At 47.4% G+C, this 72089-nt stretch overlaps 1 protein-coding gene across 3 annotated transcripts; it reads right to left on the reverse strand.

The window, feature by feature from the left end:
- Nucleotides 1–16447: 16447 nt before the first annotated feature.
- Nucleotides 16448–59615, reverse strand: LOC128408545 (G-protein coupled receptor 22-like). 3 transcript variants are annotated; one of them, XM_053378436.1, is made up of 3 exons: nucleotides 59516–59615; nucleotides 17068–19217; nucleotides 16448–16963 (listed from the first exon to the last, which is right to left on the reverse strand). In XM_053378436.1, the coding sequence occupies exon 2, from the start codon at nucleotides 19142–19144 to the stop codon at nucleotides 17852–17854; it is 1293 nt and encodes a 430-aa protein (XP_053234411.1). In that variant the 5' UTR covers nucleotides 19145–19217; nucleotides 59516–59615; the 3' UTR covers nucleotides 16448–16963; nucleotides 17068–17851. The 3 variants fall into 3 exon arrangements, with proteins under 3 accessions (XP_053234411.1, XP_053234410.1, XP_053234409.1); XM_053378435.1 differs by lacking the exon at nucleotides 59516–59615 and adding an exon at nucleotides 59274–59509; XM_053378434.1 differs by lacking the exon at nucleotides 59516–59615 and adding an exon at nucleotides 58932–59262.
- Between the last annotated feature and the right edge of the window lie 12474 nt (nucleotides 59616–72089).

The raw sequence follows: 72089 nt of genomic DNA on the forward strand, positions 1-72089 counted from the left end.
AGCACTTCGCTCTGATCTTTAGCTGAAAAAACTCCCAGGAGCTCACAAAGATTGGTGGTTAGATGGCTTGAAAAGGAAAGTTGGCAAATTCTTGAGAGGATAGGTTTGCCAGTGGCTGTTGACGCTGGAGAGAACAATCAGGGGAAGGTTCTTCTTTCAGACCCTGCTTGTTGGCTTCCCAGAAACACTGTTGGAAAAGGAATGCTGATCCAAACAGACCTTTGATCACGAATCTTTCTGGGCAGAGGCCTCCTTCTGGGAACCAGCTACTCCCGAGCTTTCGGTTTTGTTTTATTATAAGTTCTAAGATGAAAACATACGCACCCTCCTGGAATGAGGCCACCGACCCCTGACTAAGGAAGCAGATTAATTGTCTTATACATATGGAGTATATATGTGCATATGCAGAAACAGTGTGGTGTAGTGGTTAGAGCTTGGGATTCACGTAGTCTTAAGTACCCACAGAAAAAAGCACTAAGGGCATGCAGTTCACCCAAGCCTAATTGGAGTGCAGGCTTCCTCTGTGTAAAAGTTTGCTGTTCTTGTTTTGTTTTGAGGCTCAACACTTTAACGGGAAGATTATTTTTAGTACAGTGGAACCTTGGTGGTCGAATGCTTTGGAAGCCGAACAATTTGGAACCTGAAAGTGAATGCTTCTGTTTTCAAACGTGCGTCGGGTGTTGAATGGCTTCCTAGGCACGTTTCTCCATTTTTTAAAAAGGAATTTGCCGACCGGCAATTGTGCCTCATTTTTTGAATGTTTTGGAAGTCAAAGGGTCTTCTGGAATGGATTACTTTCAACAACTGAGGTTCCACTGTAATAATTTTTTAACCATTGCCATCGTTATTTTGAGGCCCAACCCCTGGGAGAGATTATTAGAAGTAGTATTAGTATTTACCGTATTTTTTGCTCTATAAGACGCACCCAGTTTTTGGAGGAGGAAAACAAGAAAAAAAATATTCTGAATCCCAGAAGCCAAAACAGCAAGAGGGATCACTGCGCAGCGAAAGCAGTGATCCCTCTTGCTGTTTTGGCTTCTGGGATAGCTGTGCAGCCTGCATTCGCTCCATAAGACGCACACACATTTCCCCTTACTTTTTAGGAGGGAAAAAGTGAGTCTTATAAAGCATAAAATACAGTAAACATCATCATTATTATTTTAAGGCCCAGTGCCTCAAAGGGCAGACTGCTGTTCACCGCCATCATAATCTGGAGGCCCAACGCTCTAAAGGGAAACTCTTCCTTTCCCTGCCTGGCCTTACAGAAGCCTCCCTTGTCCTCACCAGAGTGTCTTTTGCCAGGCACCCCAGTTAGGCCTGAATGTTTCTGCCTTCAGGAGGCCCTGGGACTGGCAGTGAATAAGCTTCTTTGGGCCTGGAGTGATGGAGGTCAGCAAGCCCTCACGAGTCGGGCACTCACGTGTCAAGGCAGCGGGACTGTTTGTCCGGGACTCCCGTTTACTCTGTCAACAGGATCAAAGGGCTTGTGTTTGACAAGTGGGAGAAGAGGACAGAGAAGGAAAACATGTCCTTTTGTCCCTCCCTCTGCCCCACAGCCAAAAAACGAGAGTCAAGGTGGGAAGAAGAAGGAGAAGAGTGAAAAACACACCCAGATTAATGGTACTCCAAAACACAGCTGGAAAACAGGGCTGTCATTATATTATTATTTCCTGGCAGAGTTCCTGTGTCGTTATAATTGCAGCACGATAGGCGCTGTTTCACCAGCAATACAACTGTGTGCTAATAAAATCTGCGTTAAAGAGCCCTGCTTTGTGCAAGAGTGGCCGTCTGAGGTGGTATCCTTCAGCCCAAGTCAAGTACACAGTAGTACCTGAGGCTGTTGAGATATCCTGGCAACTGAGGCAAAGATTCCCGCTGGTTCACCTGCCCCTCCCTGGCCGTAAAAACACAGCAATAATAACAGAGGGATGTGTGTTTCTTTGAATAACCTCTCCCCACTTCTTTTAATGCCTGCCACCAGCACTGCTTCCTCACTTTCCTGCTGGTGTTGGCATGGCCACCTAGTGGCAGCCATGCGAATTGAAGAGCGTGACGACAGCCTTAGATTGTTATGTATATGGGAAGATAAGACTGAATTATAGTGACAGTTTTATTAGCAATTCAAGGCCTGTGAGCTGACGTGCTGCTAGTAGCTTGCAGCTGGAGCTGTTTTCAAGGCAAAGAACCATGAGCAAGCGAGAGCCCGGCCCGACTCCACTGTGAACTCACCAGCATCTCTTCTTCCGGAGTGTAGGAAATGTGGCACCATATTTTTCAGTGAGTCACATAGATACAGACACTTTGGGTATTGCATTGCATCTTATTCTCATAGACAGACTTAGCCAGGGCACTTTTTCCATATTGCAGGGATGAGACAGCCCCTCGTTTTGCCCTTCTGAGCTCTGGGTTGTCTTACTTCCACTGCTACAGAGTGCCAGAGAGGCCCCAGCTTCCCAATCTCTTATTTGGTCATTTGGCTGCGTTTCTCTCAACACGGTGCCCTTCTCTTGGCTGAGCTCCATGATTCGTTACAAATTACTCTGACAATAAAGGCTATCAGTTTAAAGAGTGTCTAAGCTCTTGAGATAGATACACGGGCAGCATGGAATGGAAGTTAAGCCTCAGTCGTGTCTGCAGAGGAAATAATGTGGGGTACGAAAGCTTGCTAATATTTCTTGGTCCATTTAGAACCTTTTTGGCCCAGAAGGCCAGATCTTTTATCTCATCCCACCGCACCAGCCAACTGTGACAGGTGGGCAGAGCCACCCACGTGTCAATCAACTCACATCACAAAGGCACCAGGCGACTGATAGGTGGATGGACTCGCCCACCTGTCAGATTTGACCCATGGAGGGAGGGAGGTCTGCTTTGCCAACACATTCCCCATAGGGAATGTGCTGGCTAACCTGCCACTCATCAGCTGATGAGCAGAGTGTTCAGTCCTGCTCTGTGTAAGGGCCTGAGCAGCTGATGAGTGGTTAAATCCTGCTGCTTTGGCAGTGCACACCACTTCCCTGTGGAAAACTGGCTGACAGGTGGGTGCATGCAACAGAGATGGGAATGCCACTCATCAGCTGACATCACCCAGTGTTTTTTTTGGGGGGGGGCAGAGGTTCCCCAATTCTTGATTTACAGCATGAGGGGGCAACCTTTGTCCTGCTGAGAGCCACCTTCTTTTGCGAGGGTAATCTTCCAGGTGTTGCATGCCAGCTGTGCAGCCAGAGGCAGGGGCAACTAGGGCCAGCCACAAGTGTGTGGGGCCACTCCTTACTTCTCTGATACTCCCATTCAGTCCCTCTCTCTTCCTCCCCAGCAAGTCAGTGGAGAGAAAGATCACTCTGTGGCCAGAAGCCTGAACTGATTCTTTGCAGAGAGCTTTTGAAATTGGGCCAAGGGCCGCATAAAATTAGGCCTGAGGGACACAAGATGCCCCATTTGGATTGCGATTTGGTCCCAACGTGTCACCCTCCCCACCAAAACACACTTCAGACGCATTCAACATATTGAGAAGTGGTAATAGTCAAATGAAGGGATGCGGGTGGCGCTGTGGGTAAAAGCCTCAGCGCCTAGGGCTTGCCGATCGAAAGGTCGGCGGTTCGAATCCCCGCAGCAGGGTGCGCTCCCGCTGCTCGGTCCCAGCGCCTGCCAACCTAGCAGTTCGAAAGCACCCCCGGGTGCAAGTAGATAAATAGGGACCGCTTACTGGCGGGAAGGTAAACGGTGTTTCCGTGTGCGGCTCTGGCTCGCCGGAGCAGCGATGTCACGCTGGCCACGTGACCTGGAAGTGTCTGCGGACAGCGCTGGCCCCCGGCCTCTTGAGTGAGATGGGCGCACAACCCCAGAGTCTGTCAAGAGTGGCCCGTACGGGCAGGGGTACCTTTACCTTTACCTTTAATAGTCAAATGATCTGAATTGGTGACCTATGTTACGTAACGGAGAATTAAATTAGAACTACACATTATGCTGCAAGGATGGGGTTTCCAACCCTGTGACTGCTGCAGGGGGCGGGGGCACTAATGCTTGGACTGGCCTGATAGCAAAGTGCTGCCTTCCCACCCAGGTCAAGGGACATAATGTCTCATGCTGGTCAAGTTCTCTGGGCCCCTGGGGTGGAAACTGTTTTGGCAGCTGAGGCAAGACAGTAAAGCACCTCTTCCCACTCCCTTATCAGGCAATATTGTAAGATGTCTTGGGGCAGATGTCTCACTCTGCCTAATGGTAGGGACAACTCTCAACCTAACGTGAAGGCGAAAGACGCAATGGCAGGGGAGATTCAGTGAGCAGGAAATGGGGTGATGAACTTTTCTCTTGCACCAGGTTTCCAACTGTTCTCCACCTTCCGCCAGTCTGGGTGCCAAGGCTAGCAATGGGCCTGGTTGCTGGTGTTGGGGCACAGCTTGAAGGTATGGGTTGTGGGGAAATGTGGGGAGCAAGGGAAGCATGAAGTATCCATTCCCTACGAACACACCCACAGCGCACATTAGCCTTTCCCTGTATATATGGGTTAGGTTGCCAAGGCAGTGTTCTGTTCCCACCTTAGCCGCCTGCCCATTGTTGCTGATGAAGATCTTTGCCTGACCTGAAATCTTGCAAGCACCTACGCCAGGTTTCTCTAATCCTGGTGATAGATGGCTATGCCACCCTAAGGTACATAGCAGCCCACAGTGAAAAAGACCCCAGAAGAAATCTTGTGTTGTTGGTCAGATGGTGGTGAGAGCAGGGTCCACAGAATATGCCCTGGGATGGCAGGTCTGCCTGGCAGTGCCCTCTCGCTCTCAGTAAGGGCAAGATTGCCCTCTGGTGGCGATGTAGCAGACCAGGGGTGGCCCAGGTCTCAACCCTGCCCTTTTTGGGGAGGGGCCAATGCATGCCACACACTGTTGTAAGACACTTAATTCCTGTCGATGTCAACAGCGGCTTAGGAGGGCTTTCCCGGTTACATAAATGATGGGCTCCTGCAGTTCAACCACATTGTTTTGCAACACTTGAAAGAGGTTGGTGTGTGTGTGTAAAGTGGTAGATGTGCTCTTAGGAAACGGAACTTGCCGACACGACCACACAAAGCCCTCTCGAAAAGGTACAACCTGCACCAGCCTTCGCTCACCTGGTGCCTTCCAGGTGATTGGGTTACAACTCCCACCATCCAGAGCCTGCATGGGCTGGTGGTAGCTGTGATCCAAAACACCTTGAGGGCACCAGGTGGGCAAAGGCTGATCTACACTCTATAAATAACACCGTCACATAAGGGGGAAAACTTTCACAAACGGTTTTGTTCAACCGCCACGCAAGGAACAAAACTCACAAACAGAAGCATCACACAAAATCACCAACGTTTTTATTTATTTGTGCGTAGCTTAAGTGAGCTACATTTGAGTTGTCTTAATGGAGAACTTAAAGGAATGGGGTGTATGGATAGCTCTTAGAAACACCAAAGCTGCACTCCTAGGAACAGAAGCAAACAGCTCTGGGGTGGTTTTATGTGGGGCTTTCCCCTCAGCCTAATCTGTTTTGCTTCTTCAATGCTGAAACCCACTTAAAGACTCCTCCTAGATGTTTGGTACCAGGGAATCCAAATAGTGCCTCCTTCTTGGAGATATATATACCGTATATGCTGAATAATTGATATTGTGATTACCTAAAATACCTTGCCTGAGACAAGCTGTATATAACCATCTCTAATGTTAGGGCTGGCTCCGGCATGCAATACTGGTTTTCCCTCGGAAGGATCATGTGCAGTCTTGTGTAGATACCCCAAAATCCACACCCCACTCCCAACCACTTGAAAATTGCCAAGCATCTTGGTGGAGCACTTAAAATGATTTTTCTACCTGCTGTAGCAATTGTAATGCACTACGCTAGATGCTGTGTGATACAATTAAAAAACAATATGAGGATTTAATAGGACAGCCTTCTATCCACAGACATGCCACAGACCACCTGAATGAATCTTGCTCACCACTGGTGGCCCACAGACCAGTTTTGGAACCTCCTGCCCTAGAATTATTCCTGGCTGTGCTTCTTACACTGTTAAGTGGCCATAGATTCCCTGTGGGGGGCAGAAGTACCCCGAGAAGGAGAAAAGAAAGCTCAACCCTGTTATCATTCACCCAAGCAAATGGAAGGTGGAGAATTTATCCTCTTTTCTGTTTTTCTTTGTGGGAACTGTGGATTCCCCTTCAGTTACAGTTCCCAGTACCTTAAACTGGGATTATTTGGGGGTAGGTAATGTGCTTTAAATGTGTGTTGGGCGTGCTTTATAAACATATGGCATGGGTCTGACTTTTAGCTGCTTTCTCAGTATGACAAATGTAGTGGCTAGAGTGCTGGACTAGTTCCAGGGAGAGCAGAGTTCGAATCCTCACTCAGCCATGAAACTCTCAATGGGTGACCTTGGGCCAGTCAGTTGCTACCTTGCAGGGTTGGTTTTTTTGAGGATAAAACGGAGTTTTATCCACCTTGCCACCTTGAGCTCCTTGGAGGAAAGGTGGATATATAATGTGATAAATAAGTAAAATTAAGCAAAAGGGTTAAAAACCATTCGTACATTGCTCCTTTAACATCGTGTTCAGCCCTCCCTCCCTCTTCCGCTCCCCACTTGTTTTATTTTGCTTAACATTTAATCCGAACTATTCCAAACCTTGCTCGTGGCTTTGTGACATTTTGATTACTCCTGTTAAAGATATAACCTTATCGTGGTTTATGGATTCCCTGCCCCTACTACAACGGTCCAACATGGCGACCTGCGGTGTTTGTTTTGATGTGCACGGACGGTTATTTTTAGCTTTGTTGCTTCACGTGCTTCAGATATTTGAGTTGTTTTGTTTCCTTCTGCTTGCACTGGCACCGCCAAGAGGTCAAGGGTGTCAGCAGTGGACGCCCTCCCTGGCGAGCCTTTGGGTTATGGGCTTCCTGTTGCTATTTCTCTTTTGTTTCAAGGAACACTTGGAGGAAATGCCTTTTGTGAAAGGAGACCAAATCACACTGCCAGAAGGGAAATTCCTTAGGGGGTGGCAACACATAACTCCCCCTGCTGGCTGAGCTAGTAAACACCCCACCAAACCATCCCCAGAGGACAATTTTGATGTGATAATCTGGGGCATTGCTCCTCTTCACCCTCTAAGTCCTTCCTCCCTTCAGCAGTTCTTTGATGTGAAGATTTTAGGATTTTGGCTGCAGTCCAAGCACACACTTGCTTGGAAGCAAGCCGCAGTGAACTCAGTGGAACTTACTGCCATGCAGTTATAAACAGAACCGGGCTGCGTTTGTGAGGTGACTAAACTAATTTCTCAGGCTCCCAGTGATAATCAAAACGGCAATTGCAAAAGCAGACTGCCAAAGTTTGAAGGAGAAAGCTACTTAAGGTCAGTTTCACCAGGTTTGACATCCCAGCTTACGTCTTCCTGCTTGCAGCATCTTCACCAGTTCCATGTGACTACAGTACTTTGGTGTGCTACAGCTCCTAACTCTGTGGGCAGAAGTGGGCATGGTGAAAGATGGGCAGACAATCAAGCAGCACATCTTAGCAGAGGCTCATTCCTGGTCTCCCCTTTCAGAGGAACAGTTATTGGAAGGGTGGTGTGGTGGACCAAACCTCCTCATGTGGCCAAGGTCCTCCTTTGTCTTCTTCGGCCTCTCAATGTGTTTCATCTCCAATTCTACCTCCTTATCTTAGCAACCTTAGCCATTTCTTAAGGAGCCTGGACTAGGAAAAGGGTGGAGAACACAGCAGAGGTTCTGGCCGAAGTTCTTGGTGCTGACCTAGAGATGTAAGGAGCAAAGACATTTGGACATACCTACTTAAGGGAGACAGAAAACTGAGTGTGAAGGGGTCAGCAAGCTTTTTCAGCAGGGGGCTGGTCCACTGTCCCTCAGACCTTGCTGGGGGCCGGACTATATTTGTTTTTTTGGGGGAAATGAACGAATTCCTATGCCTCACAAATCACCCAGAGATGCATTTTAAATAAAAGGGCACCTTCTACTCATGTAAAAACACCAGGCAGGCCCCACAAACAACCCAGAGATGCATTTTAAATAAAAGCACACATTCTACTCATGGAAAAACATGCTGATTCCCGGACTGTCTGTGGCCCGGATTTAGAAGGCGATTGGGCCGGATCCAGCCCCCAGGCCTTAGTTTGCCTACCCATGGTGAAGAGGAACAATGCCCCAAATACCACATCCAAATTGTCCTCAGTTTGGTGGGGTGTTACTAGCTTAATCAGCAGGAGGCAGTGTGTGTTGCCACCTCTAAGGACTCTCTTTTCTGGAAGATCTTTGATAGGAATGTTTTGGGATTTTGCAGTCCAAACAGCGCTTGCTGGGGCGTAAACTGCAGTGGTGGAACTTTCCTGCCATGCAACTATAAACAGAACTTAATATTATGGAAGAAGCCTGGAAGTAGAGTGGAGTGTGCTCTTCAAAGTGAGGCCTGCTTCCACAGTGCAGTATGAGGGACAGGTGGTGGATGGGGTTATCTTGGCACATTAAAACACTGGTCGGTTTCTAGGTTTGTAAACCAGAATCACGCCAGCTCTCTCTTCATTCACACCGGAGAGAATTGCTGAGTAAACTCCAGATACATCATTTAGCTGTTTGTAAGTTGCTCTGGGCAACATAAAGCGGCCAACAGATTTAATAAATAATAAAGCAATAGGGGAAGCAGGTGGCGCTGTGGGTTAAACCACAGAGCCTAGGGCTTGCCATTCAGAAGGTTGGTGGTTCGAATCCCCGCGATGGGGTGAGCTCCTGTTGCTCGGTCCCTGCTACTGCCAACCTAGCAGCTTGAAAGCACGTCAAAGTGCAAGTAGATAAATAGGTATCGCTCTGGCGGGAAGGTAAATGGCATTTCTGTGCGCTGCTCTGGTTTGCCAGAAGCAGCTTAGTCATGCTGGCCACATGACCCGGAAGCTGTACACCGACTCCCTCAGCCAATAAAGCGAGATGAGCACCGCAACCCCAGAGTCAGCCACGACTGGACCTAATGGTCAGGGGTCCCTTTACCTTTACGTTAAAGTAATAATAATCACAGTAGCCAATGACATCACAGGTGGACAAAAGACAGGAATTACAGTGAGTACCAAAGCTACATTGCTATAAAGCTGTGTGTGATGTTGGTTTGACAGCTTTTCTCCTTTCCTTGGTTAGAGAGGTTTTGCAGCAGAAAGGTGTTATGTGTGTGTGTTTTGGGGGGAAGCATTTAACCCTTCACCTGTTGGCCACCTTTTCCTCCCACCCCTGTTCCTTTTACTCCTGCTATGATTCTGCACCTGCATTTACCTTCTGAAGATAATTATTCTTTGCCCAATCCTATGGACAGGAAAGTATGCTCAGTTTACTGCATGTATGTCTGCCTGCGATAAAGAGATTACTGGAAAGTTACCAACGCTCACATCCTAACTTTATACCAGGCAAAAGAAAATTGTTTCAAAAGTCAAAGGTATTAAATGAACGCAGGTTTTTCATTGGTTTGAAAGAAGTGCAAGAATGGATTTGTGTGTGCATCGCTTGTGAATGCTCACAATAAACAGAGCAGTTTGGAAGCAGGTTCTTCCAGGACTCGCTAGATGGCACCAGCGCTTCATCCTGGCCGAAGTATTGCTGTGTTTTCTAAGAATTAAGAGCCAATACAGTACTGCAATAGCAGCAGTCGTCATAAAAGCCTATCAATAATGCATGGAGGATGCTTTGTAATTTTTTGTGTGTGTCTGGTCATTTCATTACAAAAATATTGTGGCATTTCCTGCATGATGCAGCAAGACGCACACACCCCAACCGAAATAAAACCACAGAATCAGACCTTTTTGAAATTATTTGTCATTGACCGAGATTCTGGGTGTTTGAGCGGGAAGAAGATATTTACAGGAAAAGTCACTTGATCCATGTAGCTGGAAAAGCCCTTTTACTGTTTTCCATCCAGAGTACAGCCATTCCCTCTACACACCAAGGGATTCTGTTACCAGCCTGACTGAGATCACATTGCCACTGCCAAGGTGGGGGTAAGCAGGTGGGGCATAATATGGATTTAAGGATAGCGTCGGGCCTTGCAGATCAATGTCTCAATGCAATGTCATCGCAAAATCCTCTCAGGAATCCCAAACCCATACGATCCCCACAGGATAGCTGGCGCAAGTCACAGGACATTCCTTCGTATTTGACTTCTGGACCGTAGACGTTCAGCCTTGGTGTGTTTCATCTACAATTATGTCTCCTTATCTTAGCAATTTATCCCCCCCCCCCAATTTTGTGACCTTGAGGAGGAAGAAGCTTGGAAGTGGAGTGTTGCTCCCTCAGTGGGGAAAACCCCCCTGCTGGTGCTCACTGGTAGGGCAGAAGGGCTGAGACTCCAACAGTAAAGGTAAAGGGACCCCTGACCACTAGGTCCAGTCGTGGCCGACTCTGGGGTTGTGGCGCTCATCTTGCTTTATTGGCCGAGGGAGCTAGCAGACAGCTTCTGGGTCATGTGGCCAGCATGACTAAGCCGCTTCTGGCGAACCACAGCAGCGCACGGAAACACCATTTACCTTCCCGCCGGAGCAGTATCTATTTGCACTTTGACATGCTTTCGGACTGCTAGGTTGGCAGGAGCAGGGACCGAGCAACGGGAGCTCACCCCTTTGCGGGGATTCGAACAGCCGACCTTCTGATCAGCAAGTCCTAGGCTCTGTGGTTCAACCCACTGTGCCACAAGCGGCCATACGCCATTTTCCCGCCTACGTCTGCGAAATTCTGGACGTATGGCAGCCGTCCTCCGTCCCCTCAGAGGGATTTAACAGTTCTGCCCTTTCCCCAGGGAGCCGGGAATTGTAGCTCTGTGAGGGGAACAGGGGTGTCTTCTAGCGACACACAGCTCCCTTAAGAAACTACAGGGTTATTTGGGAGACAGATTAAATTCATATGATACAGCTCTAAATGTACGACACAGATGGGGCCTAAATGTGTCTGACCTGTTTTTTAACCTCGAAGCACTGGTCCCTTCCTCTCACAAGCAAGAAGGCAGGCTACAGCTACGCAGTGGCATGAGGAAAGCTTTCTGCACAACCTCAGAGAAGCATGCTGTTCCCTTTCTTCCTTTCCATCCTTCCAGGGCTGAGTCTGAGCACAGGAAATAGGTTCCCCTCGCTGCAGGAGCAGGGTAATAACTATTTCACTTACAGCTAGGAGTTAAAGCACAAAGGCAGAAGGGTTATTTTCCTGTGCAGAGGATATTAGAATTGAAGAGGAGGAGAGTGGAGTGCTTTTGAATGGTATAACACAGACTCCTTATCCCAGCAATGCTTACAAGTTTCCAAGGGCAGCATAGTGTATGTGGGGGAAGCATTTGTGGAATTGCAAGCTTTGGGGGGAAGCAATTGTGAAATTGCATGCATTTGTGGAATCTGGGCTCCATGGAAGGCATTGTATGGAGACCAGGCACCAGGGAACAGTGTGGAGAGCTGCACAGGAGGGCTTGTGGGGAATTTAGAGAGGTGTCGTGGGAGACCGTAAATTACAATGTGACCTTACTGCAGCAGCACTTGGTACAGGTAGCACATTGCAACAAACGTGAAGTGCATTCATTGAGAGGGAGAGATGGTGTTTGACATCAGCAGCAAATTTCAAAACATTGTAGTTGTGGTGGGGCCGAGCGAAAAGGTTGAATTTCCCTGAATAGACTGCTTTCAAACTGAGGAATGCCCATACTGATTGGCACTGAGCACCCACTCTAGCATTTACAATCTAGGCAGAATGTACAAGGCAGGAATAGTCTGCAGGAGAAAAGCTGGGTGCATTTTTGGTGAGCAATGTGCCCTTGCTGAGAATCCGAAATGAAATCAGCCAGAAGCAATTCTTTAAGGATCAAACGCAGTTGGAATTTTAAAAAAACTGACTTTGAGACGCATACCCTTGATCTCTTATCGTCCTCTCAAGGCTCATGAAAAATTGACTAGGTGAAGAATCATCACAGTACAGGGAAGCTAACCAGTGTCACGCAGCTAGGAAGTGAGGCTTTTCCTCCTCTGAAAATGTATTAAGCCCCTCTGTCTTCTGTCCCTGGGTTTGGCTACATAAATTAACTTCTGCTGACATTGCGAAGCAATAATTGCAAATATGTTTGTTAAAAGCTTGCAGCCACATCAAGGACAACTAGACCGCACGTCTGCATAATTTGCAGCCACAGCTCTGATATGGCAGGAAACGTCAAGGTAAATCTCATGCATCTTAAATCGAATGCAGAATGGCACAGGGCAAACTAGTGCCAACATTGTTCTAGATAACCTGCACGGCGCCACAGAGCAGCCATACTGGCCTGCAGTGCAGAGCCTAGGGCATGCTGCAGGGAAGATGGATCAGATCATAGAACTGTAGAGTTGGAAGGAGCCCCAAGGAGGGTCATCTAGTCCAACCCCCTGCTGTGCAGGAATCTCAACTAGATCTCACATGACAGATGGCGATTCAACCTCTGCTTTTAAAAACCCAAGGAAGGGAGAGTCCACCACCTCTCGTGGGAGCCTGTTCCACCGTCAAACAGCTCTTACAGTCAGAAAGTTCTTTGTGACTTTGTCAGAATCTCCCTTCTTGTAATTGAATCCATTGGTTTGGGTCCTAGCCTCTGGAGCAGGAGAAAACAAGCTTGTTCCATCTTCCAGGCGACAGCTCTTTAATTTGAAGATGTCTACCGTATCTCTTCCGAGTCTTCTCTTTACCAGACTAAACATACCACATTCCCTCAACCATTCCTCATAAGGTTTGCACTCTCACACTGGTTTCCAGATGCACACAGCAGAGCTGCCAGTGTAAAATTATTCTGCAGATCTGCATCTGCACAACTACAGAGTTCTGGTTATGAAAAGCTGCAACCCTTAAGATAGCATGTAACATGGGCCATAGTTAGAAATATATGTCTGTAGTGACTGGGCTTTGGTAACAGCCCAAAGCTTTCTAAAGAATGGAATAGGAATGTAATTGACCAAATATCTGCTCCCAAGAATAGCATCAACTCAGTAGTGTACCATGCGATTTGCATGTCCAGGGCCCCAACTTAAATTTGCCAACTCTCCAGCTACAGAATTGCAGGCAACTAAAGTTTGGAAAGGCCCCTTCACCAAAGACCTCGAAATGTTGTCGGTCATAGTGGCCAGTGCTTGGCTACTTGGATCAGTGATCTGATTTCATGTAAGCAGACCCGCATATAATTATTATATCACATACAAAAACTATTGGCTTTGTTTGCATGTAATGGTAAACCATGGTTAAAGACTTACTGGGATTAAGACTGCCCGATCCTAATAAATCATAGTTTATTGTTTGGTGGAACAGTGCATAAATGAAGGGTTCATATAAAGGATGTTATTGGGCGGAGGGGAACCTCCTATTTAATACTACTGCTCATTTTGATACCTGCCCCGCCACCAGAAGAGAGAAATAACAATGCTCCATTCTAAAAGATATTTCAGCTTTTGCAGTCACTAGGTTTTGCTCTGGAAGGGTAGAATGTGTTGTTAAGAAGCAGCAATTACCAGTAGTTGATAACAGAAATGAAAAATTGTACTTGGCTTGATGTTCAAGGTATTTCTCCCTTCTGGGTGAGACCTGAGATTTACTGCACCTCGGCAATCCATTGAAAAGCAAAGCTGAGATCTCACTAGGTGGAAGCACATTCAGAAAACACACTCCCCATGTGAAAATGATGTCGAAGAGCCCCACTGTGCTGCCGCAGCAGTTGCCTTAGCGGGAGACTGTTGGCATTTTGACAGCAGACTCTTCCAATTTTTCCTCAAAAAACTGATTGCCACCATTGACTATAATGAGCAAGCCAACTCCTCCTTGAATGCGGCTTGCTTGTGACAGGGCAGTGTCCAGCACAGAAAATAAATACCCGGCCCTTAGTGGGGGGAAACACTGCCTATTTGTTGTGCTTTTCCATTCTTCCCAACCCCCCTTTTCCCTCCACATTATTTTGCTGTAGTCCTATATCTAGATTCCACCCCCCCCCCCGTATTTTATGCACCTGCTCTAAAGGAGCTGGCAGGTGCCTTCCCACACTCTAAAGGAGTGACTCTATAATTATGAAGTGCCAAATAGGGATCTTCTCCCACTGTACATTTTTAAAGCAAACAACTGTTCTCACCATACTTCAACCTAACGTTCTGACATTTGTACAACTCGGGTTTGATGTCACGTAAGAAAGCAACAATACTATTGCAAAGATCAGTCACCCCTCCCCATTTATTTATTTATTGTATGAACCACAGCCCGTACGTGGTCACAGACTGTGGCTCCTCTTTACATCTCATGATTCATTTGTTGGAGTGGGGCCTATTTTATGCGGACCCTCGCCCAATTTCAAAAAGCCTTCTGTAAGGGATTAGTTCTGACCTCTGGCGAGAGCTGTTCGGCAGCCCACTGGGCAGAGGGAGGGAAAGGGGCACTATAAAGAGGTAGAAAAGAGTGGCAAGGAGAGAGGGCAAAAGAGGGTGACATTGCCCAGTCTTGGCTCTGGCCCTGCCCACTGCCGATGTTGCAGAACTACAACTCTAGCAAGCAGGGCCAATGGCCAGGAATGGTGCAAGTTGTAGTTCAGAAACATTCAGAGGACCAAAGGTTCCCTGCTCCTGCCTCAACCCACAGCAGAAAAAAAGGTTGCTCATCTGTATTTTGGAATGTCTCAGGGCAGCTTGAGGCTAAAGATCAGAGCAAGAGAATGAGACAGACGCCAAGTGGCAAAACGTCAAGCCAAGTCTTTTAACCCAAATGAAATAAAGCAGCCTGAAAGAGGTTTAGACTCAAGAGGTTTACTATTCTCCAAGGCAAAGTTCTTCTATAATGGGGAAAAGCCACCATGAATTCCCTACTTACACGCCTTTGGCAGATAGCACAGTCCAGAAGAAGAACCACACTCAGAAAGGCTCTGGTGTACCAGTGGGACATCATGGGAAAATATGGATGTGAGGCGTTTGGCAATTGTTTCTGCTGCTCCCTTCCAGTGAGACTACCTCTGGGAAAATACAAGCACAATCTATTACCACTGAGATGATCCCATTCTGCCGGGATGAATCTGCGACTTCCAGCTTGATCTAAAAGGGGCAGTGGGTTGTTCATGTGATGCCAACTGGTTCTACCCTCTGGGAACTCCCCGCAATTTCTGACACATTTCACACACAACTCACCAGCTCTTTTATTGCCTTCAACTGTGGCCATGTTACAGCTTCCAGAATATGACACCTATGGCTAGACTACACCGATACACAAGAGACGAGACAGTCATGTGAAATCCGCCTTCAGACTCCCGGCAGGAAGAAGCTGGGCACCCAAATGTTACTTCCAACAGGTCCCCCCCTTCCTTTTTCTTTTGCCACGTGGGATGAATGAGGAAGACGTAGCAAGTCTTTTGTTGATAACTGTGCTGGCGGTTGGCATGGAGGAAGGATGCAACAGGGCCAGTTTGTGTGACTGTCTGCCTGGCTCTGTGGATACCAGGGAAGGGCTGTGGCTTTGCATGCAGAATATCCCAGGTTTAGTCTCTGGTTAGGGCTAGGGAAAACCCTGGTCTGAAGCTTTGAGGTGCTGCTGCCAATAGGTGCCAATCCTCGTCTGCAATAGACCAACAGTCTGATGGTGTATATTCTTGTATTGCAGTAAGTCTAGGTAAAGGACCAGTCTAATGCCAAGTTTTTAAGAAGCTCGGAAATAAGGAACTATAATGAGCTGCCGTTGACCCGTTAAGGAAAAAAAAAGTCCTTCTAGAGGCGCTCGCCAGCTTCGTGATCTATTCAGCGTTTGCCACGCGCCCACACACTTTTGAGGGGCACTTCTCTGCTCCTCCCGCCAGGGTGCTGATGAGCCAGAGGATTCTGGGCCTATTCTAAGGGAGAGTGTGGGAGAGAACTGACTGCCTAGCAGCTGATCATATGCTCCTCATGCATTTCTGGGAAGCAACAAGGAGCAGAATTGTAGCTGGTAGACTGAGGGCTTTCTTCTCCTTCCCTCCTGACAACCTTCAACGTAACAGCGGCAAGGAAATGATCTCTTGCGAGTGGCTGGGCAGGTGTGTGCCTGTATCTTGGGCAGTGCTGCAACTTTCGTTAGTGCCTGACAGAAGTAAGCTCCGCCAAGTCCAGTGGGACTTGCACCCAGCTCAGCTCCCCTAGTACACAAATAGCACCCTTGGGCAGCCCTTTCACTGCCTGCTCCATAAAGGCCAAGCCCAAGCCTTGGCACCTTCCATTTGGCATACCGTCTCCCCCACTCACCTCTGTTCCCCCAGAGGCACAGTATGAAAGGGCTGGGTCCAACTCTGCTGTTGATGTATGCCTAGGTCCTCTTTCCAGACCATGTTACTTAGAGGATACTGGCTGCAAGGAGGGCGGGGCCAGAGCTCGGTACCAGAGCACCTGCTCTGCATGCAGAAAATGCCCAGTTCTAATCCTGATGTATCTCCCAGTATGGCTGGGAATATCCCCTGGACTGCCAGTCAGACAATACTGAGCTAGATGGAACCCAGTGGTGTGGGCTTGGTATAATGCAGCTATTGATGTCTGGCCTCTTTTTAAATGAGACATCCGGGGTCGCTTGGGGCATGTCTACACCTACAGTCCCTGTTCCTCGGATTGGAGCGGTCCATTTCCCCCTCCCCTTTCCCCCCCAAAAGCTGTTGCCGTTTGGTACAGTAGTGAACCTTCAAATCCAGAACTGCAGCTGCACTTAGCATCTGATGCTGGGAGTCAGTGGCCATCAGCGATGGCAGAGGCAAGGAAATCAGCGTCTGCAGTACTGAAGCCTAAAAAAAAAAAAAAGTAGGTTGTTGGGAAACTGGTCCCAATATGGAAGTGGTGTGTGGGCGCAGAGCCTAACATAAACCTTTGCAGAAAGGTATGTTTGCCAGGCTCCAGCCATTGTACTGGGAGATCTACAACTGCACATAAACCCACCCCCAAACCATAGCATGTTCTGGAGATGGCAGGGGCCTGGGATGATGCAACAGAAGCTTGACAACCATATGTCAGGAGTGCTCTGATGGTGTTTCCTGCTTGGCAGGGGGTTGGACTCGATGGCCCTTGTGGTCTCTTCCAACTCTATGATTCTATGAACAGTGTGTCGCTTGCCTAATCTAAGGGGTTCTGGAGAGGAAAGCACAGCAAAACAGTGGGGCCGAGAGCTACGCGAGGCTCACCCCTTCCCCAAAACTGCATTTCCCCCGCAGCCACAAAATGCTTTCTTAGACCTCTTCCTCCACTTCCATCAGCGGGCAGAGAACTTGTTCTAGCCTTCCCGGACTTAGCCAGCAATAAAGAGAAATATGTGTTAGCTGATTAGGCCCATGGGGAAGCTCACTTGCTCACTGCCATGTGGGCTCAACGACCCTATATGCAGGGGACCTCACCCAAGTGGATGTCTTTAGCACAACTCTTGGCACCGATATAAACATTAAATAGGAGGAGTAGTAGTGATCATCATATTGGGTCTCAGTGTGGTGAATTGGCCGGTGCTGTGAGTGGGAAGGCTCGAGCCTTCGTCTTTTACCTCAGACAGTCGGTTGGTTTCAGCGCTGGCAACGGGAAGGCCTTGCACTCTGGGCGCAGGGCCTTTTGTGAGGGATCAGTATTGCACCCTACCCAGAAACCCTTGGGGTTTCAGCAAGGCGCTGATGGCTGACCCTCGCTGCTTTGTTAAGACATCGGCTCACCCCCACTTCTCTCATTCGGTGGCTTCGGGCGGAGGGGTTAGCACTGGTGTTGTAGTTTCTGGCGGCCTCTGTGCCTCCCTCCCCTTTCAGTGTTTGGCACTCGCCGCTCACCAGCTTGGGCGAGGTGGAAGATTCACCCACCCCCAAACTCTGCTGAACCTCCATTTTGAGGGCTCGGCCCCCTACGCCTCACTCCTTAGCGGCCTCAGTCAGACAGCGCTCGGCTCCGTCACTATTCCGCAGCCGGCCCTTGCAGCTTTTGCGGGGCGGCTCCACCCAGGAGTTGTGGATGACGGTGCCACCAGGCGCGGGGTCCACCTGTAGGGCCGACACCACTCGCTTCTTCAGCTTGCTGCGCAGCACGTTCCGCAGCTTCTGGCGGGTGAAGGCGTAGAGGAGCGGGTGGAAGATGGTAGTGCCGTAGGCCATGGCCAGGAAGCAGACGCGCAGCTTGCCCATCAGGGGGCTGGGTCCCAGGCACAGGATCAGCAGGTTGGCGACAGACAGCGGCGCCCAGCACAACAGGAAGGTGGAGATGATGAGCAGGGACATGCGGAAAACCCGCCGCTGGCGCTTCCTCCGGTCACGGTGGCGCTTCACCGCTCGCCGCAGGGCGATGATCACAGAGACCGAGGCTTGCACCCCCATGGGCGGTGGCGTCGGCAGCGCCGGCACGGGCTGAGAGAGCCGCTTGGCTTCCGCTCCGCCGGCCGCCACGCTACCGCTTGGCTCTGCCGATTTCCGCCGCTTCCTCTTCTTGGTCTTGTGGCGCTGGCTGCGCTTGAAGGTGCTGCCGATGCTGATGTTGAGGGCCTGCAGGATCTTGGCGTAGGTCACCAGCATGACGGCCACGGCGGCGAAGAACGTGGGGATCTGGATCGCCAGGTGGTAGGAGGTGCCAAGTTCAGCGTGGAACTCCTCGGGCCCGACGCAGAGCACGGTGCGGTTCTGCCACGTGCTGGCGTGGCCCAGCTCGCCCTCAAGGAAGGGTATGAAGAAGACTGCCAGGGACAGCACCCAGACGCCAGCCAGGAGAAGGATGGCGCGGCCAGGGGTCAGCACACGCTGCGCCGGCCGCACCGAGATGTCGTAGCGGTCCAGGCTGATCACCAGCACGTTGGTGGCCGTGGCTACGCTGCTGAAGGTGATGCACGCCTCGTGGAAGCAGCAGAGCAGTGTGGCGGCCCGGTCGGGGGGCACCAGGACCACCACCATGGTAAGCGGGGCGCACACCACGCATATGAGCACGTCCAGCACGTGCAAGTTCATGGTCACCATGTTGCTGACAGAGTCCACCAGGCCAGCCTGCAGGCAATACAGCACCAAGACGGTCAAGTTGCTGCTGACGCCCAGTACGATTTCCAACATGAGGAAGCCCGTCAGTGAGACCTGGAAGCCCAGCGGGTAGGGCAGTGTCCAGCTGGGGTCAGGGGTCACCCCGTCCGTCGTCTCCAGGATAGTGTCGAACATGGGAGTCTCCATGGCTGAGAGGGCATGGAGGTGTGGGCATAGTCCGTGGAATGAATGGGCTTGGGGTTGCAGGCAGCTCTCTCACCTGTGGGGAGAGAGGGGTACCATCAAGTATCATCAAAGCAGCAAGATGAACCTTTGCATCGACAGCAGCAGCCTGGGACAGTGTTTACACCTGGGGCTAACTAGAACCCTGAGGCGTCTTCCTCACGTCACAAAGTTTGCATCCCACCCATCACCTAGGCCAGCCTTCCCACAGCCTAGTGGGCTGGGGAAGGCTGCGGTTCACTGAGGAGGATGAGAATTGTAGTCCCAATAATATCTGGAGGGCACCCAGTTTCGGAAGGCTGGCCTAGGTGATGGGAAGGTGGAATGAAATAGGCATCCTAGCTTAACCCCAATAGGCAGAATGGGTTTTGTTTTGCTCCCCCCCCCCAAAAGCAACAACAGGGACATCTTACCACAAGGTGAAAGATCTCTGCACCACCATGAAGTGAAACAGATATGCAATCTGTGCATTAACTTCACTGAAAATTTCATGCCTTTCCTTTGCCATGCAGCAATCGCTGGCATCCCCCCCCCTCTTAATGGATGAGGTTTCCCTGTCACTCAAGCTCACTATCCAAGTAAGGAACAGTTAAGAGAGCATTGATAAGAGATGCAGAGCCATTGTGTATTCCCCTCACCCCTGAAGTTTTCAAAAGCGCTTATCTGTGCATGTATTCTAACACGTCCTCCGTGATCAGGAGAGCAAAGATTTCCAGGAATTGAAATTCTGTACGCACCTACCCACCATAATAAACCCCGAAGGGGTACTTGGAAGCAGGCATGAAAGACAGAAAAGACAGTCGCCTGCAGGAAAACGAGTGGATTTGTGGATTCAGAGACATTGAACGGTGCAGGGAGGAAACTGTCCGCTATGGGATTCTAGCAGTGACTGAACTTAACATGGGCATTCTCCAAGCCCCCTCCCTTCCAAGCCCCCACAAATCAGGAAAGCATTAGCACAGGTGGAAAAGACTTCAGACTCTGCTTCCCCAAGAGCTAAATAACTAATCTGCCTCCTAGCCAAACTACACATTTTTGGGTATGTAACCCCCAACTGCTGTTCCTTCCAAGGCAGAGGAATGGGCAATTTTCAGTAGTAAAGTGAAGGAGGAAGGCTGTGTTTAACCCTTCCCCACCTGCTGGTTTTCCTTTGTAAATCGCCCCCCTTGACTTGCTCCAACTCTGGAAGCCAGATGTGTTTGCCTCTGCAAACAGAAGTCAAGAATATCTTATGATGGAGAAAAGCTGCTCACAGCAGAAAAATTGGTGAGAGAAGGGTTAAGCACCCTCTGCCTGCCACTTATTTGCTGAAAACCACCTCCCTCCCTCTGAAGCTGCTTTTTCCTAGAAGGGTTAATATACATACGTTTGCCGCTACTGTGAGCTTAGCCCCTAGAAAACACAAGGAAAAATAAAAGAAAGAGAAACTGCTGGATAAACTACCTATACGATGTTACCCGGGGGGGAAAGATCCACTTCCAGAATGAAATACACAAAATCTGGACACAAACGGATTCATATTTTATTGTAACATATTGTGTGACTATCGACCGGTGCCGTTCCAGAAGGGGGAGGAAAACGAAAAGCACAACACAAGGCAAAAATTAGCACAAACTGAGGGAGATGCCAACCAACACCAGCTCCTTCTGGCAGTTTAGAATGTGCCAGAGCCAAATTATCCCAATCAAAATTCAGCAATTAAGAAAGAAGACTGCGGGGTTTTAATGCCATGTGAGCCTCCATGTAGGTTTTGGACAAAAAGGTAGGGTGAAGAAATACATGCAGAGGATAAACAAATACATATAAGATTTCTCCAAGAAGTCGTAACAGGCTAGAGAAGTTTGTATGTAAGAGCGTACCTTTTCTTTGTTTGATATGCCTCAGTCACGCATCTCTAAAATCAACTAGATATGACATTTTGATAGCAAAAAGTTCGTGGAGTTGAATGGCACCTCAGGTAAGTTGTACTTGGAAATTAATGGGCCTAACTTCATTAATTTCAGTGGGTCTACTCTACCAACTGTCATTTTTTATTTTGTGATATTATTAATTAATTAAATTTATATACCGCCCTATACTCGGGGGTCTCAGGGCGGTTCTTGGAATAAAATCAAGATATAAAACCACAAAATACATAATAAAAATAGAAACAACAATCCAATAGCGCCCCGCCCCTGCCAAAACCACATTTTAAAAGGGCATAGGATGTAAATCAGATCAACCAAAGGCCTGGCTGAGACCCTATCTGCCTGCAGACTGTCTCGCCAGAGTGGTGCATGCTCTGGTTATCTCCCGCTTGGACTACTGCAATGCGCTCTACGTGGGGCTACCTTTGAAGGTGACCCGGAAACTACAACTAATCCAGAATGCGGCAGCTAGACTGGTGACTGGGAGCAGCCACCGAGACCATATAACACCGGTCTTGAAAGACCTACATTGGCTCCCAGTATGTTTACGAGCACAATTCTTTAAAGCCCTAAACGGCCTCGGTCCAGTATACCTGAAGGAGCGTCTCCACCCCCATCATTCTGCCCGGACGCTGAGGTCCAGCGCTGAGGGCCTTCTGGCGGTTCCCTCATTGCGAGAAGCAAAGCTACAGGGAACCAGGCAGAGGGCCTTCTCGGTAGTGGCGCCTGCCCTGTGGAATGCCCTTCCAGCAGATGTCAAAGAGATAAACAACTACCTGACATTCAGAAGACATCTTAAGGCAGCCCTGTTCAGGGAAGTTTTTAATGTGTGATATTTTACTGTATTTTTGGTTTTTATGGAAGCCGCCCAGAGTGGCTGGGGAGGCCCAGTCAGATGGGCGGGGTATAAATAATAAATTATTATTATTATAATTCAAAGTGTTGGTGCTGACCTTTAAAGCCCTAAACGGCCTCGGTCCAGTATATCTGAAGGAGCGTCTCCTCCCCCATCGTTCAGCCTGGACACTGAGGTCCAGCTCCGAGGCCTTCTGGCGGTTCCCTCACTGCGAGAGGCCAAGTTACAGGGAACCAGGCAGAGGGCCTTTTCGGTAGTGGCGCCCGCCCTGTGGAACACCCTCCCATCAGATGTCAAAGCGATAAACAACTACCTGACATTCAGAAGACATCTGAAGGCAGCCCTGTTCAGGGAAGTTTTTAACATGTGACATTTTAGTGTATTTTTCATCTTTGTTGGAAGCCGCCCAGAGTGGCTGGGGAAACCCAGCCAGATGGGCGGGGTACAAATAATAATTATTATTATTATTATTATTATTATTATTATTATTATTATTATTATTATGGTTAAAAAGGAATGTTTTTGCTTGGCGCCTAAAGGTGTATAATGAAGGCGGTATTGCAGTCCTGAGCTGCTTCATGCCTGCTTCCAAGTACCCCTTCAGGGTTTCTTTTACTATTTCTATTGCACCTGTGGCACTTATTTTAGGCCCTTAATAATCTTTGTGGATTGTGGAATATTCCTGTGGTGTTTTTTTTGTTTTTGTTTTTATGTTGCTTAATCTAGCCTTAATTTAACCTACTGTTTGAAATGCAGACAGGTGGGGGGTGCAATGTGAGTAGAAATACGCCTGTGAAAGCATATAATGAACGCACTTGCACTTTATTTTTTTTTTTTTTTATAATATTTTTTATTACGTTTCTTTCCAAATTTTATACATTACAAACAAATAAGGAGTTTACAAGAAACCATTTTTTTTTTTTTTTTTAACAAAAATCCCAACTTGGACTTCCCCACCCCTTCCGATTCTGCGTTCTTTATATTAACAATGTCAGCAATTTGTTACCTTATGTCATACCTTATTGTAACTTTTACATGTTATGTATCTATATTCAATGTATTATGTCACAATTTTTATACCTTTAAAATAAACGTAACATGTTCAATTTCATATTATCTCCTTTTCTCTTTTATCACTTAGTTTACTATTTACTTAATCATAATTGCTAAAGCGTATCATTTCCAAATCATGCACCATCTTAAGATTCATACAGTTTGTAATACTTTTGCAAGTAGTCTTTAAACTTTTTCCAGTCCACCTCAATTGTTTCTACATCCAAATCTCGGATTCTGCCGGTCAGTTCAGCTATCTCCATGTAGTCCATCAACTGCATCTGCCATTCCTCCAGCGTGGGTAAATCTTGTGTCTTCCAGTTCTTTGCGATGAGTATTCTTGCTGCTGTACTAGCATACATAAACAAAGTTCTGTCCTTCTTTAACACTTTCTGGTCTACCATGCCCAACAGGAAGGCCTCTGGTTTCTTGGGAAAGGTATACCTAAATACCTTTTTCAACTCATTGTAAATCATTTCCCAGAAAGCCTTAACCTTTGGGCATGTCCACCAGAGGTGAAAGAAAGTCCCCTCTGCTTCCTTACACTTCCAACATTTATTGTCAGACAGGTGATGTATCTTAGCTAACTTGACTGGGGTCATGTACCACCGGTATATCATTTTCATAATGTTTTCCTTCAAGGCCGTACTGGCCGTGAATTTCATTCCGGTGTTCCATAACCTTTCCCAGTCTTCAAACATAATGTTGTGTCCAACATCCTGTGCCCATTTAATCATAGCAGATTTAACTGTCTCATCCTGTAAATTCCACATAAGCAGCAAGTTATACATTCTAGATAACAGCTTTGTCTTTGGTTCTAACAATTCTGTCTCTAGTTTCGACTTTTCCACCTGGAAACCAACTTTTTTGTCCATTTTGAAAACCTCTTGAATTTGAGCATAATGTAACCAATCTCGCACCTTATTTTTTAGTTTGTCCTGGCTCTGCAACTTCCAATTGTCTCCAATTTTTTCAGTCAATTCCCAATATTTCGGCCAATGAACGCACTTGCACTTTAGGCTGCGTATAATGGTTGCATAATCGGTGGTGAACCACCCTGCAATTGATGTGTGTGGAAAGGTCTTGAAATATTGTAAATAATAAATAACAGCAGCTCTGTGATCCCATGTCTGAGCTGAAGCATGGTTTCCTTGGATGAATCTCGGCTGGAACAGACTGGTTATCCAAGAGCAGAGAAGACTTCACCTGAGGAAACCTTGGCATTGCACACATTTGCTGCAATGGTAGCAGCAGCAGCAGCAGCAGCAGCTCCCCCTCCTCAAAGTCTAATCTGGAATCTGTTAATCACATTTTAATTCACAACAGCTAAACGCACGGTATTTCTCGTCTGTAAAGAATGTAACCGATTGCATCCGTATGGTATAGTTGCTTACCAACAAAATGTGTACAAAAAAACACACACGACTGCTTGCTTCACCAATTTTCAGCCTTTGGGGAAACTTTTTGGACTAAGGTTTTAAAACGTTAGAGGAATGAGCCTCTTTCCCAAAATTAAGTCCTCTGGTTTGATCAATAAACAAACTGAAGTCCTCTTACGCTCGAAAGGAGAAATGCAGCGCTGCCTGCTTTAGAACGTAATGCTGGGAAAGTTGTCCCTCTCTCTTGACAATGCTTGGACTCAGGATCACAAAAAACCCAACTGATAGGCAGGGGATTAAGGGCAGACAAAATGGAGTGCGTCTTCTCACAGCACATAATCAATTCAGGGAATTCACTCCACAAGATGTGGCAGCCACTAGGTTAGACTTAAGACGGCTTTAAAAAGTGATAAGGCCATACTAATTGAGGATGTGCCTATCCATGGCTATTTGCTGTGGTGGCCCTTTTGAAGCCCTCATGTGCTGTGATAGGAATTTCAGAGGCAGTATATCAGTATTTATAACAGTTGCTGGATGTGTGTGTGTGTGTGTAATTATGCCTTAATTTGAAGGTCTTCTGTTCATCAACATAAAAAAAGAGAGAACTGTCTTAAGCTTATTACGTGTTTTTGAAGGATTGTGTTATTTTATCGATTTTATGTAAACCACCCTGTGGCTTTTACAAAGGGTGGTTTATAAATCATCTAAATAATAATAATACGAATAGATCGGATAAATATCGCAAAAAGATTTGCATATTAAATCATATATACATGATTAAAAAGGAGGCTGATGTAACTTGCACCCAGTGCTTTCCAGCTTGTACATCATCGGCCTGTTGGCCTTTCCTCACAAACAGCTCCAGGAAAATGCCTCATATGTTTCATGGCATAGTTACACCATCATCTTCCTAAGATGAACTACAGAGAAACTTCCATGTTCTGTAATACTGGCGCCCTACGGGTCATAAACAAAAGGGCTTTTTAAGAAGGGAAGACTTGTGAGTCTGGAACAGATCCTTGATTTAAGGTGAAAGGGGAGTCAATAGCCTCGTGTCAGGGCTGAACTGCAGCTATCAGCTATATACCCTGAGAGCCCATTTTTCACTGGAAAGTACTCTTCCTTTGCAACTTGCCTCCGACTGTTTTACTCCCAACAGTTATGGAACCCCATTAGGGAAAAAGCAGGTGGGTGGGTGGACAGATTCAGAGATAAATAGGTTACGTACTCTCCTCCCGTCTCACAAAGTGCCCCTTTAGGCTGCTTTAGGGTTGAGAAAAGGCCTTCAGGCTAATGTCATATACTGTACAAGGTGAAATCTGAATCCCAGTCTAGTCATGGTTCATGGTTCCCAAACCAATCTGCCAATCTGGTTTTTATAATACGCTGTCAGTGAACGGATGGAAGGGGACAACCCCCCCCCCTTTAAATTGCCACACCAACATGAAAACAGGTTAGACTATTCCAGTTCTGATGGGTTTTAAGAGTAAAGATGGATACAACATTCGAATTATGATGGTGATTGGTTCAACACCCTGAAAACACACCTTCGTTTTAGCATCGTAGAATGCGTTCAGAAAAACAAACTGATTTTGTAAGTTTCTGGCATTTCCAGGGAAACTTATTCATGGTGGCTTTAACTGGCTAGTGCCTGCAACATCATCAACCTATTCCCCCAGAAATCATTCTTACAGCATTTATGCAGCTGATTTTGAAATATTTGTGAGGGGATGCTTTGTTTTGGTAAAGTGAGGTGTGAATGTTTGTTTGTTAACTATTTTTAAAAGATGAAACATGCCTTTCTTTCTGAAACATGAAAGGCGATACTGGGAGCTGACCCAGCATATGAGTTGCAAATATTATGTACAATATAAGGAAACTGAAGCCACAGTGAATAAAACCACAGTGACTTTCTAAAGAATGTTACACCTGTCTTTTCATTCTAAGTTTCTTTCAGCTAGGAAAAGAAAACGTCATCTTTTCTACATAATAGAATGTTAAGAACACCAGGAGACTGCAAGTCACAAAGAACAAGCTGTATGTTACCTTCCCTACAGAGAGAATGAGAGTCTGAAAATGTTCAGTTATATATACCTGGGACTAATTATAAATGGGCTGGGAAACTTCAGAGGAGCCATCAGTGCATCAGAGGAGAAAGCTCTCAATGTTCTACACATTGAAGAAGCTACTAATTAGGCACCACCACCACCACTACCCCCCTCTAAAATTAATGCTGGAGCTTATCCAAATCCTTATACTTCAGGGGAGTGGAATCTGAAAACCAAACATGCCAAGCGACCAGGTTAGCTGAGACAAAATCCCCACAGATTAGCCTGCTGTCAGAAGTTCAGCAATCAGCATTCCCTGTATGTCAAAAATGGGGGCAGGAAAGCAGAACTGGGGTATTTTCCTCATTGTTAATGTGACCCACCCGGAACTTGATGATCAAACTGTTAGGATTCTTCCTCCGTGTTTGCAGTCATGGGATTGTTGTCTATCACATGATGGTGTATGTTTTCATTCCACAGTGTGGGAAGTGACAGAGACAGGATGTTTGTGTTACTGTGTTCCGTGAAGTGGGACTATTGTTCTTTGTTCTTTCTCTCTTTGGAGTCTGATGAGAAAGAGGAAGAAGCTAAAGCAGAATGCTCCGAGTGTATTACAGTCATATCTCTGGTTGCGAATGTGATCTGTGCGGGAGGCACGTTCGCAGCCCGCAGCATTCGCAGTCTGAAGTGCCGTGTCTGCGCACGTGCGTGACGCGATTCGGCGCTTCTGTGCATGATGTCATTTTGTGCTTCTGCGCAAGTGCCGAAACCCGGAAGTAACCCGTTCCAGTACTTGCGGGTTCGGCACAGTCCACAACCCGAAAACGCGCAACCCACAGTGTTCGTAACCTGAGGTATGACTGTATATGTAAATAAATGTAGATTAGCCAAAATGCTGTGCTACTGAGTTCTGTTACGCAAATTGCAAATACTCTACAGGATCCCTCAGTGTGCTGGTGCTTCTTGGTATCAGTCGCTGTGAAGTTCGGGCTGAAGAAAGCTTTTGAAGCTTCCGACCGACCGAACAGGAGGGAGAGAACATGCCAGTCGGGCATGTGTCTCTGCCAGGGTCCTACACGAGAGTAGGACAATCCTAACACAAACTGCTTGCCAATCCTCACATGATAAAGTTGTTCCGGGTGCTATCTTTCTTTGAGCTTCCACTGCGGTATCTGTGCTAGGGCCTCGTAACTTGAGATACTGCAGCTTTGGAACAGCTTCCATAAAAGTTTTCCACTGAGCCCTCACTCTCTAGCTACATTTAGATAAAAGCCAATCTATTTGTGCAACCTCTTAATATCTAAGGCGGTTACTATTCTCCTGCTGTCGTTTGCTCCAGTTCAGGCATTCTGTTTTGGTAATTGTTTTTATGGTTCAATTGTTCATTGCCTTCTATATATAAACAGAATAAGCCAATTTAAACATCCTCTTCCATTTTATGTTGCGATTCCTTCTTTTAACAGCCCATGGAAGTGTTCCTGGTACCATCATTTATCACTTATATACAGCATTTTGCCGCCTCGATTTGTAAAGTGGTTCGCTATATGTGTATTATCATTCTTTGTTCCCAATTTACAGAGGGGGAACTGGGACGGAAAGTGGTTTCCCAAAGGTCACAAATATGCCTGTGGCAGGGAAGGGACCTCAAATTCCAGTCCGACTCTGCTCATTAGCACACACTGGCTGGCTGGCAGTCCCCAAGGAAGGCAAAAAAGTTGTAGAATCCAATAAAAAGGTCTTTCTGGGCATCTTGATATCAGATTCTCGGCAGATGGCCCCGAAAAGTCATTTTGAAACTCTGCCTCTGAATGGTGGTAAGGCTTTTGTTTTTCAGGAATGGATGGATGGATCGATTTATATCCTACATACACATACACAAACACAAACACCTACACTAGCCAATCTAAGAAAATCTGTGAAAAGCAAGTCAGCATACACAGCTTTAAAACTAATCATAAATCAAAATGTTTTCAGGCAGCGCTTAAAAGCGCAGAGAAATTCCCCCTGAGGAGGAAATTCCTGAGAAGAAGAAGAAGAAGAAGAAGAAGAGGAGGAGGAGGAGTTTGGATTTGATATCCCACCTTTCACTCCCTTTAAGGAGTTTCAAAGCGGCTAACATTCTCCTTTCCCTTCCTCCCCCAAAACAAACAGTCTGTGAGGTGAGTAAGGCTGAGAGACTTCAGAGAAGTGTGACTGGCCCAAGGTCACCCAGCAGCTGCATGTGGAGGAGCGGAGACGCGAACCCGGTTCCCCAGATTACAAGACTACCGCTCTTAACCACTACACCACGCTGGCTCTCTGAGAGAGTTGCTGCTGCGGAAAAGGCTTCTCTCTGGTATTCACCAAGTGAGTATGATTTGAAGCAGGTGTGGGAAACCTTTGCTGAACTACAACTCCCATGAGCCCCAGCAAGCATGGCCAATGGCCAGATTTAGTTGTAGCGGGATTTGTAAACCACAACCTTAAGGCAATTTACACATGAGATAATTCAAAACAGTTAAAAAAACAACAACACAGGCAAAATACCCAAATACATTTAAAACAAGATTAAATTCCTACGGCCGAGTCAGACCATCCAGCTCAGTATTGGCAGCAGCTCTCCAGGGTTTCAGGCACAGGTGTTTGTAGAAGATTGTGGAATTGTAAAGTTGGAAGGGACCACAAGGATCAGCTAGTCCAACCCCTTGCAATGCAGGAATCTTTTGCCCAACCTGGGGATCAAACCCACAACCCTAAGATTAAGGAGTCTCATGCTCTACCAACTGAATGATCCTGGGGCCAGTGTTTCCCCAGCCTTCCTGGGCTTTTATGTTTTATTCTTATTGTTGTTTCCATTTTGTATATTGTAAGGTAAAGGACCCCTAGATGGTTAAGTCCAGTCAAACTTGACTATAGGGTGCGGCGCTCATCTTACTTTTCAGTCTGAGGGAGCCGGTGTTTGTCTACAGACAGCTTTCCAGGTCATGTGGCCTGCATAACTAAACAGCTTCTGGCACAATGGGACACCGTGACGAGTGCCAGAGCGCACGGAAATGCTGTTTACCTTCCCATCTCAGGGGTACCTATTTATCTATTTGCACTGGTGTGCTTTCAAACTGCTAGGTTGGCAGGAGCTGGGACAGAGCAACGGGAGCTCACCCCATCGCAGGGATTCAAACCACCAACCTTCCAATCAGCAAGCCCAAGAGGCTCAGTGGTTTAGACCACAGCACCACCCGCTACCTATATTGTAAGATGCTCTGAGCACTATTAGTTTGTGTGTGTGGAAAGACACTGAAGAAATTACAGCTTAATGTAACCTAATCTTCCTACAGGCCATCTTGCAGCGGCACGAACTCTCTCCTCACAGTTTAGGGTCCTCAAAGAAGGTTTGTGCATGTATATTCAGAATGACCTTCGACCCAGCGGGCTGCATGCTCACTCAGCTCAGTTCTACTAGCAGACTGGATTGCTCCAGCTCTTTAAAGCCATGTGGACATGGAACCTCCCCCAGTCTGGGGGCCGCATTCTGTTCTTTGCAACCTTCCAAGGGCCACATGGCAGTGGAGGGTGGGGCCAGAGGCAAAAGCAGAACAACAAATGTAAAATTGGAGCTCAACAATAAGCCATAGGTCTCTGGTTGGCCACTTTGAGAACAAGATGCTGAACTAGAGGGGCCAATGGTCTGATCCAGCAGGCTGTTCTTAACATTCTTAGGAACCAAGTCTAGTGAGGGTTGTGCGGTCTGGGGAGAGTTCCAAGGGCCAGAGAGGCTTGCATTTGGCTCCTGGGACTGAGGCTGCCTTGCCTTAAGGGAGGAATAAGGCTGGGAGGTTTTACAGAGGCTCAGCATCAAGTTCCATATCAGGGAGGAAATAAAAGGGGTCGGTGTGTCTCATGATCCCTGCAGAAATCCAGTGAAGGTTCAACATGGCACAGGTATCACGAGAGTTGACACGTTGGCCAAGTGTGAACTGCTCTCACTTGTGCCAGCTTTGAGACCCAAATGTAGCTGGTGGCAACCTGATTTGCTGCAGTGGAAAGGAAGATGTCGGACACAACATATACAGTGGTACCTCGGGTTACATACTTAATTCGTTCCGGAGGTCCGTTCTTAACCTGAAGCACCACTTTAGCTAATGGGGCCTCCTGCTGCTGCCGTGCCACCGGAGCATGATTTCTGTTCTCATCCTGAAGCAAAGTTCTTAACCCGAGGTACTATTTCTGGGTTAGCAGAGACTGTAACCTCAAGTGTCTGTAACCTGAAGCGTCTGTAACCTGAGGTACCACTGTACTAAATATTGTGCTGTTTTACGTGTCTTTATAGCTGCAATGGTTTTATTTGTTTTTATAATTTTATATTCCGTTGCTGTATCTTGCCCAGAGACCTTGTGATGAAGGGCAGGTGAGACATCTAATAAATAAACAAGGGGGGACGACACTTTCCATCTGTAACGTTCTCTTAAACCAAAGCATTCAAGACTCCTGGCGTGTGTGTGTCCTGTCTCCCCCCCCCCCCCCGCCATGTAGATAATTAAAAACAAAACTAGTGCTAATCAAAACACAATCCACTCATATATACATTTAATCTCCACTGGGAGCCAAGCAACTCCCAGTGACTCAAGAAGCAAAACAAGCCAGCAATCAAATCTCGAAAACGCTCAAATCACGAGGCCGCCAATTAAAATGACAACTTCTGAATTATCGGGGGGGGGGGGAGGGAGAGAACGAATCAAAGCTACTGTCAGTTTTGTGTGCTGCAATAAAACAGCACAGAACCGCTACGGTAGAAAACGGCTCTGCTATAGTGAAATATGTGGAACTTAAGGCAAGCTCACACCTAGTAATAACTGAGCATGTATAAATGCGGGAGAGTGGGAAGGAGCGAGAAAGCCAGGCACAAATCATGTCCTCGAATCTCTGATTATGCTGTCTGATTGCATAAAGCTACCAGAATTCCCCACTGCCCCTTCACTTGCAGGATAGAAACAAAATTCAGGACTGGGGTGTTGTTAAATGGAAGAAACAGTGAGAGGGGAAAGGGTTAACCCCACCTCTCTCCACAACACATATTGGCACAAACAGCCCAGCCTTAAACAAAAGAATAATACAGTGGTACCTCGGGTTAAGTACTTAATTCGTTCTGGAGGTCTGTTCTTAACCTGAAACTGTTCTTAACCTGAAGCACCACTTTAGCTAATGCGGCCTCTTGCTGCTGCCACACCGCCGGAGTACGATTTCTGTTCTCATCCTGAAGCAAATTTCTTAACCTGAAGCACTATTTCTGGGTTAGCAGACTCTGTAACCTGAAGCGTATGTAACACGAGGTACCATTGTAATAATAATTCAGCAGACCTGACATCTCCAGACCTCACCATTAGTTTGGTCCTGACTGAGCCAGGTATCCCCCCCCCCCACAACCCATGGCAATTTGCCCAAAGCACGAAAGAAACTTCCTCAAATAGATGGATTGGGAGAATAATTATTTTTAATGTGCAATCCTGGGAGAAAGAAGCAGGCAATGGATACAGCATTATCCAACAGCAGGTGCCTGTAACTGAGTCAGAGATGGAAAAGGAACCTTAAAAAAACCCACAAAAACAAACCACCCATCAGGTCAGGTCCCTGGGGATGGCTGTCTTCCAGGCATCGTGCTGACATATTCCAGAGCAAAAAAAGAATTTACCCCTTAAATTCCGGGAACACTTGTCTTCTTTCTCCTGCCAATAAAATGCCTTTGACATTGACCCAGAGGGGGAATATGATTTCCTTGTCATGTAGAACAGGAGAAGGGTGACTAAGCATGCACAGCAGAGCACAAATACACCCCAGCGTGCTAACATTTGGAAATGCCACTTGTACAACCACCGGGACCATATAACACCAGTCCTTAAGGATCTACATCGGCTCCCAGTACATTTCGGAGCACGACTCAAAGTGTTGGTGCTGACAATTAAAGCCCTAAACAGCCTCGGCCCTGTATAACCTGTATAATCCACCCCCATCATTCAGCCCGGACACTGAGGTCCAACTCCAAGGGCCTTCTGGTGGTTCCCTCATTGCGAGAAGTGAAATTACAGGGAACCAGGCAGAGGGCCTTCTCAGTGGTGGTGCCCACCCTGTGGAACACCCTCCCATCAGATGTCAAGGAAATACAGTGGTATCTCAGGTTACAGACGCTTCAGGTTACATATGCTTCGGGTTACAGAAATATTACCTCGGGTTAAGAACTTTGCTTCAGGATGAGAACAGAAATCGTGCTCCAGCGGCGCGGCGGCAGCAGGAGGCCCCATTAGCTAAAGTGGTGCTTCAGGTTAAGAACAGTTTCAGGTTAAGAATGGACCACCGGAATGAATTAAGTACTTAACCCAAGGTACCACTGTAAACAACTATCTGACTTTTAGAAGACATCTGAAGGCAGCCCTGTATGGGGAAGTTGTTAATGTTTGATATTTTATTATGTTTTTATATCTGTTGGAAGCCACCCAGAGTACCTGGGGTAACCCAGTCTGATGGGTGGGGTACATAGCTGTCAACTTACAGATTTGAAAATAAGGGATCAGCAGCCAAAATAAGAGATTTTCAGGGCACAGGTATGTTCAACTTCTGAGCCCCTCCAAGCCAAATGCAGAAAGCCCGGCCAGCAGCCAAACGAAGCCTCAAGCGGTGGTTCCCACAGCACAGCAACCCGGCAAAGGGGATGCAGCAAGGAAAACCACCGTCACCTCTCCGCTGGGAAGCGCTGAGCAAAGGCGAGTCCCCAGGCAACGCGACCGATTTGATCGGCACAAGGCATGCAAGCTCCACACCCCAGTCGTTCTTAGACTCCTTATTGGGTGAGCAACGCAGCCAGGCAACACAGTTGGAGCCTCCCTCTCCCTGGCCGGCAGGGAGGGAGGGAGAGGAGCTGCTTCCTTTGAAACCCGGGAAATTTAAGGGACATCATCAATAAGGGACAGCAGCGGGACACGGCGCTGGATAAGGGAGTTTCCCGCCAAATAAGAGACGGTTGACAGCTATGGTGGGGTACAAATATTATTGTTATAATTTGCCCCAGGGTTTCCCCCCACCGGAACAGATGTGGGGGGGGACCCAAAGCCTCTCTGCCTCTCCACCAGCTCACTACCACAGCAAACATTCTCCAGCCACAGGATTTGTTAAAGAGCAGATTTTGAGAATGGTGCATATTGTAACTCGCTCTACGTGGGGCTGCCCTTGAGACTGACCCAGAAACTCCAGCGGGTGCAGAATGCCGCGGCGAGACTCCTTATGGGGTCTTCGCTGCGAGACCACATTCATCCGGTGCTATATCAGCTGCACTGGCTCCCGGTGGAGTACAGGATCAGGTTTAAGGTGCTGGTTTTAACCTTTAAAGCCCTATACGGCCTAGGACCCTCGTACCTACAGGACCGCCTCTCCTGGTATGCCCCACAAAGAAACCTACGGTCTGCAAATAAAAACATCCTGAAGGTCCCAGGCCTCAGAGAGGTTAGGCTGGCCTCAACTAGAGCCAGGGCCTTCTCGGCTGCGGCTCCAATCTGGTGGAACGCTCTGTCAGAAGAGACTAGGGCCCTGCGGGACTTGACATCTTTCCGCAGGGCCTGCAAGACAGAGTTGTTCCACCAGGCCTTTGGTCAGGGCGCAGCCTGACTCCCTCCTCTGGCAACCTGCACAGAGTTTTGCTTAATGGTTGCCATTAACTTGATTTTAATTAATTTTTATAATGAAATATTTTTAGAATGTTGGTTTATTTGATTGTTTGATTATTTGATTGTTGTTAGCCGCCCTGAGCCCGGCTTCGGCTGGGGAGGGCGGGATATAAATAAAAATTTTTATTATTATTATTATTATTATTATTATTATTATATGAGTTTCCTACTCAAATTCAGAATCTTGTCAATGTACTTGAGCAAAGTTCATGAGAATTTCTGCATAGTTTTGTTATTCCTAAGAAAGTTTTAGATAGGGGATTTCGGGGCCTTGAAGAATTTCTGGTCCTTTTTATGTAGTTGTGGGGAGCTTGTGGAGTTCCAGCTGTCATTGGACTGCAACTTCCGTCTTTCCTGACTGCTAGTCATGCTGGCTGGGAAGCCAGGAGTTGAGTCCAATGACATTCAGAGGACCACGTTGCCCACTCAATGCTTACGGAATTACAGGCCCAGATGTAGCTGTGTACATTCAAATCACATTTGAAGCACATTCCTTCACTCAAATATTTCTGGGCACTGGGGTTTACCACTCACCGATTTAAAATTCCCAGTAACCCTTAACAAACTACAGTTCCCATAATTCTTTGAGGGGTAAATGTGCGTTGAATGTGCTTTTAAATGTATAGTGTGTGTGCATGCAGAACTTCTCTCTACGGTGTGTAGGAATGAACTCCTCAGATATACAGAGTAGAACATGCTGATTAATGGAAACACTTCAAACTGATTAACAGTGCAATCCTAAACTTGGCAAAAGCAGTCTAGTAGGCTCATGAATTGTACTCAAGAGCTTGGCTTGATTCAGTCCTGGAAGAATTCTGCCTCAGCTGTTCCTTTTCCTATTTCTTCCCAGCCTGCCAATTTGTAAAATGGACGTTGGTTCCCCCCTCCCACTCCTATGGCAAAAGAATTAACCCTGAAGAGGCTGCTCTGAACAGCCCCGCTAATCAATACTGTACAGTGGTACCTCAGGTTACATACGCTTTAGGTTACATACGCTTCAGGTTACATACCCCACTAACCCAGAAATAGTGCTTCAGGTTAAGAACTTTGCTTCAGGTTGAAAACAGAAATCGTGCTCCGGCGGCGCAGCAGCAGCAGCAGGAGGCCCCATTAGCTAAAGTGGTGCTTCAGGTTGAGAACAGTTTCAGGTTAAGTACGGACCTCCGGAACGAATTAAGTACTTAACCCGAGGTACCACTATATCTCCTTCCTTCTAATCTCAGTCTTCTTGCCATTTGTCATTCCCTTCTTCATTTGTTTTCGTTTTATTTAACAACGTGTATATAATTCTTGATTTTAATAAAACTTCGAAGTGATGAACAACAACAAAAAAAACCCATTAAATTTATCAATGAAATACAGTTATTTAAAAATGCTCAAAAACTAATTAAAACAAGCAATAAAGCTATAAAAGCTGGTTAAAGCACACGTAACGTCTACTTGTTCTTTGCAACGAATCCATCACTTTCTACGGCCTGAAGACCTGAATCCTGGAAGTAGATGAATGGAGAAAGTAAGTCTATCAACATTTTATTTAAATTGCATTAGGGGGGGAAAAGGACCTGCTGGAACAGGCCAAAGGAAAACAACCTAATGACCCCAAAGCAGAAGGCACTGTCCTCTGCACAGCTGCTTTGCCTAGGGCTGCTGACAGCTGCTCTTGAGCATCTGGCTGCAATACGAAATATATGCACATTGAGATGGGAGTAGTGGTGGGGAAAGGAAAAACCAAAGAAAAAGGGAGCTGCGTTGCAAAGCATTGCAGGGCAAAGGAACATCCCACATCCATCCCAGAGCACAACGCCAAGCATGGCCATAGCAACAGAACACAGCCCATGCAGGTGCCTTCTGTAGTGGAGCAATGCCCCCATGGAACTTGCAGCCCCTTAAGCCCACAGCGAAGGAGGCAATGGAATCCCACCATAAGGAAGGGGTACCCAGCTTCTGCAGTTTTCTCCACTCTCTGATTTCCTCTATGCTGATCTGAACCACAACCCAATTGGAAAGTCTTCTTATTGCTTTATTCACTTGCCAGAACAAGGAGGATCCCTTGGTTACCCCCAGTGCTCTGGCAGATGGCATCACCACTCCTGCTCTGAAAAACTTCCTAGAGCGCTGCTCTCCCCTAGTCTTCCTTTCCACCACACCACTGGTTATTGGACGCAGAAGGCAATCTAAAGCAAAGTCGTTGGCATCCGTCTTGTCTTGAGAGACAACTGAGTGCGTCTCTGGGGTGGAGTCAAACCTGTGTGTTAGAAGATGTGCAGTGTTTTTAAAGCAGTGGGCGTCCGTGGGAAGCACTCTGAGAGCTTATTTACACATACCTACCTTTCCCCCCACTCTTCCTAGGCACAGGCCTGCACTTAAAAGCTGAGTGTCTGAGCGCTCGTTGTTGTTGTTAAACCCTGGAGCTCTCCCTGCAAAAATCCCCTCTTTAGTGCTCAATTGGAACAAATGTCAATTTGGGTTTTCTGTGGATTGCTGTTTGCTCCGATTGAGCTTTAAAGAGTGGTTTTTTGTGGGGAAAGTTCTGGAGCAACAGAAAAACGCTCACTCATCTTTTAAGTGTGGACTGCGCCTGGAAAAAGTGGAGGAAAGGTAAACTATGGATAAGTCCTCATTGCCTTAAACTGAAGCACACCTTTACCTCTCCAGTGTTAAACTCAAGGGACAATTCTGCATATTTAAAGCAGGATATGGTTATGTATGCTGAGTAACTGCTCCCCATGATGAAGCCTCGTCACTCCCCCATTCCCTACCCTCAGCAGTTTTACACATTAAGAAAAAGCCTTTCCTTTCCATTAATAAGGCAAATAATGAATTGGGGGGATGACGACATTCATTTGTCATGGAATGAAGGTAAAGAGGCCAGGCTGATGGCTGAACCAGCACTTGCTTAGAAGGTCTTCATGCTTCTGTTTCAGCTGTGATGCCAGGAAAAAGTTGGGCAGATCACACCATAACTGAATAATTTGCTACTTTTCTTTTATACTACACACCTTCTTTTCATCCTTCCTCTGCCAATTTGTGGCACTGTCCAGGCCCTGATGAACTGGGAGCCTTATGTAGCCTGACTCAGCAACGTTCTGCTCATCATTATGTCCCGAAAGGCAGGGCCACTCTGTTTGACTAACCTTCTTCAGGCTGGGCTCTCCCACAAAGGCTATCTGTTCCATTTTGGCCTTGATACTGTCTGTGAAAACTTAACCAGTCCCCCAAAATACAAAGCAATTGATTCAATGGCGGCCAGTGGGCAATAAGGTCCCAGATTTCCACTGGAAGAATCCCTGCTCATTCTGATAGAGGAGTTATTTGTGTGTGTTTTATTCACAGCTTTGGCACAGGCTTAGTGTGCAGCCCTGGACTAAAGTCTCTTGCCCTCCAACCAACTGGAAGAAAAGTTGTCCTGCGTGAAGGGTGGATTATGGTCCATTTCCCAGCAGGCCCCAGGTAATCAGTGTAATTAGCATGATGCCCAGCAGTACTGCCTGCAGACAAGAACATAGGAAGCTGTTGTGCTGTGTACCAGGTCAGACCAATGCTCCATCTAGCTCAATACTGTCTACACTGACCGGCAGCAGCTCTCCAGGGCTTCAGGCAGGTTGGTCTCCCAGCCCCTACCTGGAGACGCTGGGGACTGAGCCTGGGAGCGTTTACATGCAAGGCAGATGCTCTATCCAACGAGCTACAGCCTTTCTTCTGCACACTTCAATAACATTTTATTTCACCTTTCAATAACGGGAAAGAACTGTGGCAGTGTGAAAGCATATGGAACATATGAACTGATGCAGAGAGAAATTGTTAGAAAGCTGGATTTGAAAATGGAACAACATCACAGATGCTCTGCAGACAAATAATAATAACAATGGCACTGCTGCGAACCTTGGAGTGGCAGGAAGATTAAGATCCTATTCAAAAGATAAAAGCTGCAGGAGAAACCAAGATGCAAGGCATCCCGATTTTGCAATCTGTGTAAAGTGCACTGCTAGACAAGGGCGAAGGGGCTGCAGGCAGAGCACGGCACACTCAGAAGGAATGAGAATGAAATTGCCACACTCTGAAATCGTGCAGATGAGGAAGGTGTTTAACCAGCGTCGTCAGGGGAGAAGGGTGCACTGCTGGAAACCAAACTCAAGAGGATCAAAGCAGATTTGGCTCATAAAATGGCTGTGCAAAGCATAATTTTGATCCAGGTATAATTCTGCAGAAGGCTCCCAAGAAAGCCTGGGGCAAGGGCTGCAAGCTATGCCAGGCCAACTCCAATAAGGGCTGCAAGCAGCGCTTACCTCCCGGCATTATAAAATCCCAAAGAGGCAGACAGAAATCCCCTTCCCCTGACTGAACACAAAGCTAACGAAATGTGGATTGGTTTTTCCTAAATCTCTAGTGGGGGCTGGGATCAAATCCACCAACAGCCTCCAGTTCTGTGCGATGGTATTATGTAGCTGGGAATGAAGGGAACTGCTGGTGCCAACAGAAGGCACAACTGGAGCCCTCAAGCCACAGCTGGGTCCCATCTCTGGGCATGATCGGGGGCGGTGCTAGCACCTTAGCACAAGCTCTTGTCCCTGTGCAAAACTTGCCATTAAAGGGCACTTCTGCACCAAGGGACAGGGGATAGTGAGGAAGGCACCTACTGGTGGAACACTGGGCTTGGCTGACCTGCTGGACTGAGCCCAGGTGGCATGTACTGCATCAGAAGATAAAAGGTAAAGGGACCCCTGATCGTTAGGTCCAGTCGCGGACGACTCTGGGGTTGTGGCGCTCATCTCGCTTTACTGGCCGAGGGAGCCGGCGTACAGCTTCCGGGTCATGTGGCCAGCATGACTAAGCCTGTTATGGCGAACCAGAGCAGCGCACGGAAACGCCATTTACCTTCCCGCCTGAGAGGTACCTATTTATCTATTTGCACTTTGACGTGCTTTCAAACTGCTAGGCTAGCAGGAGCAGGGACCGAGCAATGGGAGCTCACCCCGTCGCGGGGATTTAAACCGCCGACTCTCTGATCGGCAGGCCCTAGGCTCTGTGGTTTAGACCACAGCGCCACCCGCGTCCCATATGCATCAGAAGGTAGTTACCACAATAACCAAGCAGAACAGGCTCTGCATGCCCAGCACTCTCAGGTGTGCAGGAGTCAGCGGCAGGCTTTTCAGGATGGGGCAGAAGTGAGGAAGGAAGAAAGGCTGCACCCTGGTCTATACAAAGAACTTATTCAACAGTGGGATTAATGGCCTGAAGGCTAGAGGGCAAAAACAAGAAACCCTGTGGCACCTTAAAAGCTAGCAAATGTACTGCAGCATAAGCATTCAGAGGCTACTTTGATAGATACACGTGGGCATAATCCTTGATTTAATTGACAGCTATGGGCCACCTAATTAACCGGGTGGCGGGGCCATCTAATGAATCCACACCTACATTCACAATTTGCATAATTTCCCTCTTGATGTTTTCATTTTGACTTTTGCTGCTATTTACCAAAGTTCCCATTACTGCAGTCTTGTACTGGCTGTTTGCATAAGATAGCAGTAGCCTGGCCACAGCTAACTACACCATGGTCATCTCTAGAGTGAACTACTGACAACGTACTACTGTATGCAGAGCTGCCTTTGAAGACTTCTCAGAAACTTCGGTTACCACAAAACGCAGCTGTCAGGTTACCATGCAGAATAGGCAGCACCAGACTGAAATAGGAGGAGTGTGCACCATCCACTAGATTCAGTTCGGACCATGATTTAGTGCCTTGGGGAAACAGCTCGCCTTGCTTTGTAGGCTGTCTGATTTTGTTCTGAGTCTGTTCAAATCCTGTTAGTTTCTCTCTCCCAATCCACCCTTAATTCACTATGGGGATTTTTTTTTAAGGCTTTAACTCCCTCCCCTTTCAGCCAAAGTGGATAAAATTTGTAGGCACACTAGTGCCTCCAAAGTGGATAAAGCCTGCCAAATTCCAGACAAACAGGCCCAGGGGCTATTGTGCAAGACACCTTTTGGAAGAAAATAAAACACTAAGGGGGAAAAAACACACGTCAATATTTATTTATGGGCAGAATTTACAGTATTTATTTATTTATTTATTTATTCATTCATTTATTGGCTGTGTGGAGAGAGTCTCTTCCTTTAAATTCCTAGGAGTTTAACTCAGTGAATACCTTACTTGGAAAATCAATACAACCCAGGTTGTTAAGAAAGCCAACAGAGACTCCATCTCCTCAGAGTATTGCGAAAGAACGATGTCAATCAACATTTGATGATCTCCTTCTATCGGTTCACAATAGAAAGTGTCCTTTCATACTGCATCACGGTGCGGTGGTTTGACATCAACTGATAGGAAGTGCCTACAGAGGGTGGTGAATACAGCACAAGATATTATGGGCTGTCCCATGAATCCACTGGATGAGATTGCGGAAGAACGTTGCCTCAGGAGAGTGAGGAAAATTCTCAGGGATGATTCACACCCTGGCCGGCACTTTCTTGATCTCCTGCCCTCGGGCAGAAGATATAGAAGCGTGATTAGTCACACCAACAGGGTAAAGAACAGCTTCTATTCATGGGCTGTTAGGCTGCTGAATGAAAAGATAACAACAGGGCAACTGACTTTTGGGTTTGGTGGGTGTGCGTCAGTAAACGAGGGGAATTAAGACTAAGAGAGCTGAGTGGAGGGGTGCTCGTGTAATCTCACTGTATACAAGTTGTACAAGTGACAATAAAGTATTTCAATTACATAACCTTTGCAGGCAAGGTTGCCACTTTTGAGAGCAGATACTGCCAAATTTCAGATAGATAGGTACAGTGGTACCTCGCAAGACGAATGCCTCGGAAGACGAAAAACTCGCAAGACGAAAGAGTTTTTCGTTTTTTGAGTTGCTTCGCAAGACGATTTTCCCTATGGGCTTGCTTTCTTTTTCTTAAAACCGCTTGAAGAGGTGCAGTTGCGACTGACCGTGCTTCGCAAGACGAAAAACCGCGCAAGACGAAAAGACTCGCGGAAGGAATTAATTTCGTCTTGCGAGGCACCACTGTACAGTGATTTTCCTGCAAGGGCAGCTTTTACAGTTTTAGGGTGAAAAAGGAATCACTTAAACTTCCCACGTGTTTTGTGCAGAATTAAAATGAAATTTACAGGCATTAGTGAGAAGTGCCCCTCTGGATAAGAAATCTGCCAAATTGCAGTCAAATAGCCCCAGGGACTTTTGTGCTAAGTGCCTTTACCATTGATTTCGGGGTGGGAAGAACTAAAAGGGATTTGCTTCCTGGGTAAAACCATTCGCTCTGATCATAAGCTAGGTCTGTCAGTCGTGAAGGAGCTCTCCACCCCATGCCGATGACTTAGAGATGCAAGTTCTGCTCTTGCAAAGATGCTCCTTTCCCCAAAGCATTGGGATTGGAGAGCACTTGCAAAATAAATACATCTGATTACACGCTATACCTGTCAGGTGCAAAGGAGCACATTCCATCCCCCCTTGCCTCAGTCTGGCATTTTCCTTAAGCTAGAGAAATAACTTTTGGTTTCTGCAAAGCTCACTACCACCACCACTGAACCACCAAGGCACAATGAAGCACTTCAGGGGACCCTGCTTCAACTCATGCAGCTTCATATAAAGGTAAAGGGACCCCTGACCATTAGGTCCAGTCGTGACCGACTCTGGGGTTGCGGCGCTCATCTTGCTTTATTGGCCGAGGGAGCAGGCATACAGCTCGTCCGGGTCATGTGGCCAGCATGACTAAGCTGCTTCTGGAGAACCAGAGCAGCGCACAGAAACACCGTTTACCTTCCCGCCGGAGTGGTACCTATTTATCTACTTGCACTTTGATGTGCTTTCGAACTGCTAGGTTGGCAGGCGCAGGGACCGAGCAACGGGAGCTCACCCCGTCGCGGGGATTCGAACTGCCGACCTTCTGATTGGCAAGACCTAGGCTCTGTGGTTTAACCCATAGCACCACCCACGTCCCTCGCAGCTTCATATAGATCAAGGTTTACAACCATGGGTGCCAAGGTGTTTTGGACTACAATTCACATTAACCCTGACTACTGGTTCTGATAGCTAGGGATGATGGGAGTTGTAGTCCAAAAACAGCGGGAGACCCAAGTTTGGGAAACCCCGATATCGGTCCTGCCCCTAAACCCCTCGAAGCACCCTGCCTCAGCTCAAGATTTGTCCAAATCTGATGCACACCCTTACCAAATATATGGAGTTCGTCCACTGGTTTAAGAACAGCTTCATCTGTCCATATTAACTGGGTGGGCTACTGGTTTGGCTCAGTGTGGCCATGTCTTAGGGAAGAGCTAGTTGGGGAGTGAAAAGCTGTGACTGCAGGATAGTGGCAATACTATTAGGTAGTTTCACACATGTTTTCCCCCCTGACATGACTATTGCTTCCATGTAGGAAAGAAAAGCTTGTGTGTGGACATGTGTACATAGGGAAGCAACATTGTACAAGATCAGTGTTATAAGAATTTTAAGGTCTCATAATGTTCATAACTGTATATATAAACCACATGTCTGAAACCATTGAACAAATTGACCTCAAATATTTCTCTGCAAGGTCAAAGTGGGAAACCTCCCCATTGTCTCTTTCCTCACAAATCCTGTCTTAAGGGCACATTCAAGATATAGTGTGAGCCTGTGACCTGTGACCTAGATTCAGGAATTAAGTACTGTAGTTATAATAATGAAAGAGTGGCCAAAACCCAGATAATGCAATCAGGTAACTTGCCAGACAGGAGATAAACAATGCACTCAGATTTCTATTTTCTGTGATGTATGTATAATGTTTCTGGGGTGGTCTTGGACTCAAGGGCGGGCAATTTAAAATGCCTATATAAGTGCTTGTACGCATGGCTCTGGGTCCTCCTCCCCTCTCCTGCGTGTCGGGGAGCACCCTGTTGCAACAGTTAATAAAGATCAGGCTTACTAGCTGCTTTGCTTCTCAATATTCTCTAGTTGGTCTCTGTTATTTTCTCTGACCAATAGAGAACCTACAAAAGGACTCTATATGGGCTCTTGGGTACCCCAAAAGGGAAAAGGAGCAGTTTCTTATATCATCAGGTTATCTGTCTACCTAGCTTAGCGCTGCCTATGCGGTCTTGACTATGCTACCACTCAGTGGATTTGTAACTGGCTGACTGACCGAACCCAAAGGGTGCTCATTAATGGTTCCTCTTCATCCTGGAGAAGAGTGACTAGTGGGGTGCCACAGGGATCTGTCTTGGGCCCGGTCTTATTCAACATCTTTATCAACAACTTGGATGATGGACTCAAGGGCATCCTGATCAAATTTGCAGATGACACCAAACTGGGAGGGGTGGCTAACACCCCAGAGGACAGGATCACACTTCAAAACGACCTTGACAGATTGGAGAACTGGGCCAAAACAAACAAGATGAATTTTAACAGGGAGAAATGTAAAGTATTGCACTTGGGCAAAAAAAATGAGAGGCACAAATACAAGATGGGGGACACCTGGCTTGAGAGCACTACATGTGAAAAGGATCTAGGAGTCTTGGTTGACCACAAACTAGACATGAGCCAACAGTGTGACGCGGCAGCTAAAAAAGCCAATGCAATTCTGGGCTGCATCAATAGAAGTATAGCATCTAGATCAAGGGAAGTAATAGTGCCACTGTATTCTGCTCTGGTCAGACCTCACCTGGAGTACTGTGTCCAGTTCTGGGCACCACAGTTCAAGAAGGACACTGACAAACTGGAACGTGTCCAGAGGAGGGCAACCAAAATGGTCAAAGGCCTGGAAACGATGCCTTATGAGGAACGGCTAAGGGAGCTGGGCATGTTTAGCCTGGAGAAGACGAGGTTAAGGGGTGATATGATAGCCATGTTCAAATATATAAAAGGATGTCACATAGAGGAGGGAGAAAGGTTGTTTTCTGCTGCTCCAGAGAAGCGGACACGGAGCAATGGATCCAAACTGCAGGAAAGAAGATTCCACCTAAACATTAGGAAGAACTTCCTGACAGTAAGAGCTGTTCGACAGTGGAATTTGCTGCCAAGGAGTGTGGTGGAGTCTCCTTCTTTGGAGGTCTTTAAGCAGAGGCTTGACAACCATATGTCAGGAGTGCTCTGATGGTGTTTCCTGCTTGGCAGGGGGTTGGACTCGATGGCCCTTGTGGTCTCTTCCAACTCTATGATTCTATGATTCTATTCTGGATGGTGGCAGGTGTGCAGGATCTTACAAAACACGGGAGGTTTTTCCCATGACCTGCTACCTAATCCTCAAGGAAAAAACCACCACCAATTAGAGATGGCAGGGATTGAACCCCAGATTGTCTGTAAACAAGCTGAACGAATCCACTACTGAGCTACAGCCTTCCCCCCCTTAACACACATACCTGTGCGCATGTTTCGCTGCACATGCATGCGCTCATTACACATAAGGACTTAAGACACTTTCCCCCTTCTACCCAAAGAATATCCACACAGGAAAAAGGTTGACTGTGAAGCAAGCCTCGTTCCCTTCTCCTCCCCCTATCTCCCAGCCACAGACTGCTGCATTTCAGGATGTTAACTAAAGACTCTTGGTGCAAGAAGTCCCTTGCGCACGCTGACTTGTCCTGGGGGCTGCTTCACTGCTGTGAGAACCCTTGTACGGCTGGGGATATTAAAGGCATAAATCTCCACGGAGCTGGCAAGAGGGGACGTGGGCCACAGCCGCTAACAGACCCATCCGTCAACAGTGGCAGCGTGGAAGGTGGGGTGTTTGTGTGTGTCTCACTCGCGTGACTCATTATAGAGGTGCTGTAAGATGCTGGGAGTGTCAGGGACAAGGGATGAGTCTCACTCCTCCAAACCCAGAAAGGAGCTATTGTGCAGCTAATATTTTATCGGGATTTTTTTTTTTATCGGGGGGGGGGGGGAGAATGAGTCAGGGGGAGCAGCGCTTTCTTAAGCATCCCAAGAACAAGGAAAGGTGAGGAACCTTCTGGAATTGATGAGAGGGAATTACATAAGGTCACAAAAGAAAGCAGTGACAGGGGCTGGCCCCTTGGCATCAGTAGGGCTCTGCCCTAACCATGGGCGAAGCTGAGATTAATGAAAGAGGCCCACAGCCAGGCAGGTAGCGGCTGGCTGAGGGCAGACAGAGGTTGGAGCGCAGAGGCCTAATGGACCAGCCTGCACAGAGCCACTGTGTGGGGTTCCTTCTAGACCAGGGGGGCACAGAGCCACCAAAAATTGTTTGGGACAGCAAAACCCGAAAATAAGCATGGAACGTGGGGACCTCTCTCAAGCAGAGTGTGAAGAATCCAGAGACGAAGAGGCAGTCTCTTCCTTATGGTCCAGTAAGTTGGGAGATCGAAATGGACTCAAATCCTTGCTCAGCCATGAATTTACAAGATGGCCTTGAGGAAGAAAAGACTCTCACAGCTTGCACTTCCTGCCTGAACAATGCAGAAGGGCACAAGCTGCTAGATGTGACGGATCAGAATCTCATTTTTGAAAAGAAATAAATTATAGCGGCCCAAGGGAGAGGGGAACCAGAATGCACCTGAAGTTCCGGAGAAACCTTTTTGCTCTTCAGTATGGTACCGCTCCGGCGGGAAGGTAAACGGCGTTTCCGTGCGCTGCTCTGGTTCGCCAGAAGTGGCTTAGTCATGCTGGCCACATGACCCGGAAGCTGTACGCCGACTCCCTCAGCCAATAAAGCGAGATGAGCGCCGCAACCCCAGAGTCGGCCACGACTGGACCTAATGGTCAGGGTTACCTTTATCTTTATTCTCCTCGCTTAAATTATCTCTCTAAAGCTGAAATTTGCTCCATGGGCATAGAAAACATACCTGCATGCATGTCTCTTTAAATAAACACACGTGATCTATCTTGCAGGGCTGTTGTTTTAGGATAACATGTTCTAACCTCTTCTCCTGCTTTCTTTTAACAGCAACAACGAGGTGCAGAAACCAGCAGGCATCATTTTTCACAGTGTGTCTGTCTGCACACCAAGCAACTGTTAACTGCACACTGGCCAGTTGAAAATTTGGTAACCCCCAGATGAGAAAAGGATTGTGAAATAATTTGAATATTTAAAGGATGCAAAAAACCAAATAAGTGGTAGGTAATGGCTGAGGACCAAACAAACTTGTCTATTACTTTAAAAAGAAAAGAAAAGAAAAAAGGCTGCAACCTTGTTCATATTTAGTAGGGTTTACTCCCAATTATCATCACCATCATCATATATTTATAACATAACAAATAATTTCTATAAAAACAGCCTGGCATCAGCCCTTTAATTAAAAGCAGTCAGTTCCCAAAATCCTGTTGGAACAAAAATAATCTTGACTTGTCGGTGGAAGAACAACATGGAGGGAACCAGTCTAGCTTCACTAGGGAAGGAGTACTGCAGTCTGGGAGCAGCCACTGAGAAGGCCCTGTCCTGCATCCCCACCCTGTAAGGGTGGTGGGACCAAGGGAAGGGCCTCTCCAAAGATCTCAGGCAGGTTTGTATGAGGGAAATATAGGATTTTAAATAGCTTGGACGCAAGCCATGTAGGGCTTTATAAAAAAGTATGCATAGGATTGCAGCCCTGGAAAACCACTGAGACTTTAGGATGGGATTTCCCACAGCCAGGGAGTACAGTCGTACCTCGGCACCAGAACACCTTGGGAGTCGAATGTTCCGGCTCCCGAACAATCGAAAACTGGAAGTGAGTGTTCCAGTTTTCAAACGTTCTTTTGGAAGCCGAACATCTGACAGGGCTTCTGCGGCTTCCAGCTGGCTGCAGGAGCATCCTATCAGAAGCCGTGCTTTTGTTTCCGAGTGTTTCAGAAGTCAAACGGACTTCCGAAATGGATTCTGTTTGACTTCCGAGGTACAATGCTGAGTTCCTCTCCTCTTCTTGTACACTCATCCTCCGACATCATGATTTTCTGTTAAATCCCAGCACTCCCTGCTCCAGCCATTTACAAAAATACAGTGATACCTCAGGTTAAGAACTTAATTCATTCTGGAGGTCCGTTCTTAACCTGAAACTGTTCTTAACCTGAGGTACCACTTTAGCTAATCAGGCCTCCCGCTGCCGCAGTGGCACAATTTCTGTTCTCACCCTGAAGCAAAGTTCTTAACCCAAGGTACTATTTCTGGGTTAGTGGAGTCTGTAACCTGAAGTTCACGTCTGTAACCCGAGGTACCACCGTAAAATAAAATAAAATCTGAATGCCATTTTTAAAAAAAGAATGAACTGTATTATGCATACAGTAACATTCGCTCCTTACCATGGTGTGATTAGGGGCTTTGCGGTTGCAGAATTTCCGAGTGCCTTAGCACAGTGCTGCAAGGGCCTCTGCTTTTAAGGTTAAACGAAGCATACCCCCTGCTTCTTTCCCCCATTCCAGGACGCAGTGTCAACTCACCCTCCCCAATATGTGTTTGCATGTAAATTAATACAAAGCCTTCAAAGCCTGGCACCACAGCAACCTGCTAATGAGGCTAATGAAGCAATGTCAACTGTGTCTGCTTCAAGGATAACGAGCTCAGCAGCCGCTCATGAGGCAAGACAGTGTACTGTGACACACATGCCTTGAGGGCTGGGCAAATAAAGCCCGCCTGGACCCAAGGAAGGAGAGGGTTGATTGTCTACTCTTCATTTCCCTGGGGAAAGGGAGTTTTATATCCCATGCAATTTAGAGAGGGAAATCATATGCTACAAAGCTCACAATGCGGAGGAACCCTGACAGAGCCCCCTGCAAGAAAAGGGAAATCCATTTCATCTTAAAATATCGAAAAGATGGGGATTAATACATGGAAGGATGTGAGATATTATTATTATTATTATTATTATTATTATTATTATTATTATTATTATTATTATACAAAACAGCACTTAGATGCTGGTAAGAGATGGTGGACACTAGCACATCTCCAGTGAGTCAAATGCCAGCTTTCCCCAGAGAGATGAATATTTGCTACTTGTGCCTTTTAAGATGAAGAAATGCAACTGCAGAACCAGCTAGGGGGAAGTTAGAAAGAGCTGGGAACTGTGCAGGAGGCGGCGTTTCCACAGACTGAGCCGAACTATTAAGAGTGCAATATTCAATTAATCAGCTGCGATTTCATTGACTAGAAAAGACCAAATAATCAGCAGGGGATTTTGATTTATTTTTAAATACAAGTGCGTACAAAAACTGAAGATGGCAAACAAACCCTGTCTTATTAGCATTTCCAGAGAGGAAATTAGTCTCTCGTTAGTCTCAAACAAGCATCTTTGTTAGCGTTAAGTCTCTTGCAGCAACAAGTACAAAGGATCTGGTGGCACCTTAAAAGCTAAGAAATTCATCGTGGCATAAGCTTTCAGGGATTCAAGATTCCTTTGTCAGATCCATGAAGTGGAATCTTAGCTGGCAGGTATATAAGAGAGAAAATGGCAAGGCATGAGTTGAAAGGCAATTCTTATTGGAGGCGTTTTATTTGCATTGTGTGCAAAAGGGGATGTGTGTTTCTATGAAGGTATAATAATGATAATGATAATGATAATAATAATAATTTATTTATACCCCACCCATCTGGCTGGGTTTCCCCAGCCACTCTGGGTGGCTTCCAACAAAATATTAAAATACAGTAATGCATCAAACATTAAAAGCTTCCCTAAACAGGGCTGCCTTCAAATGTCTTCTAAAAGTCTGGTAGTTGTTGTTCTATTTGACATCTGGTGGGAGGGCGTTCCACATGGTAGGTGCTACTAACGAGAAGGCCCTCTGCCTGGTTCCCTGTAATTATTATTATTATTATTATTATTATTATTATTATTATTATTATTAAATTTATTACTTATACCCTGCCCATCTGGCTGGGTTTCCCCAGCCTCTCTGGGCAGCTCCCAACAGAATATTAAAAACACGGTAAAACGTCAAACATTTAAAACTTCCCTAAACAGGGTTGCCTTCAGATGTCTTCGTGATGCATGCACACACACACACACACACACACACACACACATCATTTGGAAGCAAAATAAGTATGCTTTGTTTCATTAGTTTTGGTGTCCCCCCCATATGCAAATTCAGAAATATTTTGATTAATCAGTTAATCAGCTGCAACTTATAAGATTAATCAACTAAGTTTTCTTTAGTGACAGGCCTACTAATTACCTGAGGGAGTTTTTCCCCCCTTAGTAGTGATTTACATCTCATGAATTGGTAAAGAAGCCTTGCCGTGTACAACGAATTCTGAAAGCACAGCACTGTAAAAGGTACATAGGTCTCCTGAACAAATTGAGTGTCTGTACTGTATTAAACATTTCACAGAATTATGAGTCAGAAGGGTCCACTGAGGGTCATCTAGTCCAGCCCCCTGCGGTGTAGGAATCTCAGCTAAAGTATCCCCAATGGGTGGCCATCGAACCTTTGCTTTAAAACCTCCAGAGAAAGAGAGTCCACAACCTCCCAAGGGAGTCCATTTCACTGTCAAACAGCTCTTACTGCCAGAAAGTTATTCCTGACATTTAGTTCAGAATCTCCTTTCTTGTAATGTGAAGCCACTGGTTCGAGTCCTACCCTCCAGAGCTGGAGAAAACAAGTTTGCTCCATCTTCCATGGGACAGCCCTTGAAAGATAGCTCATAATATCAATACAGTGGCACCTCGGTTTTCGAACAGCTTAGTCCAAGAACAACTTGGAACCTGAACGCTGCAAAACCGGAAGTAGGTGTTCTGGTTATCGAACTTTTTTTCAGAAACCGAATGTGCTCCATTTTGAGTCCCCCCCGTGTTTCCTGTTGTGCTGCTAATTTGAGCCCCCCCCATTGTAATTCAAGCTTTCCGTTTCTGATTGCAGTGTTCTGAGGTGATATTTGGAGTTTATATTTGGTGCTTTTGTTTTTGCTATTTATTTTGCATTTTTTGTTTTGAGGCATTTTCAGTTAATTTGTTTTTGTGATTGTGTGGATCACAGTTCAGCTACTGATTGATTGATTGATTGATTGATTGACTGACTGTGGAAATGGATAAAAGCCCCCCATCCAAACAATGACTATCATCGGTGCAGGTAAGAAAAAAAATATTAATTTTTATAATCTACAATACTGTTTTATTTATAGTATAGTACATTGATTATTGGTTTCATTTTATGGATCAATGGTCTCGTTAGATAGTGAAATTCATGTTAAATTGCTGTTTTAGGGGTTGTTTTTAAAAGTCTGGAACGGATTAATCCATTTTGCATTACTTTCTATGGGAAAGTGTGCCTTGGTTTTGGAACAAGTCTTCCGGAATGGATTAAATTTTAGAACCAAGGTGCCACTGTACTGCACCCAGGGTCAGAGGCTGTATACTTCGTTGAAAATCAGTTTCTGGGAATTTGGAGAGGTAGAATGCCACCCCCCAATTTCTTTTTTTGGGGGGGGTAGGCCTCCCAGAGGCATCAAGTTGGCCACCGTGGGAGCAGACTGCTATGTGGGCAAAGCTCTCCTTAGGTTATCTAATAATTTCCTTAGCCAGATGGTCCACAGTAGCAGTCATTTAAACTATCTGGAAAAGCTGTGTATATTTATCCAAGCGATGTGACAGAGTTAGTTGCTATCTCAAAAATTTGTGTTCCATGTGGCAAGATAGTTGCTATCGCCCATTATTAAACCACTTTCTCCTTTGGATAATCCTGTACTAAACTTATTCTGTGTTCTGCCAGGTTCCAGATATGCCCACTATTCCAATCGTCTCATTTTGTACCAAGCACTCCAGTTCGTCAAAAAAAAAGGATGCACCGTGCCATATTAGAAGCAAAAAAACTTGTTCTGATGAATTGGAAGAGCCGCAAAAAGATTCCATTGAGCACATGGATTGACAATAAGGACTAGCCACATACGAACGAATTACATGTCGACGCAAATTAAGAATGGATAAATATGAAGAAATCTGGAAGGAATATTTAAGCGATAAGGCGGACGGTGGTGGGAAGTAGGGGGATGAGAGGTGGGGAAATATTGTTAAAAAGGTGTAGTCATAGGTACAGTGGTACCTCGGGATAAGTACTTAATTCGTTCCGGAGGTCTGTTCTTAACCTGAAACTGTTCTTAACCTGAAGCACTACTTTAGCTAATGGGGCCTCCTGCTGCCGCCACGCCACAAGAGCACGATTTCTGTTCTCATCCTGAAGCAACATTCTTAACCTGAAGCATTATTTCTGGGTTAGCGGAGTCTGTAACCTGAAGCGTATATAACCTGAAGCGTATGTAACCCAAGGTACCACTGTATACCAGTACTCAAATCTGAAATGTTAAATTGTGTTATTGCGGTGTTTGCTGTATGTGTTTTTTGTGGTTGTTATTTGCATTGAAAAAACGATTAAATAAATTAAAAAATACCAAGCACTCCAGTTCCCCACCTTGGCTTTGGGGAGAAGCCTTTCCACTCCAAGCCAAACAATACTCTGTCCTGCTACTCTCTGCACTGGCTCAGTGACAGTTGCAGCACTGCAAGCATGGAACAGGGACACTGCAGTTAATATTCCAGGCTAATCCAAAATGAAAACGGTATATCATCCTTTGCACGGGCCATGAAATGATCTGGCTTGGAGCCCAACTTTTTTTCTTTTGAGACTGGCCTGGGCTGTTCTCTTGTCGAAAAGAACATCCATGTTGCTAAACAAGGGTTAACAACGATGGCTGCACTTGAGCGCCTGCCTCTTCCCCATTTAGGACACCAGTCGATCCCTTGCCTTTCATGTTGCGCAACTGAGCATGACAGAAACAGCGCAAGGCCAAGGCAGCAAGGTGTGCACAGGCTGGCGGGGGGGTGGGTGGGAAGGAATAAGCAGAGTTTTAATTTAACCAAAACAATTACATGCACAGAGATTTCATCAGTAATGACTTTTCTTCTTTAATCCTTCGAACAAGGCAGCACTTTGTGAGAGATGGAAGGGGTGGGGGCCAACGTTTCTGCACAAGTGTTGCGCTCTTGTTCTTGCGCAGCCAAGGTCACTGTTCAATACATTTCCGTTCCGGAAAAAAAGACCAGCCTGCAGGTGACTGAAAAGCACAGTATGGCTTGCGACGAGTGCGCTGGCTTTCTTGACCTAATTCAGGACCGGGGTAGGAAACTCGCTGCCCTCAATGGGAAACAGCCAAGCTGTTGGGCAGCGAGTGCCAAAATGGACGTAGCTCAGGGGGACAGCACCTGCTTTACATGCAGAAGGTTCCAGATTCAAGACATGGCATCTTCCTCAGGCAAGGCTGGGGGCATGAAGCTCTGGAGGGTTGCTGCCAGTCAGTTCAGACAGCACTGAGCTGGGTGGACTGAAGAATAAGAAGAGTTTTGATTTGATATCCTGCTTTATCACTACCTGAAGGAGTCTCAAAGTGGCTCACAAACTCCTTTCCCTTCCTTCCCCACAACAAACACTCTGTGAGGTGAGTGGGGCTGAGAGACTTCAGAGAAGTGTGACTAGCCCAAGGTCACCCAGCAGCTGCATGTGGAGGAGCGGGGAAGCGAACCCGGTTCCCCAGATTACGAGTCTACCGCTCTTAACCACTACACCACACTGGCTCTCATCTGATTCATTGTAGGCAACTTCCCATCTCCCTATTCAAGGTGCAAATGTGTTGCACAGTCTTCCAGTGCTTGATGATGGGCCAGGATTGGCGTGGTGGTGCTGGAAGGGGTTTCTAGAAAGTATTCATATGCCAGCTGCACCAAGACCAAGAACCCCACAACCCACTTTTCACAGGTTTCTGTTGCAGAATTTTGTTATGGGAAAGCTCTGGGACACAGCTGGGCTTCTGCAGAAAACATTCACTGATTGCATTTATACTTCACCTTTTCCTCCAAGGAACTCAAAGAAACGTGTATGCCCCCCCCATCCTCCTCATTTAATGTTCACAACAACCTTGTGAGGTAGGACAGGCTGAGAGGCAGTGCCAGGGTCGTGTGGGGATTTGAACCCTGGTCTCTCCCAGCTCCTGGTCAGCAAACTTTTTCAGCAGGGGGCTGGGTCCACTGTCCCTCAGACCTTGTGGGGGGCCGGACTATATGGGGGGGGGGGAATGAACGAATTCCTATGCCCCACAAATAACCCAGAGATGCATTTTAAACAAAAGCACACATTCTCCTCATGTAAAAACACCAGGCAGGCCCCACAAATAATCCAGAAATGCATTTTAAATAAAAGGACACATTCTACTCATGTGAAAACACGTTGATTCCCAGATCATCAGCGGGCCGGATTTAGAAGGCGATTGGGCTGGATCCGGCCCCCGAGCCTTAGTTTGCCTACCCATGGTCTAAGGTTATGGGACTCTTATGCAGAAAAGCAAAGGAAGTTTGACTGAGAGCATCCTATGTAAATTGGAGGGGGAGGGGCCGTGAAGTAGGCTCCAGGGGATGCAATGCAGCAAGCTGTCAATCACTCAGTATCTGAAAATTCCATTCTTCGCCCCCAGCAAGTGGAAGGAGACCAACTATTAACGGGTGTTGAAGTGACAGAGATGAGACAGAGCGGGAGAAAGACGGGAGCGAAGACTTGCTGTGTTATATTGGTAAGCGGCATCATCTGCAATGCATCCCACACAATGCCTGCTTCTTATCAGAAACATGCAAGATTTCCCTGTTGTGGACCCTCAAACTCTACTCCCCTCTGCCCCAGCCCTACACTCCAGGAAAAGGAGAGAGATCTGTCAAGCCTTCCAACCCCCCGCCCCCAAATCTCTCTGTTACTTGGAATGAACTATGAAACCAATATGTACCATTTAGGGTCCGTGCGCGAGCTGCATTGTGTGTGTGCGCTTTATGGGCACTCGGCTAATGTGCCGAATGACCCCTGGGCATAGACACAGACTTATGAAATAAGGATGCCAAGCACCGCTCTGCACGGCCCATTAACCCCCATGCTGCCCGCGGAGGCTCATAGACCGAACCACAAGAGAAGATGATCTGCTGTGGAGATGATGAAATCTGTCTACTTAGACCACCACCACTTGAGCTGTCCAAGTACATATCTCTGCCTTCTTTTGGGGGGGGGGGACCGTAACAGCATCCAGTGCAACTGACTTTCGGGGTTGGTGTGTTGTGCGACAAGCATACAGAGTGCAATGAGATTGAGTGTTTGGGGGGGGAGGCTTGGTTAATTTCATTGTACACAGGTTGTACATTGACAATAAAGGTATTATTATTATTACCTCACGGTCCCACCTTCCCAGTTCCTAACCCACAAAATACATATGAATCCCTGTAGAGTTTGGACAGCAGGAATGTAACTGCTACATAACCCTATACAGTGGTACCTCAGGTTACAAACACCTCAGGTTACAAATACTTTGGGTTACAGACTCCACTAACCTGGAAGTAGTACCTCAAGTTAAGAACTTTACCTCAGGATGAAAACAGAAATTGCGCGCCGGCAGCACAGCAGGCCCCATTAGCTAAAGTGGTACCTCAGGTTAAGAATGGTTTCAGGTGAAGAACGGACCTCCGGAACGAATTAAGTTTGTAACCAGAGGTACCACTGTATACCCATTAATGCAGGGTATCTCCCTAGCTTAAATCCCAGGGCTTAACCCTGGAAGAGGTGAAGAAAAAAACTGAGAGAGAGGGAGAGAGAAAGAGGGCTGCATGTATTGAGAACAGCTTTAGACTTTTGCTGGGGGAAGACCTGTGTTCAAATCCCAGCCACGAAACTCCTTGGGTCAGTCAGTATAGCTCAATTCAGCCATACTCCCTTTGCGCAAGAGCATCGTGTGAGGGGAAGAGCGCAAGGTGTGCTCACTGGCCTTCCTCCTGCCATTGTGTCTCTCGTCAGCAGCTACACGTTGGAGAAGGTCTAAAACAGAGAGGCTAGTGCAGTGTTTCCCAGACTTGGGTCTGGACCTGTTTTTGGACAAGAACTCCCATCATCCCTAGCTAGCAGGACTCGTGGGCAAGGATGATGGGAACTATAGTACAAAAACAGCTGGAGGCCCAAGTTTGGGAAACATTGGGCTAGCTTGTGTGTAGGCTTCTGGCACAACCGAGAACCCTGATTGCCAGGGCCAGACTTTAAAAGTTTCCCCAGTTATGGCTCCCTGCCCAATGCTGTTGACGGTGCCCTTCCCATCAAAGTCCCCATGCAGTATGGCTGCTGGCTGCCAGTCACTCATCAGTCACTCACATATATGTTAACCCAGCAACACTTTTTTTTATTGCCACCTGAGCTGCCACTTAGCCCTGTTTTGTGGCAAGCCGCTGCCATCTTGAATTCTCCCAGCAAGCAATGCCTGATGTTGGTACTGTACTGGATTGATAGCATGAGACAGGGATGTACGCACACCAGCCTTCAAGTCTGGGCCACCCTACTCAGGCAATTGCCTGGATCACCTACCCAAACCCAATTTCTATAGGTAAAAAAAAGGTAAAAGGTAAAGGATCCCGGGACAGTTAAGTCCAATTGAAGACGACTATAGGGTTGCGGCACTCATCTCGCTTTCAGGCTGAGGGAGCTGGCGTTTGTCCACAGACAGTTTTCTGAGTCATGTGGCCAGCATGACTAAACCGCTTCTGGTGCAATCTCTAAAGTGATTGTCAGGTTTTTGCAGGCAATTAAGTATACAATCTTTCCGCAATACTTAGCTGATTTCTGTTTTTTAACCTTTCAGTCGTATGGCTTTATTTATATATAATTGTTTGTCAACCACTCTGATTATTATTTTTTAATAGATAGTGGTTTGGAAATATTTTTAATATATAAGTAAATAAATAAAATAATGTGGACTAGAATCCCCATTTCCTAGTCCATAAGAGCACATTGAAAGGTTGGGGAGAAATGCCAGCCACGTACCACCTTAACTGTGAGAATGGTGGGGAGAATTAAAGCACATTAAATATTCAGAATCTTGACTACCGAAACCTGTAGAATAATTCAGGGAGGCAGCGGCAAAATGGTAAAAGCTATCCTTATGCTCAAGGCTGGACTGACTCCAAAAATAAACATCTCCCCCTTCTCCCCTCTCCATTAACATGCGCGGCAGTGGGCTACAAAGGAAGACCAGGAGCCTGGCAGCCACAGAACCACAACATCAATTGCTAACACAGTATCAGGGCACCTCCCAACCAATCAGTTATCCTCCCAAGCCCTGCAGCTTGGCAAAGAAACATCATTATCTTCATTTTATAAGTGAGGCACAGAGTGAGATTGACTTGGCCACGTTGGAAAAATGAGTCTGCTCTAGAGTTGCAAGCAATAATAAATCAAAGACAGCCAACTTCCCCCCCCAAAAAAAAACCACACACACATACACTCGACAGAACACACTTTTCACCCATGGAAGACTAAAATCTGGACTCCTAACTCCCTACATATTCCCCTTTCCTCACCCAAAGACATTTCGTAAGTCAAATACTAAGACGAAAAGAGACAAATGGAAGCCCCAAATCCTATTCCCTGTTCTCCCACCAACTATGCCTTAAAACCCACTTTCGGGAAATTGCAGGTGCCCAATACATACATTGAAATGTGCACACTAAGGCCAATTTCTGTTTCAGAGATCCAAGATCAGACGTTGCACTTCTCAGGGCAGAGAAACACTTCCCACACAGGAAAAAGCTATACTGTATGTAGATCACCTCTCAATTGCCTATAGATAATCTCTTCTTACAGCCAGCCAACGAAGGATCCTAGACACAGGCACATTGTGTTCTAGTGTCTCTCCGAGTCAAACACAAGCACAGCCATGCCTGGTGCCCCAAGGTACGTTTCATACATTGCTCAGTGAACGCACGCTCAACAGGCAGATGCAGCCAACCACGTACCCCTGACTAGCATATCCCTGTTTGCAAACATGTCTATTGCATCCACATCTTGCAATTTAGGTGTAGACTTTTAAGCCGCTCAGAGTGTACACCATGCACCTAAATCGTAAGATGCTAAAGGAGGCTTCGGTATATAAAACTCCCTCGGTGCCACACAACCTATTAAGATTACAAAACAAAGAAATGACGAAGATTAAAGTACAGAGATAAGCAACCAGAAACCCAATACAATCCAGCAAAACTATACCATAGAACAAAAATACAGAACATGCTGAAATGTTCAGGCAACTTGGTGGTTATGGTGGTGGGGAATCTTTGCTTGGTCCTGGACTGGCTCCAATCAAGTAGGAATTATACAGACAGGGAGCCACAACCCAAAAGGTGCTACTTCCCCCTCTGGTTACCTCCCACCCACCCTGGGATGGCGGGACCCAGCAAAGCACCTTTGATGAGAGGCATAAATATGTAATGGCTGAAGCGGAACTGGGATAGCTCAGTTGGCAGAGCATGAGACTTTTAATGCCAGGATCATGGGTTCGAACCCCACCTTGGGCAAAATATTCCTGCATTGCAGGGGGTTGGACTAGATGACCCTCATGGTCCCCTCCCAACCCTATGATTCTGTGACCTAGCTTGCAATGGCAGAGTGGAAGCATAGCTGGCATCTGTCCCTGGTTCATTTGCCCACCCTTCCCTGTTCCACGTGGCACAACCCCTGGTCAGAATCTTGGCCCCTGCATGGAGGGGGGAATGGCAAGGACTATGGGGCAGCTGGTACCCATAAGGTGGCAGGCCAGCAGAGGTTTGCCAAGGGCTTTCCAGCTAGTCTGGCACCTCCAATCCAATCCTCACCTGCTCCCTTCAGAGGATGAGGGAGTCTCATTGGCCCCCATTTCCCTCCTCCCTCAAAGAGTGGAAATCTCTCCACCTCAAAAATTAAAGGATTCTGAGATTGCCCCACAGCCAGGGGTGCCAACTTGGATAAATAATATTGGGGAGGGGGCAGGTAAACCCCGCCCTGCGTAATCGACCACATGATGGGGTGCATCCACACCGTTTGAATGGCAATGCCCATCAATTTTATAGGGGAGGGCCCACAGCATCTCCCCAAGTATCCAGGCTGCTACTTCCTTCGAAGGAGACCCGGCTCGCTCCAAACCTACCTTCTCCCATCCCTTCCAGAGGAGGCCCAGGAATCCCAAGCTAAGCTGCCACTCCGCCCCCTCGACTGCCCTGAAGTCATGACACCCCCACCGCCTCCCCTCTCTCCTTGGTCCCGGCTTTTTAACCCGCCCCTTCCTCCTTCCAGGCAAACAAACAAGCAAAAAGCGCGGGCGGGCTCCCCCCTCTCCTCCATCCACCCTCATAACTCCCGAGTGCCCGTCGCCGGCCCAGCCCAGACGGAGCCACCTTAGAGGGCAACGCGCCGCCCCCCCTCCTGCTGCCCAACCTGCCCGGCTGCCCTCCCCGCTCGCGCAGAAAGCCGCAGCCGCAGGTCGCTTCCCAAGGTCAGCGGGGAAGAAGCCCAGAGCTGCTTCCCGGCCAGGACTGCTGCCAGCCGGCCCGCAGCTCCTCGCCTTCCCGGGCTACTCCCTCGACCCTCCGCGTCCGAGGAAAGCCAGAGCTTTGCTGGGAAGCCCCGACGACGAGGCCAGCTTGGCGCCAAAAGGGGGACAGCAGGTGGGTGGGTGGCGGGCAGAGGTGGCAGCGGCGTCTGCCCCCCGCTCTTTGCGCAAGGGCAAGACTTCGCCTGAGCTCGGGCACCTGTTTACAAACACGAGGCTCGCCCCGAGGCCATGGTGCCTCGGAGCATGTGCAGAAAGCGTCTCTCTCCAACGGGCACCGTTCTCCTCCCGCCTAGGCATGTCCCCCCTGAAGAAAGCAGCCTACTGACGAGGGACGTTCCTTGCGCGCTGACCCCCTGCCTTTCTCCTAAGCCAGCTCGGGGCTGAGGGTGGGGAGCGTCCCTCCTTCTCCCCCCCCCCCAACCGGGCTCGTTATCCCGTCTGGAACTCTTGGGGATTTGCAGTCCCGGCCGGGCCCGCCTTTGCGGCCGCGGACATCCCTGCTGCCTCCCGCGCCCGTCCCCGGAGCAGCGGGGGCGCTCACCTGGGGCCGACGGCTCGTATCTCAGCGGCGGCGGAGGCGAAGGCGCAAGCCCGGCTGCGGCATCTCCGTGCGGCTGCCCAGGAGCTGCTGCTCGCCATCATCCCCGTCAGCAGCACTGCCGCTTCGCCGCCTCCTCCTCCTCCTCCTCCTCCCCCCAGCGCCACCCTCCAGCTCGGCGGGCTCCGCTGCTTTCTCTCCCTCCTGGCCCAGCCTGTGCAGCCGGCGACGGGCTCGTGGCCGCGCCGCGCGCCGCTGCCTGCCTGCACATCTGGGGAGCTGCGCGAGAGAGAGCGCAAAACATTAAAAAGCAAGCAAGCAAGCGCGCAAAAACCTCCTTCGAACCTGGGCGCGCCGTCGCCGCAGAGAGCCTCGCGCCTCTCTTGCCAACAGCCGGCAGCTCCCACGGTCCGGGCTGGATGGCGCGCAGCGGCGCGAGGGAAGGAGGGGCTTGGCACGTGCTGCTGCTGCTGCTCCTCGCCAGCTCCTGCCCTCTCCGCACAGCCACAGGGCGAGGGAGGGCCCAAGGGCGCTGCCCCGCCGCCCTCTCCACCTGCAGGGAGCGCTCGCGGATATAGGAAACTGACCCCGTTCTTTCGCCCTGGACAGGTAGAGGTAGCCATTCTTAATGCTGCTCCGCGGGGCGCTTGGCCGCAGACCCGCGAGCGGCCCTCTAAGGCCTTCTCTTCCGGTTTGAGCCCCCTGAGCAACTCAGCAGAAAAGCCCCCGCTCTTCTTCTTCCGCCGAAGCAATTCAGCGCTGCGCCCTAGAAGGAGTGGAGAGCTCTGAAGCTCCTCCTCCCTGGGCCGCTTAACTTGTCTACCTCACAGGGTGGTTGAGAACCTGGTCTGGAACTCCTTGGAGAAGAGGCGGACTGTGCATGCACTACATGTCTATTTAAAATTGCTAGGCCTGGGTACGAATTTGTGTGGCTTTGCGGAGATCACCACCAGCTTGCAACCCTATTCGGAATACAGTGGTACCTCGGGTTACATACGCTTCAGGTTACAGACTCCGCTAACCCAGAAATAGTGCTTCAGGTTAAGAACTTTGCTTCAGGATGAGAACAGAAATCATGCTCCGGCAGCACGGCAGCAGCAGGAGGCCCCATTAGCTAAAGTGGTGCTTCAGGTTAAGAACAGTTTCAGGTTAAGAACAGACCTCTGGAACAAATTAAGTACTTAACCTGTATTGATTTGGGAGAGCCAGCAGCTATGGCAATGGCTCGCCTCCCCAGAAGGGTATGGGAGAGTGTGATGCCAACGTCCAATACCAAGATGGAGGTCTACCTAGCCTGCGTTTTGATCATGCTGCTTTATGGAAGCGAGTTGTGAGCAACTTACAGCTGCCAGGAGCAACGCCATAATGCCTTCCACATGTGCTACGTAAGGAGGGTTTTGGGCATTGCATGGGCGGTTTCAAACAAAGACGCACTTTTCCAAGCCTACCTTCCCAGCATGTTTACTCTCCTGTTGTAGCGACATCTACACAGGCTTGGCCTTGTCCACAGAATGGACAATGGCGGGATCCCCAAGGACTTGCTCTGTGGGGAGCTAGCTTCAGGCACCAGGCCCGTTGGCAGTCCAACTCTGCATTACAAAGATGTCAGCAAACATGGCGTGAAGGCTGGCAACATCTACCCCACCCTGTGGGGATCCCTTGCAGATGACCGCAGGTCAAGCAGTGACCAGAGGAGGAAGGATTGCTGGGGAGAAACACAGAGAGAAGAAACACCATGGTGCATCTGCAACAGCAGAACCGGATGCCTTCATTTGCCCCAGCTGCAACAAAACATGTCTCACCTGTATCGGCCTCTGCAGCCACCGCAGCCTTCGAACAGTTTGACTTCACCTGCAAAGGCGTACTACTCCATTGTCCCCCGAGACAGACACCAACAACTTGATGCTTTGCGATGCTGCGGTGAGTGAACAACCTCATTCATGTCCCAGAATGGCTTCTGGCACCTTATTACGTTCATGGGAGAATTGCATGCTTGGAATGTTAGGGAAGTAAAACCCACCAGAGCAGGAACTCCAGGTCCAGCTCCCCAAGAGTTTCCCCACCACTGGCACGGTTGCCCAAGAGGGAAGGGACCCTCAGGCCTTCAGAAAGGTATTGCAGCTTCCTTCTTCCCTCCCCTCCACCTAGCACCAGAATAGGGTGCTGATCAAAGCTTTGGGTGTGAGATGAAACCGCTGTTTTGGAGACAAAGAAACACAGCCAGTGAGAGGGAGACAGTGCCGGCCCACTCTTGAGGCATGGTGAGGCTACTGCCTCGGGCGGCAGGTTCCGCAGGGGCAGCAGATCCTGCCTCCAGATAATGCATCACCCTTTGCTGCTGTGGCAGCTGTAGCACGCTCCTTGGAGGCTGGAAACCTGGAGGGAGATCTGTGAGCTGGGGCGTCTGCAGACCTCGTGTAAGACAGTGGATCTGCTGCCAGGAAGGCATGCACAGAGGGTCATATGGAGCTGCAAAATACCGAGTCAGACCCTTGGCCCATCTGACTCAATATTGTCAACACTGATTGGCAGCAGCTCTCCAGGGTTTCAGGCAGTCGTTTCCCCTACCCTGACAAACTGGAACGTGTCCAGAGGAGGGCAACCAAAATGGTCAAAGGCCTGGAAACGATGCCTTATGAGGAACGGCTAAGGGAGCTGGGCATGTTTAGCCTGGAGAAGAGGAGGTTAAGAGGTGATATGATAGCCATGTTCAAATATATAAAAGGATGTCATATAGAGGAGGGAGAAAGGTTGTTTTCTGCTGCTCCAGAGAAGCGGACACGGAGCAATGGATCCAAACTGCAGGAAAGAAGATTCCACCTAAACATTAGGAAGAACTTCCTGACAGTAAGAGCTGTTCGACAGTGGAATTTGCTGCCAAGGAGTGTGGTGGAGTCTCCTTCTTTGGAGGTCTTTAAGCAGAGGCTTGACAACCATATGTCAGGAGTGCTCTGATGGTGTTTCCTGCTTGGCAGGGGGTTGGACTCGATGGCCCTTGTGGTCTATTCCAACTCTATGATTCTGTGATTCTACCCCAGAATGGGGTCCTGAATGGGGTAACTGTGCGCCTGAAGGACCAGGTGTGCAGCCTGGGAGTCATTTTGGACTCGCAGCTGTCCATGAAGGCGCAGGACAATTCTGTGTCCAGGGCAGCTGTTTATCAGCTCCATCTGGTACACAGGCTGAGACCCTATCTGCCCGCAGACTGTCTTGCCAGAGTGGTGCATGCTGTAGTTATCTCCCGCTTGGACTACTGCAATGCGCTCTATATGGGGCTACCTTTGAAGGTGACCCGGAAACTACAGCTAATCCAGAATGTGGCAGCTTGACAGGTAACTGGGAGCAGCTGCCGAGACCACATAACACCATTCTTGAAAGACCTACACTGGCTCCCAGTATGTTTACGAGCACAATTCAAAGTGTTGGTGCTGACCTTTAAAGCCCTAAACGGCTTCGGTCTAGTATACCTGAAGGAGCGTCTCCACCCCCATCGTTCTGCCAGGACACTGAGGTCCAGCGCCGAGGGCCTTCTGTTGGTTCCCTCCCTGTGAGAAGCCAGGGTACAAGGAACCAGGCAGAGGGCCTTCTCGATAGTGGCACCTGCCCTGTGGAACGCCCTCCCACCAGATGTCAAAGAGAAAAACAACTACCAGACTTTTAGAAGGCATCTGAAGACAGCCCTGTTTAGGGAAGCTTGTAATGTTTAATAGGTTATTGTATTTTAATATTCCGCTGGAAGCCGCCCAGAGTGGCTGGAGAAACCCAGCCAGATGGGTGGGGTATCAATAAATTATTATTATTATTATTATTATTATTACTACTACTACTACTACTACTACTACTACTAACTGGAGATGCCAGGGATTGAACCTGGGACCTTCTGCATGCAAGGCATGTGCCCTGCCAGCTGAGCTGCAGCCCTTGCCATGTACCTTACCTCCTCCCCCCTCACTTCATGCTCTGCTTGTGTATATTTTTAAATAGAGCAAATATTGAAAGAACACCGTGAGTGATCTCCAGCGTTCTGTTCTCTCCTCGAACCCAAATAGCGCTGCTCCCGAATTTCTCACGGTTCAGAGGAGCGGAAGGAGCTTAGGCTTATAAAAGCCCCCGAACTGGTTTAAAAATACATCTGCTGGAAGTTTTTGTCTTGGGTTTTAATCTCTGCCATGATGAATTCGGTTGGTGGCTTTAGGATGACAGGGTTGCCTAAGGGCCCCCCCCAAGCCCCCGTCTGTGAAAACGGGGGAAGAATAATACTTACCTGACACAGCTGTCATAAAGATTACAAGATAATGCATTTGAAGGGCTTTGAACACTTGAAAACCCTTATACAAAGGCCGCTTCCGAATAATAAATATGCAGTGCAATATTTATTACAATGTAATGGGTAAATATGTATTTGAATATAAATTTCCATTCGTCTGTGTCATGTTACGGCACTTAAAATGTAAGCAATCTTTACTGGAAGGATACGCTTATTAGGCACCGTCAGTGCCTTGTGGGGCCTGTAAATCAACTTTACGTTGGAGCTGGAATTCAGGAACTGGGGTGCAGGTTTAGGAGTGCCATAGATCAGGGGTTCACAGTGGGAGAGCACAGGGTCCAGAGGGGTAAAGATCCAGTGCTTTCATAAGGTTGCGGATGGTTCGCCATCCCTGCTGATCTGAAGGTAGGCAGTTCAAATCCCCACGACGGGGTGAGCTCCCGTTTCTCGGTCCCTGCTCCTGCCAACCTAGCAATTCCAAAGCACGCCAAAGTGCAAGTAGATAAATAGGTACCACTCTGGCGGGAAGGTAAACGGCGTTTCCGTGCGCTGCTCTGGTTTGCCAGAAGTGGATTAGTCATGCTGGCCACATGACCTGGAAGCTGTACGCCGGCTCCCTCGGCCAATAAAGCGAGATGAGCGCCGCAACCCCAGAGTCGGTTAAACTGTGCTAGTGTGGTGCGGTGGTTCAATCACTGGACTGGGGCCTGGGAAACCAGGGTTCAAATCCCTGCTCAGCCATGAAGCTCGCTTGTTGGGCCAGCCACTGCCGCTTAGCCTAGTCTACCTCCGAAGTTTGTTGTGAGGATAAAATTGGGGGTCGCAGGAAAACATGTCTGCCACCTTGAGTTGGTTGGAGGAAAGGCAGGAGAAGATACAAGTAACAAAAAATCCTAGCATCTATATCAGGGGTCAGCAAACTTTTTCAGCAGGGGGCCGGTCCACCATTCCTCAGACTATGTGGTGGGCCGGACTATATTTTTTTTTGGGGGGGGGGGGAATGAACGAATTCCTATGCCCCACAAATAACCCAGAGATGCAGTTTAAATAAAAGGACACATTCTACTCATGTAAAAACACGCTGATTCCTGGACTGTCCACGGGCCAGATTGAGAAGGCGATTGGGCTACATCCGGCCCCCGGGTCTTAGTTTGCCTACCCCTGATCTATATACAGTGGTACCTCGGGTTAAGTACTTAATTTGTTCCGGAGGTCCGTTCTTAACCTGAAACTGTTCTTAACATGAGGTACCACTTTAGCTAATGGGGCCTGCTGCTGCCGCCGCGCCGCCGGAGCACGATTTCTGTTCTCATCCTGAAGCAAAGTTCTTAACCCGAGATAATATTTCTGGGTTAACGGAGTCTGTAACCTGAAGCGTATGTAACCTGAAGCATATGTAACCCAAGGTACCACTGTATTACCATTTATCCCACTATATGTAGGCACGTATGTAAGGATAAATGGACCCCTGACCATTAGGTCCAGTCGTGGCCGACTCTGGGGTTTTGGCGCTCATCTCGCTTTATTGGCCGAGGGAGCCGGCATACAGCTTCCGGGTCATGTGGCTAGCATGACTAAGCCGCTTCTGGCGAACCAGAGCAGCGCATGGAAATGCTGTTTACCTTCCCGCCGGAGCGGTACCTATTTATCTACTTGCACTTTGATGTGCTTTCGAACTGCTAGGTTGGCAGGAGCAGGGACCGAGCAACGGGAGCTCACCCCGTCACGGGGATTTGAACCGCCGACCTTCTGATTGGCAAGTCCTAGGCTCTGTGGTTTAACCCACAGCGCTACCCGCGTCCCATATGTATGTAGGCTGAGTCAAATTGCTAGTCTGTCTAGCCCAGTATTGTGTACACTGGCTGGCAGCAGCTCCCCATGGTTTCAGGAAGTTTATGGTCCCAATTCTACCTGGAGATGCTGGGGATCGAACGGTCAAGCAGATGCTCTACGACTGATCTTTCTCTCTTCCCCTGCAAGTGTCCATGTGTCCCTGTGGGTACACCAGTATAACACGAAGCTCACTAAATGACCTTCAGCTAGTCATGATCTCTCAGCTTAACCTACGTTACAGGATTGTTATGATAAAGTGGGGAAGAACCAGGTTCTGGGGTCTTTGGAGGAAGAATGAGATTAAATGTAATGAATAATCCTTACTGCGTTCCCAGCAAGCCTCTGGGATAATCACACCGTAGCAAGCAATTGCAGGTAGCCGTCTCAGTCCATGAGAACAAAGCAATCCAACAGCAAAGCAAAACCCTCTTTTTAATAATTAGAAGCGACTAAAAAGTCACAGTGAAAGTGATTGAATTCTAGGCCAGCAAGATCTTGTTTAATCTCCCATCCCTTTGGATTGCTAATTTTTGCCTGATTAACTCTAAAGTTAATATCCTTTCCATGCCACTGAGAGTGAGCTGCTGGTGATTAGGTCTCAGAAATGCAACTAGGGCTGCTCACAGACCAGACATTTAACGTAAAGTTACCAGACTTATGAATCCGGGGACACTTTTCAACTTCAATGGATTTTGGATGGGGACTGATTTGTAAATCTGGGGAGCTGGGCATGTTTAGCCTGGAGAAGAGGAGGTTAGGGGGTGATATGATAGCCATGTTCAAATATATAAAAGGATGTCACATAGAGGAGGGAGAAAGGTTGTTTTCTGCTGCTCCAGAGAAGCGGACACGGAGCAATGGATCCAAACTGCAGGAAAGAAGATTCCACCTAAACATTAGGAAGAACTTCCTGACAGTAAGAGCTGTTCAACAGTGGAATTTGCTGCCAAGGAGTGTGGTGGTGAGGCATCTGATCATAGCCTGCATTTTAATCAAGGCTTATATTTTGATCAGATTCCTGTATTCTAAAAATGAGCTTAAATTCACAAATGTTTCTTTCAAGGCAGGAAACCAGCAGGCAAGGTCTTTGTCAGAGGCCCCTTTGGTTTATTGCGGTCATAAAAAAAAAAGCTGAGAGCAAAAGGTCACTGACCCTACATATTACAGAATATAATTAAGCTGTAATAAAGCGGCTAAATTAAGAATTAGTAAATAGTAAAAGGTTTTGCCATTTGGCCTCTCATCATACAAAGAGTCATTTGCCTAAAGGTCAAAAAGGTCAAAGCATCTGGCTGGCAAGAGGGGGAGTAAAGAGCCGTTTTTTAAGCTGTTCCTTGTTCTTTTTAAATTGAGATCCTTTTACTCTGCAAATATTTCTTTTCCTCTTAAAAGGTTATTTATGTTATGTATAATATGATATTCTGTTGCCTGAATGCAGTAAGCATCTAGAAAGTAATAAATGTTAGATTCTTATTTCATAGAATTATAGAATCATAGAAGAGTTGGAATAGACCACAAGGGCCATTGAGTCCAAACCCCTGCCAAGCAGGAAACACCATCAGAGCACTCCTGACATATGACCTCCAAAGAAGGAGCTCTTTCATAGATGGTGTGTGAGAAGGTGAACAAAAGATCTGTTCAGATAAAATTAGAACCATTAGCCATCTGTTTTTCAGGGAATAGGGCAAGAGGGGCCAAAGGTTATCTGGTAATTAAGGTGCCTGGTCGAGGTAAATGTAAGATATATGACTACTTATTTGCCATTTATAAATAGAAGAAAATATAGCTCTCTGTCTCCCATAAAAGGTAATAGGAAATGGGTGTATCTTTTATGATTGGTTCTAGCAAACAGCCAATAGGAATTTCAACCAGGCTGATTGGACAAAGGCAGCCAAAGGGAGGAGAAAGGGGGCTGGATTGAGGAAATATAAGTGCTGGCCATAATGGCAGGAAGGCAGGCCAGAGCTTGGTAACCATATACCACTGTGCCTCTCATTTATTTGTCTGACAAATAAATTATTATTTTAATTTCTCTATTGCTGCGTTGAATATTTCATTCCAGCTAAGCGTTAACCACAAGCAGGGTGCTACAGTGGAGTCTCCTTCTTTGGAGGTCTTTAAGCAGAGGCTTGACAACCATATGTCAGGAGTGCTCTGATGGTGTTTCCTGCTTGGCAGGGGGTTGGACTCGATGGCCCTTGTGGTCTATTCCAACTCTATGATTCTATGATTCTATGACTATCCCCGGGAAACGGGGACGTATGGTAACCTTAATTTAATGGCCATTTAAAGCACTTAGCTTCCTCAAAAGAATCCTGGGGGCTGAGGGTGCTGTGGGCTGTAGTTCTGTGACAGGTGAACTACAGTTCCCAGGATTCCTTGGAGAAAGTCACCTGTTTTAAACATATGGTATGTTTCAGTCTCTGTTTTCTTGAGCACTGAATACTGGTTCTGGGTGGGCATCTGGTTTCCGGAATGTCTTAGAGGGAGGGACAATAAAGGGGGAGCAAACTGGTGCTCAGTGAAGCCATATTGTTTGTTACAGCTCTACGTGTTTCAGAGTTAAGAAAACAGATAAGAGGCTTCTTTGCAAATACTGTATAAGCAGCTTCTGTGTCTTTAACATCTGCCTGGCAGGTGGTATTTAACAGGAAATTCTTTTGCTGGCATGGATATGAAGGAATATGTTATGTTTCAAACCATGCCTTTTCTGTGTTTAACATTTTTGCTTTAATAGTTGCAACCCTTCCACCCCAGGGACCTTAGGGTGAAGGGCAGGTAATAAGTTAAAACAAATAATAATAATCTCACCTGCTTCAGGAGCTATTGGCAGAAAACGGCCATTAGGACCATGATTCTTAAAATCCATAAACATAAAAAGATTCTGTGATAGGCTTAAGCGTTCAGAGTAGCTAAAGATTTTTTGACAATGTGAACTTTCTATAGAGCCAACTCATGACAGTATATACTGTACAGTGGTACCTCGGGTTAAGAACTTAATTCGTTCTGGAGGTCCGTTCTTAACCTGAAACTGTTCTTAACCTGAAGCACCACTTTAGCCAATGGGGCCTCTTGCTGCTGCTGCGCCACTGCTGTGCGATTTCTGTTCTCATGCTGAAGCAAAGTTCTTCACCCGAGGTACTATTTCTGGGTTAGTGGAGTCTGTAACCTGAAGCGTCTGTAACCCGAGGTACCACTGTATATGTAACACGTTATATTCTTAAGAATCATGATACAAAGGTTGTCAGATGATATAGATAGATAGATGATAGATATAGATAGATGATAGATAGATAGATAGATAGAGAGAGAGAGAGAGAGATGATGATAGATAGATAGATAGATAGATAGATAGATAGATAGATAGATGATACAGATAGATAGATGATAGATATAGATAGATGATAGATAGATAGAGAGAGAGAGAGAGAGATGATAGATAGATAGATAGATAGATAGATAGATAGATAGATAGATAGACAGATAGATAGATAGATGATAGATAGATAGATATAGATAGATATAGATATAGATATAGATAGATAGATAGATAGATGATAGATAGATAGATAGATAGATAGATAGATAGATGATAGATAGATAGATAGATAGATAGATAGATAGATGATAGATAGATAGATAGAGTAGATATGGATAGTAGATAGATGATAGATAGATCTCCTGAAGAAGCTATTTATAGCTTCTGCTTCTTCCCTGAAGCACGCAGAGCTATAATAAAGAACCTTGCTTCAGTGAGCACCAGAGCTTGCTCCCTCTTTTTTTGTCCTTTTGAGGTGCTTCTGCCCCCTCCACACACACACACACACACACACACACGTGTTCTCCTGCCCGGTTGGAGGCAGCAATGCTTCTGAATGCCAGTTGTTGGAAACCACACAAGTGAGAGTGCTATTGTACTCGGGTCCTTCCTGCTTGCCAGTTCGCCACAGGCACCTGGTTGTTGGCCACTGTGAGAACAGGATGCTGGACTATTATCATTATTATTATTTATTGAATTTATATACAGTGGTACCTCGGGTTAAGAACTTAATTTGTTCTGGAGGTCCGTTCTTAACCTGAAATTGTTCTTAACCTGAGGTACCACTTTAGCTAATGGGGCCTCCCTCTGCTGCTGCTGCTGCTGCCACACCACCACCGCACAATTTCTGTTCTCATCCTGAAGCAAAGTTCTTAACCTGAGGTACTATTTCTGGGTTAGCGGAGTCTGTAACCTGAAGCGTCTGTAACCTGAAGCGTCTGTTACCCGAGGTACCACTGTATTGCTCCTATACCTAGGGGTCTCAGGGTGGTTCACAGAATAAAATCAAGATATAAAACCACAAAATACCTAATAAAAATAAAAATAACAATGCAATTGCCCCCCCCAAACCCCACATTTTAAAATGGCATAGGATGGAAATCAGATCAGCCAAGGACTGGTTAAAAAGTAACATTTTTGCCTGGCGCCTAAAGCTGTATAATGAAGGCGCCAGGCGAACTGGGGAGAGCGTTCCACAGATGGGGAGCCACTGTAGAGAAGGCCCGTTCTCGTGTTGCCACCCTCTGTACCTCTTAAGGAGGAGGCACACGAAGGAGGGGCTCAGAAGATGATCTCAGGGTCCGGGTAGGTTGATATGGTCCGGGTAGGTTGATACCTCAAGGTATTGCGGTCCTGAGCTGTTTAAGGCTTTATGGGTGTTATGTACTGAGTTGAATAGGATCCAAACTGCAGCTGTCTGATTGGTCCTAGAACAATAGGATCCAAAAGGCAGCAGTCTGATTGGTCCTAGAACAATGCAGCAGTATGATTGGTTGGCAGGAAGCACCCAATCATGCTCCAGATAGAAGTGAATCCACAACCTGATTGGCTTACAGTAGAATTCCGGAATTAGCCAATCATGTGCAGCCCATTGTGTAAATAATGTATATAAAGCAGATACTTTGAGGGGACATTCATTCATTCCTCCTCACCACTATGAGCTGAATAAAGAGCATGAAATCACTTTGCGACTCTGAGTATATTTCAATGGGCCTGCTCCTGCAGGGCTCCTTTTGTGTTCTTATGCATTTTAGAGAGAAAAAGTGTTTTGAATATTATCTCAAAACACCACCCCCACTCACAAGGAATTGGCCAGGTCTTGCCCACAGTTCTTCGAGACGAAGAAGCGAAGCACATGGAATTTGTTCACTTAGCCAACATCTGTGCCATCCTTCAACATTCCTGGTACCCTGTAGTTTTGGACTTGGGCTCCCATCAGCCCCAGCCAGCACAGCCAAAAACATCTGCGGGTCCCTGACTCAGAAGAAGAAGAAGAGTTTTGGATTCGATATCCCGCTTTATCACTACCCTAAGGAGTCTCAAAGCGGCTAACATTCTCCTTTCCCTTCCTCCCCCCCAAACAAACACACTGTGAGGTGAGTGGGGCTGAGTGACTGCACAGAAGTGTGACTGGCCCAAGGTCACCCAGCAGCTGCATGTGGAGGAGCGGAGACACGAACCCGGTTCACCAGATTATGAGTCTACCGCTCTTAACCACTACACCACACTGGCTGGCCTGTGCTCACTTGCCAGAGTTGACTGTGCAACCTTCTGGCTATATCTTCAAGGGGTTTAGAGCCTTTGCTGAACCACTGATGCTCAAAAGAGTGGGGATGGAGGCACCTGCCATCACGGAGAGAGAGGAACAGAGCTTAAGGGCAAGGCAGCATCGGAGGAAGATCCTGTGAGCCAAACAAGGGAGACCCCTTGCTTGTTCCTCTCCAAAGCCCTGGAACTGGGAAACGTATGGACTGGCAGCATTTACATTCCGCCGGTTCTGTGAAATCTCTTTGGGAAGTGAAGTCAGTCAGAGAAGTGGTGGAAGGCCAGAGGATTAATGGTGTGACCTTCCTTTCAGAACCAGGCTGGTGGGGACCAGTAGAGATTGCAGCTATTCTCAGGGCTGGCCGTATTGTCAGGTAGAGTGGGGCAGCCACCTCGTGTTGAAAAGTGCTGAGAGGCAGGAGGGAATGGCTGCAAAGATGCTGGAGGACTGAGCTGTGTGTGGTACACACCGTGCCTTGCATGCATACACCCCCACACCCCGAGGTAGCTTGCTGCCTTCAGGCGCGGTGGCACCGGTTGGCACCGAAATCTCTCAGACCTATCCTGGCAGTTCCCCCTCTGAAGCTGCTATTTGCATCGCAAGGGAAGCTCCCATTGGTGCAACTAGAGGCTTCACTTAAGATGCAAATAGCAGCTTCAGAGGGGGGAGTTTGGTTGAGCATAAAAAGGTAAACGACCCCTGACAGTTAAGTCCAGTCGTGAATGACTCTAGGGTTGCGGCGCTCATCTCGCTTTACTGGCCGAGGGAGCTGACGTTTGTCCACAGACAGTTTTTCCAGGTCATGTGGCCAGCATGACTAAGCCGCTTCTGGCACAACGGAACACTGAAACCAGAGCAGCGCATGGAAACTCTATTTACCTTCCTGCTGGAGCACTAACTATCTACTTGCACTAGTATGCTTTTGAACTGCTAGGTTGGCAGGAGCTGGGACTGAGCAACGGGAGCTCACCCCGTCACAGGGATTCGAACCGCTGGCCTTCCGATTGGCAAGCCCTAGGCTCAGTGGTATAGACCACAGCGCCACCCATGTCCCTCATGGTTGAGCATAGCAAGGAGTAAAATAGCTAAACTCCCATGCCCCCAAATGGTCTTGCAGCTGCTCAGAAGCTCCCTTGGCTCCTATTTGCATTTTTAAGGAGTAAAGGTAAAGGGACCCCTGACCATTAGGTCCAGTCGTGGCCGACTCTGGGGTTGCGGCACTCATTTCGCTTTATTGGCCGAGGGAGCTGGCGTACAGCTTCCAGGTCATGTGGCCAGCATGACAAAGCCGCTTCTTGCGAACCAGAGCAGCGCACGGAAACTCCGTTTACATTCCCGCTGGAGTGGTACCTATTTATCCACTTGCACTTTGACGTGCTTTCGAATTGCTAGGTTGGCAGGAGCAGGAACCGAGCAACGAGAGCTCACCCCGTTGCGGGGATTCGAACCTCCGACCTTCTGATTGGCAAGTCCTAG

Source organism: Podarcis raffonei, chromosome 2 (genome assembly GCF_027172205.1).
Source record: "Podarcis raffonei isolate rPodRaf1 chromosome 2, rPodRaf1.pri, whole genome shotgun sequence".
NCBI lineage: Eukaryota > Metazoa > Chordata > Lepidosauria > Squamata > Lacertidae > Podarcis > Podarcis raffonei.

What these genes read in the sequence shown, in the direction of transcription:
- LOC128408545 (XM_053378436.1), bottom strand. Translation starts at nt 19,144, where the DNA reads ATGGAGACTCCCATGTTCGACACTATCCTGGAGACGACGGACGGGGTG.